The sequence below is a fragment of the Nomascus leucogenys genome, chromosome 10 (assembly GCF_006542625.1).
Source record: "Nomascus leucogenys isolate Asia chromosome 10, Asia_NLE_v1, whole genome shotgun sequence".
Classification (NCBI taxonomy): domain Eukaryota; kingdom Metazoa; phylum Chordata; class Mammalia; order Primates; family Hylobatidae; genus Nomascus; species Nomascus leucogenys.
In genome coordinates, this window is record NC_044390.1 from 55,150,605 (window position 1) to 55,221,544 (window position 70,940).

At 49.3% G+C, this 70,940-nt stretch overlaps 2 protein-coding genes and 2 pseudogenes across 2 annotated transcripts in view; 1 reads left to right on the top strand and 3 right to left on the bottom strand.

Moving 5' to 3' along the window:
- The window catches only part of LOC101176588, a 10,620-nt gene extending 2,307 nt beyond the window's left edge, over nucleotides 1–8,313 (bottom strand). Inside the window, exons 1-5 of the mRNA XM_030821768.1 lie at nucleotides 8,256–8,313; nucleotides 5,627–5,806; nucleotides 4,811–5,085; nucleotides 4,100–4,351; nucleotides 3,805–3,934 (exon numbers count right to left, since the gene is read on the bottom strand). Of these exons, the coding sequence (XP_030677628.1) occupies nucleotides 3,890–3,934; nucleotides 4,100–4,351; nucleotides 4,811–5,085; nucleotides 5,627–5,806; nucleotides 8,256–8,313 (810 nt within the window). The 3' untranslated portion in view covers nucleotides 3,805–3,889. The remainder of the gene's footprint in view (nucleotides 1–3,804; nucleotides 3,935–4,099; nucleotides 4,352–4,810; nucleotides 5,086–5,626; nucleotides 5,807–8,255) is intronic.
- A 4,956-nt stretch (nucleotides 8,314–13,269) lies between these two features.
- On the bottom strand, nucleotides 13,270–14,116 carry LOC100595225 (annotated as a pseudogene).
- Nucleotides 14,117–19,298: 5,182 nt separating this feature from the next.
- LOC101176683 lies at nucleotides 19,299–22,239 on the bottom strand. The gene is made up of 4 exons (XM_012509273.2): nucleotides 21,414–22,239; nucleotides 20,636–20,694; nucleotides 19,754–19,861; nucleotides 19,299–19,436 (listed from the first exon to the last, which is right to left on the bottom strand). Exons 1-4 carry the CDS (start codon nucleotides 22,237–22,239, stop codon nucleotides 19,299–19,301), a joined length of 1,131 nt encoding a protein of 376 aa, XP_012364727.2.
- A 4,447-nt stretch (nucleotides 22,240–26,686) lies between these two features.
- On the top strand, nucleotides 26,687–43,274 carry LOC100594535 (annotated as a pseudogene).
- The last annotated feature ends 27,666 nt before the right edge of the window (nucleotides 43,275–70,940 follow it).

Below are 70,940 nucleotides of genomic sequence, written 5' to 3' on the forward strand. Positions count from 1 at the left end.
TCACTGGGGGGCCTGATCAGTGGGACCCAGTCTGCAGGGCTTGGTCAGCACAGAACACGATCAGTCCTGTTTAGTCAACAGGACCTGGTGGGTGGGGACCTAGTGAGTGGGGGCCTGACCAGCGGGAGCCTGGTTAGTGAGGACTTAGTCAGTAAGGACGAGGTCAGCTGGCTGCTGGGTGACCTCAGGCAGGGGGTTTGTCCTAGAAGCCTCCTTTCTTCCATTTGTAGGGGAGATGAAATCAACTGCACCCCAGAGAACTACTGGGAGAAGTGCATTGAATATGGCCCTGCTATGCAGATTTAGCACTGGACACACTGAGTCCTCCCCGAGGGAGGGGGTTTCACCCACTGCCCTGCCCTGCCCTGCCTGCATCCCCAGGACCACCCTGCCTGAAGGCAGAGGCTGGGGCGCACCCGTGGATGCTCTGATGCTGACCACAGGCCCTGGGGTGACAGTGAGGAAGATACAGCAGTACCCATGATAGGGGAAGCCAGGGCCAGCCGGCCGGAGAGACACACGTTCACACGCACCCGCACATATCCACCTGCACTCAAGTGCACAGACGCATTGCACGCACACATGTCGACAGTTCAGGGGGCAGAGGATGCCGCCTCTGGGCCCTGCTGACCCATGCAGGGCCCCGTTGTGATGGGTGCCGTGAGTCCACAATGTCACCATTACCCAACACCCAGGTACCCGCCCGGTTCTGTGTCGTAGAGCAGTTGGAGACACAGTGTGAGTGGGTTCTGCCCAAAGGATGCTTTTCTAGGTGAGAGGCACATCTCTGCGCAGCTGCTTGATCAGACTTAGGAGATCGTGACCTGCTCTTCCCTCCCTGCTGACTTGGGGACAGTCGCTACTGGGTGGGCGGCAGCTGCCCGAGGAGGGTCATCCTCGAGTGCTCACTGGGTGCCCGTTCTGTGCTGACCGGGCAGACGGTCATCCTGTTCATCCTCACGGTGACTCTGTTCCAGGAACATGCCAGGAAGACCCCAGCCCCGCTCCCCAGGACAGACCCGGACTGGCCCAAGGACAGCACCCTCACACTGTCCCCACGACCCTCTTCTTCATTCTGGAGGGCCAGGCTGGGCCTGTTTTGCTGAGCAGGACACTGAGTCCTCCCAGACATGGAGCCCACCTTGACAAGACCCACGTCAAAGGCAGGAGTGTGGTGGACACCTCCTCACCCAGGCCTCCCCCTGGCCATGGCCTCCTGTGCACAGCTGGAAGCCAGAGGTGGCTGCAAAAGGACCCAGCACCTCCCAGTGGGAGGTAGCTGTGGTGGAAACCTCAGTGTGGTGGAAACTCTTCCATGCTACCCCCCTGTCCCTAGAGTGCCTCATGAATCTATCTGAGTCTGGCCTATAAGGATTGGTTCAGGAGCCGTTCTCCCAGGCCTGGGCCCTGGAGGACGATGAGGTTCTCATGCACTTTCGGGTCTGCATGAGGGAACTGACGAGGAGACACTGGGACCTGCCACCCCTAGGGAGGCTCCAGCATCAGGTCCCCTCCTGAGTCAACCTCTGGGGCAGTTGATAGTAGAGGGGGCCTGGGTCCCTGCAGCCCCATTACCTGGACCTTCCTCCCACACCTCTTCCTCCTCTACACAGAGAAACTTTTACAAATAGACCCGCCGGTTTTCAAATAGACCTGCTGGTTTTCAGGGGATGTGCTGAGTGCACATGTACTGGACATGCTGCTCAAGACAGGCGGGGGTGCCCCCTGCACCTTTTACACTCTCTCTGGTCTGCGCGGGCTCCCTGCCCCGCCTGTGAGCATCAACAGATGCCAGGAGGAGCAGGGTCCCCTTACTCCAGAGCGCCCCTTAGGAGATGCTGTGTGAACAGGAGAATCAGTGTTTCTGGCCCAGAGGATTCGGGGAGAGGACATGGGCAGGAGCTCTGGCCCAGGGCCAGAACCCAGAGTTCAGCCAGGCATGGGAACGGTCCAGTCCTGGCATGGAGTGGATGGCCCCAGAGAGCGGTGGGGACCCCGTGCCCGGGGCCATCTCACCCACTGTGGAGACAGGCCCCCGTGTGAGGTGGCAAGGGGGCCAGGTGACAGTGAGAGCTTGTTCCCACCCGAGCGCTGAATCAGGGCTGCATCTTAGGCCGCACAACCCTGGGATGAGGATGTGAGGCATAAGCCAGCCTGAAGCCTGTGTTACCTGTCCCAGGGGGGATACCCAGGCAGCTGCACACACCCCTTGCTCTGGGATCTGCAGCCTGCAGGGGTGTCCTCAGTGTCGGGCTAGGGTGGAGGACAGAGGGGCCCCAAGGACTCCAGAGACCCAGATGTGCAGAACCCGGACCTGCGAGGGCATCTGATGGGTTTGGTGGAGAAGCTGGGTCCATCCATATTCTCTTCAGCCAAACGTGAGGGAGGGACCCCAGTGCCCAGGGCTCTTCGGCTATTTCCCAGCATTGAGCCTCTCTGCAAGGGGGATGGGCTGACCCTCCCTGGCCCACCCGACCAGCTCCAGCAGCGCATGCAGGCGACTCCTCTGGAATGGGAGCCTGGTCCTCCCCTACTCTGGCCTGGCCAGGCTGTCCCCCAGGCCGAGGCCCAGTGGCGTGTAAAGGGGGTTTCTGCAGCGCCCAGGGCAGAAGGTTGCTCACTGGGAACCTCCGGGGCTCAGGGTGTGGCCAGGCTGTCCCCAGCTCAAGACAGACCTTCTTGGCTTAACTGGCGATACCTCTGTCTGAATCCTATGCCAAAGCTTCTGACAGAGCTTGATAGTGTTGGGGGCTTGTGGTTCCTGTGGTATGAACTTGAACAGGGATGCTGAGCTCCTGTCACTTCCACATCTGCCCTGGATAGGCTAAATGGCTTCATCAAAGCCCAGACACCAGAAACTACTGTGCCCCATGATAACCAAGAGCCAGGTCCAGAGACATTTCTCTACACAATGGCACCTGCATCCGACTCCTCTTGGTGGGCAGTGACCAGCCCGGTGTAGAAAGAGTTAGGGCAGCATCCGGCTAACTGCTCCACAGCCCTAGATGGCTCTTGGGCCTTGGGAAGTCATCTTCAATAAGAATGCTGTTCACTCTAAGACTTCCCCAGAGAGGGGTGAGTGTGGCACCCCTGCAGCCCTAGCCGTCAGTAGCGTGCCTTGCGGCCTCTGACTCAACCTGCGGGACAGAGCCCCACTCTCAGGGCACACTTCCCAGGACGAGAGGGGCCTGACCTCAACCTAAGCCCTGGGAGGGGAGGGGAACTAGAGGTGTCACGTGCCTCCACAGTGGCCAGGATGACCACGCAGGGGACCCATGGCACTGTGGATTCAGTTGCTGTACCACTTGATGGCGGAGAATTTGAGAGTGATCTATGAGAACATGAAGCGCTGAGCCTGTGTAGCGAGCAGGACATCAATGGCTGACTCTCAGAGGCTCATGGCCTCAGCAACCCTGGCCTTATATCTGCAGTGCAAGTGGTCTGCACCCCTGGACTGGCCCAGGGCGCCATGGCTGCCCCTGTGCCTTGACCCACTGTGCCATGGCCATCATACCACCCAGAGGCTTCGAGGCCCTGCCCAGTGCACTGCCCGGTGCACTGCCCACCTCCTTGAAGCTGCCTCTCAGTGCTTTCCACTGCTACTGCAGCCGCAGCAGGTGCCACCACAGAGTGCCTTCCAGCAGCCAGTGATTTCCAGGCGGTAGGGGTGCCCTGCAGCTGTGGCCTCAGCAGCTTCTTGGTGGCAACTAGGCCAGCTAGGGCAGTGATGATGACTGGGATGACAAGTGGGATGGCAGCTCCATGATGGTGGATGAGCCAGGTGCACTGGGCAGAGGTGCATACCTGGAGCTCGACGGCTCCCTGGGTCCCCACGTGGGCGGGAGCTCAGTCACTGTGAGCCGCAACCTCAACCACTACTCTGCCTTCATCAAGTCGGGAAGGGAGGCCTTCGTGCTTGGCGAGGCGTTGGGCTCTGTGAAGGACGGGGACAAGCTGTGTGCATGGTGCTGTGGGTGCTTGGCCCCATGGCCCCAAGCGGCAGGAAAACCCCTACCCCATGGCCCCAAGTGGCAGGAGAACCCAGTGCACCGCTGGCAACACCACTCAGTAGAACAAGTTCAAGGACATAAAGACCTACCTCTCCCGCAAGCTGGTGCGTGGCGCGACAAGCCCTTGGACTGGTTGGATGCGTGTCTAGTGAAGTTCCCAGTCGTCTCCATGCTCCACCTGCCCGAGAACCAGGCCACGGGCTGCCTCCAGGGGGACTCCATCTCCATACACAGGAAGAGCCTGATCTGCGGGATGAGCCACACGGCCGGCCGCCTGGTGTTGGTGCAATGCCACGTCCTCCAGCACTTCCTGACGTGGCCCAGCAACACTGCCAGGAGGCCTGGAAACAGGGTAAGAGGAAGGGTGAGAAGGGTGGCATGGTGGGGGTCAGTGCCTTCCTGACCCTAAGCACTACCCCCACCACAGCCCTCGACCTTCAGGAGGTGGAGAGCAAGATGGATGGCTGGAGATGCTTGCCCAGGAAGGTGGACAACAGTGCCGCTACTCAGCCACAGGGCATGGAGCCCACGGCCAGCAGGTGAGGGGCTTCGAGAAGGAGCATCAGCAGGAGGCCAGCCCTTCTGTGGCCTCAGCCAGGCCTTGGAGTGGGCCCAGTAGGCCTCTGGGTGGTCCTGAACCAAACCATCCCCTTCCCCGAGGTGCCTGTGATGCCATTGGCAAGCTCTTCCCAGATTGGCCCAGGCAGGACCTGGACCCCGCCTCGGACCTGTTAGTGCCGGTCCCAGGAGCACTGGGCCAACTTCCCAGACATCCTCCACGTTCACAGAGGAGCTCTTACCAGAGTCACGGGGAGCAGGTGACTCGTGGGAGGAGGGAAGATGGAGGTGCGGGGGCTGATGGCATTCAGGAGCGTGGGACACGAGTTCTTTGGGCGCTCTGGCTGAAATTCACCATCTCTATCCAATTCCAGTAGAGACTTGAGATCACAGATGCAGCACTGTTTATCGCAACAGATATTTTTTCCAAAAAGCAACCCAGAATTTGGAACCAGCCCTTCACAAAGATGGAGTGTTGAGTTGGGGATTTTTTTTTTTTCCGGTTCAAGGATAATTTCTACAGCAGAATAAAAACTGCTATCAAAGAGCCATGGCCAACTATTCGTGGTGGTCCAAGGATGGTTTTGTGCTCAACTGAGGCCAGTTGAATAGAGAATTACATAGGAAATAAAGAGAGAACATGGCGATGGAGCAGAAACAGCACCACGTGTTGTAATTCCGTAGGCATCGGTACTATGGAAGTTCCTTCCTTCCTTCTCTCCTTTCTGCTGTCTGAGCCTCCTCCCAGCATTGGGCATCCCCTGGGCCTGGGCCTGTGCTAGGAGAGACACAAAGGACACCACTGGTTGCAGGCCAGGGACTGGCATGGTCAGGGGAGCCTGGTGAAGTCAGAGTGGCCCCTGAGGATCAGTGCTGGGATGACCAGGTCCAACTGACCAGGCCCCTGCTGACCAGGGCCCCATCACCCGGGCCTTCCATGACCTAGCCCTCACTAAATGGGCCCTGATGACCAGGTCTCCACCGACCTGGTCCCCCATTGACAAATCCCCAATATCCAGGACACACTGACCAACCCTGTTGACCAAGTTTTCACTGACCAGGCCCCCGATGACCAGGCTTTATTGATTGGGCTCCCTCTGACTGGAAGCCTGCTGACGAGGATGTCACTGCCCAGGCCCCACTGACAGCCACCCCCCCCACCCCTCCCCCACCTCGGCCAGGCCCCGAGGGATTAGGTCCAATGATCAGGCAGCCACTGGCCAGGGCTGCACTGACCCCTACTGATCAGTCACCTGCTGACCAGGCCCTGAAGACCAGGTTCACACTCACCAGGCACAAGGCCCCACTGACTAGGCCCCCACTCACCAAGCCCTCACTGACTCACTGATTAGGTCCCCCTGATGAGGCCCTCACTGCCTGGACCCCACTAGCTAGGCCTCATCAATGAGACTTTCACTGACCAGACCCTATTACCCAGGACCCCAGTGACCAGGCCTCACTATCCAGGACCCACTGATGGCCTAGGCCTCCACTGACTGGGCCCCCACTGACTGGACCCAACTGACCAGGTCCTTAACTGACAAGATTCTGACTGGCCAGGTCCTTAACTGACAAGATTCTGACTGGCCAGGTCCTTAATGACCAGGACCCTTACTGACTAGGCCCCATTACCCAGGACTCCCACTGACTGGGCCCAACTACAAGGCCCCACAGACAGGTCCCCACTAACCAGCCCTACTGACCAGGCCCCATGACTGGGCCCAACTGACAAGGCCCCCACAGCCCACTGACCAGGTCCCCACTGACCAGGTCCCCACTAACCATGTCCCTACTGACCAGGCCCCCAGTGACTGGCCAACTGACAAGGTTCCAACTGACCAGGTCCTTAACTGACAAGGTTCTGACTGGCCAGGTTCTCAATGGCCAGACCCCCACTACCCAGGAATCCAGTGACCAGACCCCCAACTGACCAGTTCCCCACTGACCAGGACCCATCTCTCCAGGCCCCCAATGGCCAGGTTTCCCCCACTGACCAGGCTCCCACTGATAAGCACATCTTGACCAGGTCCCCACTGACCAGCCCCCAACTGACGAGGCCCCAACTTACTAGGACACCACTGACCAGACCTCCACTGACGAGACTCAACTGACAAGGCCCCCACTCAGCAGTCCTCCACTGACCAGGCCCCAGCTGACAAGGTTCCAACTGACCAGGTCCTTACTGAACAGACCTTTAATGACCGGACCCCACTAACCAGGATCCCACTGACCAGACTTCCAGTGGCCAGGCCTCACTATCCAGGACCCACTGAGGAGGCCTCCACTGATCAGACTTCTAGTGGCCAGGCCTCACTATCCAAGACCCATTGATGAGGTCTCCACTGACCGGGCCCCCACTGACTGGGCCCAACTGACGAGGCCCCCACTGATGAGGTGCCCACTGACTGGGTCCTAACTGACAAGGTTCTGACTGGCCAGGTCCTTAACTGAAAAGGTTCTGACTGGCCAGGTCCTTAACTGACAAGGTTCTGACTGGCCAGGTCCTTAACTGACAAGGTTCTGACTGGCCAGGTCCTAACTGACAAGGTTCTGACTGACCAAGCCCTCAGTGACCAGACCTTTACTGACTAGGCCCCACTACCTAGGACCCCAATGAGCCAGACCTTTACCGAATAGGCCTCACTAACCAGGACCCCAGTGACCCAGGCCTTTATTGAATAGGCCCCACTCTCCAGGGCCTCAAAGACCAGGCCCCTACTAACCAGGTCTCTCTGAATAGACCCTTACTGACTAGACCCCACAAACCAGGACCTCAGTGACCAAGCTCCCATTGACCAGCTCCCACTGGCCAGGCCCCAGTTGATGAGGCCCCACTAACCACATCCAACACTGACCAGGTCCCACTGAGCAGGCCCCAGCTCTCCAGGTCCCCAGTGGCCGGGTTTCACTACCTAGGCCCCACTGACCAGGCTCCTTCTAACAAGGGTCCCCTGACCAGGTCTCATTGACAAGCCCCCACTGACCAGGTCCCCACTGATGAGGCCCCAACTTACCAGGATCCCACTGACCAAACCTCCACTGACCAGGCCCCACTAGCCACAGGCCCCACTGATGAGACTCCCACTGACTGGGCCCAACTGACGAGACCCCCTCAGACCAGGTCCAACTGACCGGGCCCAAAGTGACAAGGTTCCAACTGACCAGGTCCTTAATGACCAGACCTTTAGGGACCAGGCCCCCTTACCCAAGCCCCCACTGACCAGTCATCCAGTGACCAGGCCTCACTATCCAAGACCCACTGATGAGGCTTCCATTGCCAGGTCCCCACTGACTAGGCCTCACTGACATGGCCCCAACTGATGAAGTTCTGGCTGACCAGGCCCTTAATGACCAGACCTTTACTGACTAGACCCCACTACCCAGGACTCCAGTGACCAGGTCCCTACTGAGCAAGTCCCACTGACCAGGCCCTGGCTGACCAGGTCCTCCCTGACTGGGCCCCAACTAACAAAATTCCAACTGACCAAGTCCTTACTGAACAGACCTTTACTGACTAGGCCCCACTAACCAGGAGCCCAACGGCCAGGCCCCCACTGCCAGGCTTCCACTGACCACGTTTCTATTGAACAGGCCCCAGTCACCACGTTTCCACCGACTAGGTCCCCATAGACCAGACCCCCAATAATCAGATCACACTGACCCAGCTCCTGCTGACCAGGCACCCACTGACCAGGTCCCCACCGATGAGGTGCCAAGTGACTAAGTCCTTAACTCGAGGACCCATGATCACCCTCTGACCAGGCCACAGCTGACCAGGCCTCCCACAGACCAGATCCTCACTGAGCAGGCCCCTGCTGACAACACCCCCGTTCACTAGGTGTTTTCTGACTACGTCCCCAAGGACTGTGTCCCCATTCACAAGGCCTCCGCTGACCGGGCCCCCACTGACTAGGACACAGTGCTTAGGTCCCACTGATCAGGCCCCTGCTGAGCAGGCCACAATGTCCAGGTCCCACTGATTGGCTCCCGCTGAGCAGGTCACAGTGTCCAGGTCCCACTGACCAGGCCCCCGCTGACCAGGCCACAATGTCCGGGTCCCACTGACCAGGCCACAATGTCCAGGTCCCACTGACCAGGCCCCCGCTGACCAGGCCAATGTCCAGGTCCCACTGACCAGGCCCCCGCTGACCAGGCCACGATGTCCAGGTCCCACTGACCAGGCCCCTCAGCCGTGGTGCTCAAAGTCCCCTACCTATGGCCCCCACTCAGCCCACAGACTCTCCCCTCCCCACATCTGCACCCACAGGCCAGGCCCCTGGGGTCTTTTTGGGACAGGGCCCCTCCTCCAGGACATAGGGAGGGACAGCTGGCCTCAGGCTCCAGGCGCCCAGCTTCACACTTGCCCCACACAAGGCCCTGTGGGCTCATCTCAAAGGGGACGGTAAATTGGCACCACCTGGACCTTTTGCTGAGCTGCAGTCCAGGGAATGGAGGGATGTTTGTCACACCAGGCACCCTTTGTGCCAGGCAGGCCTCCCAAGCCCTTCCCTTGGAGTCTGGATCTAGAGACACAGCACAGATGCGGTGAGGTGACCAGCCCAGGACCCTTGAGGCTGAGCTGAGGAACACATGAGGACTGTCCCCAGATGTGGGCGAAGGATTACCTGGGTGCTGAGGCAAGAGACTGAAGGCACAAACTGTTTCAGTGTAATAAAGAAGATAGTTAGAACAGGAATAGTCACAATACAAATTAGATATGGAGATGACCATGGACAATTATCAATCACTATTATAAACATTATTAATCATTAGCTTTTAATATTACTCTTTGTTGCATTACTAATGTAACCTAGGAATAACCGGCGGGTATTCAGGTGCTGAAGGGACAATGTGAGAAGTGACCGAGAAGGTAAGAGGTGAACCCTCTGTCACGCCTGCATAAGGTCTGTTTGAGGGCTCCTTGGTCAAGCGGTAATGCCAGTGTCTGGGAAAACACCCGTTACTTAGCAGACCACGAAAGGGAGTCTCCTTTCCTCGGAGGAGTCAGGGAACACTCTGCTCCACCAGCTTCTTGTGGAAGGCTGGATATTATCCAGGCCTGCCCGCAGTTATCCGGAGGCCTGAACCCCTCCCTGTGGTGCTGTGCTCCAATGGTCATGATGCTCCTTGTCCACTTTCATGCTCCTCCCGTACCCCTGGATCCTCTTTGAAGTTCGTGGTAGATAGCGGTAGAAGGAATAGTGAAAGTCTTAAAGTCTTTGATCTTTCTTATAAGTACATAGAAGAAAACGCTGACCTATGCTGCCTTCTCTCGCTCTGCTTCGGCTACCTAAAAGGGAAGGGCCCCCTGCCCTGTCCTATGATCACGTGACTTGCTTGACCTTGTCAATCACTTGGAAGATTCACCCTCCTTCCCTGCCCTCCTTGTCTTGTATGCAATAAATATCAGCACCCCCAGCCATTTGGGACCATTACCGGTCTCCGCGTCTTGTTGGTAGTGGTCCCTTGGGCCCAGCTGTTTTCTCTTCATCTCTTTGTCTTGTGTCTTTATTTCTTACGATCTCTCGTCTCCGCACATGGGGAGAACACCCTCTAAGCCCCATAGGGCTGGACCCTACACCCAGACAGCCAGAAGACTCTGCTAGTTTCTCAGTTCCTTCCTTCCTTCCTTCCTTCCTTCCTTCCTTCCTTCCTTCCTTCCTTCTTGCCTTCCTTTTTTTTTTTTTTGTCCCTCACCGTGTTGCCCAGGCTGGTCTTGCACTCCTGGACTCAAGCGATACACCCGCCTTGATCTCCCAAAGTGCTGGGATTACAGGCGTGTGCCACCACGCCTGGCCTCAGTATGTCATTTCTTACCAGTTACCTTCCTCCACCAAGAAGCCCCTAGATGCCAAGTCAGTGAGAAGAGGAAGATGGTCAAAGAATCCATGGAAAGAAAGTGACACAGGCTTAGGAAGTGGGGGTGCCACATGCTGGAAGGAGGTGCAGGCAGAAGGAAGAATGGACAGAAGGAAGGAAGGGCTGCTGGAGCCCAGGCACCCAGGGACAGAGGTGACCATGGACCCTCCCAGGAATGCTTTGCAATGGACCATCATGAATGCTCCAGACGTCACCGGAACCCCCGCCCTCTGCTCCTGTCCCAGGCTCCTCTGTGGCCTTTGGGAGTTGGAAGCTGAGAGAGGCCGGGTGGAGCCTGGGTTGTGCTGCCCTCTCCTCCCACCTGCCCCAGGGTGTCCGGGGCTCCCTGCAGAGAGCTCTAGGCTTAAGTGATCCACCCGCCTTAGCCTCCCAAAGTGCTGGGATTACAAGCGTGAGCCACTGCGCTCGGCCTGTTTAATCATTTTGACTCACCAATATTTCAAACTGACTTCCTTCTGTATGACCATTTCAGTCAAAAACAGGCAGGTCATAACAACAGAGAAGTGATTGTGTTTTAACCAACGAGGGCAGGGACTTGAGGCCAAGGAGGGGGTCCTTACTTCTGAGAGGGAGGCCTTCAAAGGGATGAAGGCATTGGTACTGGCAGCCCTGGTCCCCCCACCACCCCCCACTTTGGAGCTTGGAGCCTCCCTGCAGTGTGTGAGACCTCCTTTCCTGAGTTTTTCTTCCTCCTCCTCCTCCTTCTCCTCCCCCTCCCTCTCCCCTCCCCTCCCCCTCCTTCCCCCTTCTTCTTCTTCTTCCTTCTTCCTTCTCCCTCCTTCTTTTTTTTTTTGAGAGGGAGTCTTGCTCTGTTACCCAGGCTGGAGTGCAGTGGCGTAATCTTGGCTCACTGCAACCTCCGCCTCCTGGGTTCAAGCGATTCTCCTCCCTCAGCCTCCCAAGTAGCTGGGATTACAGGCGCTCACCAGCACGTCTGGCTAATTTTTGCATTTTTAGTAGAGACAGGGTTTCCCCATGTTGGCCAGGCTGGTCTCGAACTCCTTACCTCAGGTGATCCACCCGCCTTGGCCTCTCAAAGTGCTGGGATTACAGGCGTGAGCCACCACACCCGGCTATTTCCTGAGTTTTTCTAACCAAGAAATGTAGCTGCCCAGGATGGCAGACGTAGGGACCTAGCCTCCTGGGCCCCCCTTTGCCCAGTTTCCTTCAGTCCTGGTAACTGAAGCAGGTGTTTTTTTTGTTGTTTTTTAAAAACAGAACAATATATTTGGCTACAGTTCCACCTATCTGTAGTCAAGACAAAGCCACGTTAAATCAAGCTCTAAGTCACCTAAGGTACAAAATTAGACAAAATGTCAAAATTGTGATCATCTGACCTTACAATTTAACCCATATGAAATTAATTTTTTTTTTTGAGACAGAGTCTCACTCTGTTGCCCAGGTGGAGTGCAGTGGCACGGTCTCAGCTCACTGCAACCTCCACCTCCTGGGTTCAAGTGATTCTCTTGGTTCAGCCTCCCAAGTAGCTGGGATTATAGGCTTGCGCCACCACCCCTGGCTAATTTTTGTGTTTTTAGTAGAGACAGGGTTTTGCCATGTTGACCAGGCTGGTCTCGAACTCCTGACCTCAGGTGATCTGCCTGCCTTGGCCTCCCAAAATGCTGGGATTATAGGCGTGAGCCAGCGCACCCAGCCTGAAATTACTTTTAAGAGAGTAAATGTGCTGTTGGGCATTATTTCACTTTTCTTTTTAAATAGACAGACCTTTTTTAAATCTCTTTTTTTTTTTTTTGAGGCAAGGTCTGGCTGTGTTGCCCAGGCCAGAGTGCAGTGTTGCCATCTTGGCTCACTGCAGCTCTGACTTCCCAGGCTCAGGCCATCCCCCGACCTCAGCCCCCTAGCTGGAACTACACAGCACGCACCACTAGGTCTGGATAAATTTGTTTTGTATTTTTTGTAGAGGCGGGGTTTTGCTATGTCGCACAGGTTGATCTCAAACTCCTGGACTCAAGCAATCCGCTGCCTCAGCCTTCCAAAGTGCTGGGATTACAAGTGTGAGCCACCGCGCCTGGCCTCTTTAATCATTTTGACTCACTCACATTTCAAATTGACTTCCTTACTTCTGTATGACCATCGCGGTACCCAGGGATTTCTGAGGCAGCATTAAGTTTGACTTCACAGAAACAGTAGATGATTTAACCTTTCAGTGACAGATTTAGAAACTGTCAATTACCACATGATTTATCTCAGTGACTACAAAAACATTGAAAGTTTGGCATTGCAAGCCAGAATCCCTTCCTGCTCTTTCAATTAAGCAGCTTTTGAATCTCTGCGGCATTTTCCAGCCATTTGTATTTCTCTTACAATAATAATAGATTAAAAATGATTTTTAAGGTATGTCCTTAAAAATCCCCCTTATTACTGGGGGACTTACCAGTAATACTTTTATTTAAAACACAGTATAAACCAATTATTCCTGCCTTCAGTATTTGAAACAGTAGAAATTATTTCAACCAACAGATCCGCCCACACCAGTTTTCATGACATGTAACACTGAAATTTACAGATATCCCTGAGAAGTTTTTAAGTAAACCGGTGAATCTCAATAGAGTCTCAGTTAACAGTGTAGATCCGTTAAAAAAAAATCTTCTCCAAAAAAAAAAAAAAATCAAAACCAAAACTCTCCTAAGAACTGAAGCCGAGTGTGTGTTGTCACTGCCTCTATATTTTTAATCCCGATGGACTGACTCCCTCTTCCCCTCGCTGTAAGACACGTTTGCTGAAATCTTCAAGCTGAGTTTCAAGACACTTGCGTGAAGAGGCGATGCTCTAGCCGCCTCTAAGGGAACAGACATCATTATCAGAGATGAGCGTTGCATCTGCCTCCTCCGCATACGCCAGCATCCATCCTATCATCCACTTGGCCGTGGCAATTGATGGCAGCTGCTTGCTGGGCTGGGCTTAGGAGCAGGCGTGGATCACTTGCACAGATGGGGCCGGGAGGAGGCTGCAGTGGCCGTGGCTCTGTAGACCCCTTCGTGCCAGCCCCAGATGAGTGCTGTTTGCTGCACAGGCTCAGGATCTCATGCACCTGCTTCAAGATCTTGCCTGGATTCTCCAATGAGAAACTGGACCCTAGCTCCAGTTTCGCTGAAAGGAAATGTGCAGCGCCACGGTCCCTCATGTGGTCATCCTGGTGCCCCTCCCTTCACAGGGCTCTGGTTGAGGCTGGGCCCCGTTTCCTGGGAAGTGTGCCCTGGGATCAGAGCTCTGTCTCATAGGTTGAGTCAGAGGCCAGAGGACATGCCGCTGGCTGGTCGGGGCCGCAGGAGCGCCTTGCTCACTCTTCCCTCTGGTGGCCTCTGAGGGAGCAGGTTTCCCCATAGAAAGTAGAAAATGAGGTCCAGAGGCACTGGAGCCATCGGGGGCTACGGGGCAGCTGGCCAGGTGCTGCCCCGGCTGCCCCCACACCATGCCAGTCACTGCCTGCTGAGAAGTCGGATGCAGGTGCCGTTGGGCAAAGTGGATGTCTCTGGACTTGCCTCTTGGTTATTATCACAGTGCCCGGCAGGGCCAGGTTTCAGGGCCCCCAGTGGGCTTGCTGGGTCGGTCCCCACCCCATGGTTCTGGGGCTGTCCAGGGCACACATGCAAGGTCCAGAATCCCTATTCAAAGTTAAACCACAGGCTCCTGACGTCCAGGTCCATGGCGGAGCTTGGGCAGGGAGTTCCAGAGGAGGTTTCCGGGACAGCCCATGGTCTGTCCTGAGTTGGGGACAGCCTGGCCACACCTTGAGCCCTCTGGGGCCCCAAGAGAACAGCCTGCTCCCCTGGTCTCTACAGAAGTCCTCTTGTGCCTCTGGGCCTCGGGCTCAGGGACAGCCTGCGGGGAGCAGGGTGGGGGAGGACCGGGCTCTTTTTCTGGAGGGGCCGCCTGCAAGGCTGCTGGAGCTGGACAGCCTGGGGTGGGCCAGCGCGTCTCCCTTGCAGAGGGGCTTGCTATCAGGGGATGCTCGCAGAGGCCTGGGTGCCGGGGACCCTAGCTCCAGTTTCGCTGAAAGGAAAGCAGACGTGTGGGGTCCTCTTCTCCCCCCGAGCCCATTAGGTCCTCACAGGGCTGGGCCCCCCAGACCTGGGTCTTTGGAGTCCCCGGGGTCCCTGTGTGGCTCCCTGAGTCTGAGGCTGTGGACACTCCTGCAGGTAGCTGATCCTGGAGTGACAGTTTTGTGTGGGCTTGGGCGGGGGAGCTGTTGGGGCACCTCAGGTTGCTCCTAGGATGGCCCCGAGGGTTTGGGCTGGCTCAAGGCTTCCTGCCTCTCTCTGTCACCCCAGGGCTGTGCCGGCTGGGATGCAGCCCCTGATTCAGAATTCAGATGGGAGAGAGGACTTTGCTGTCACCTGGCCCCCTTGCCTCCTCACTCGGGGGCCTGTCTCCACAGTGGGTGAGATGGATGGCCCCAGGCCATCCACTCCATGCCAGGACTGGACCATTTCCATACCTGGCTGGACTCTTGGTTCTGGCTCTGGGCCAGGGCTCCTGCCCGTGTCCTCTCCTGAAATCCTCCCTGGGCCAGGGATACTGATTCTCTTGTCTCCACAGCTCAAGGCTTGTTGTCCTGATGCTCTTGGAGGGGGTTCAGGGGTAAGGGGCCCCACTGCTCTCTGAGGCTGTGGATGCCACAGGTAGGGCTGTGGGCTTGCAGAGATGGGTCCCCTTCAGGGAGCTTCAAGGGCAAAAGCAGGACACTGTGGAAGGTGGCAGTGGTGGGGCTTGGAAGAGTCTTTCCCCTGGTCCGCCTGCCTGATCTGCAGCATGTCCAGCACACATGTGCTCAGCCCCTGCCCTGAGGACCCACGGGCTTATTTCCAGAAGCTTCTTTTTTGTTTGTTTGTTTTTTGAGATGGAGTTTCACTCTTGTTGCCCAGGCTGGGGTGCAATGATCTCGGCTCACTGCAACCTCCACCTCCCGGATTCAAGTGATTCTCCTGCCTCAGCCTCCCAAGTAGCTGAGATAACAGGCGCCCACCACCACGCCCGGCTAATTTTTTTTGTATTTTTAGTAGAGACGGGGTTTCACCATATTGGCCAGGCTGGTCTCGAACTCCTGACCTCAAGTGATCCACCCACCTTGGCCTCCCAAAGTGTTGGGATTACAGGCGTGAACCACTGCGCCCGGCCTCCAGAAGCTTCTTAGAGGGGGAAAAAAGGTGCAGGAGGAAGGCCCAGGTAGTGAGGCTGTAGGGGCCCAGGCCGACTGCCGCAGAGGGTGACTTGGGAGGGGACCTGGTACTGGGTCCCACCTGCGGTTAGCAGGACCCAGTGCTTCCTCATCAGTAACCCCATGGAGATGTGAAGGCGCCTGAGCGCCATGGCGTCCTCCAGGGCCCAGGCCCGGAAGACCTGGTCCTGGATGAGCTCCCTCAGGCTGGACTGGGCCAGCTTCACGAGACGCTCTAGGAGCAGGATGGGCATCAGGCTAGGAGGAGTCCCTGGGAGAGGTTGGTGTCCACACCCCGTTTCCACCACGGCCCCCTCCCACTGGGCAGTGCTGGGTGCTTTTCGGGCCACCCCTGGGGTCCAGCTGTGCACAGGAGGCCACGGCCAGGGGCAGGCCTGGGCAGGGAGTGGCCCACCACATTCCTGCCTTTCATCCGGGTCATGTCGAGGGTGGACTCTGTGTCTGAGAGGTCTCATGGCGTCCTGCCCCTCAGACTGGAGCAGAGGGTCATGGGGACAGTCTGAGGGTGCTGTCTGTGCTAGCCTCGGGCATGCCAGGACTTGACTCTGTCAACTCTGGAGGTTGTGTGCCTTTGGTACATGCTAGCCCTCCAGAACGTAGCTGCCTGGCAAGCCAAAAGAGAGCCTTTGGGGACAACAGGCGTGGGAGGACCTGGCCCTTCTTAGCTGGGGGCTGGTGGCTTGAGCAGGGCCCGTTGGGGTTTCAGTGCCCTGTAGCACCAGGGACCCCTCCCCATGGGATGAGATCCCCCACCCCACTCCCCTGTGAGGCTGGACCAGAGGAGGTCCTGCAGTTCCTCATGGGGGAGACTCATTTCAGTGGGGATGTGGCTCCTGGAAGGAGAGGCTCCCCAAGGGCTTGGGGCTTCCCTGGGCTCTCCCAGGTTGAGTCCTGGCCCTGTCTGCCCATGAGGCTGGGCTGAGCCCTGGCCTCTGCTGTGGGATGTCCCCTCTGGGGCATTGCCTGGCTTATGTGCCCTGCAGGGACACGCCTGTGCCTCCTGCCAGGTGGGGGTGAGCCAGGTCCTCCTGGGGAGCCAGATCTCTGGGCTGGGGGATCCAGGGAGTGTGGGGCAGGAGGGTCCCTGGGCTGGGGGCTTCCTGCTTACTTCATTGATGAGGCACTGGAGGAGTCAGCGTAAACGTGGAATTATGGGCACGCAGCTCATCTTCGTCCTAATGGGAGCAGCAGAGGTCCTTGGGGCCCCCAGGCCTGCCCCCAAACCTCCCCATTCCAGGCCCCTCTGCAGACCCTTCCCTGAGGGACAGAACACCAGGTGGTGGCTGGGGCACCCCTGACACCTGCCCCCTGCATGGACCCCCGGGACACACTTCCCTTTGCCCTGCTCAGCCTAAGCTCGGCCTGGGTTGAGTGCCTCTGCCTGCTCCAGGGCAGGAAAAGGAAACTCAGCTCTGAAGCTATGGAGAACTACATGGCCCTGGCTGGGACTCAGCCTCTGGCCAGCCCCACCAGGGGCTTGAGCCGCCCCTTTACCCCTGGCCCATGGGACCCAGGCCTCTGGGAAGGAGCCAAGGGGACTGTCCATTCACCAAGTGCCGCAGGATCTTTGGGAATGACGTTCATAACAGGTGCTCCTCGTGGGCTGGCACAATTTGGGCTAAAGAATCCTGAGAAGCCCCTGACCCATCTCGAAATGAGAGCCCCTCCCAACATGTGGAGCCGTCAGCTGGAAAGGCTCTGACAGGGTTCAGGTGGAGGGGAAATTGGACCCCTGCCCATTTCTGATGAAGAGGAGGGCTTCTCGGATCCAAACTCATTTCGTGACAAGAGCCACGTCCATCAGGCACTTCAGCAACTTGTTCAAAATGTTTCCTGGGAGGACCGTCCTGGGACACCACCAAGCTCCGGGAGGCTTTGGGGCAAGTCTGGGAGGAAGGCGTCATTACTTGCCCTGTGAAATGGTGGTCAAGCTCAGGTCAGACCAGGAGTCTGGGCCTTGACCTCTTTCCATCCTACTTTGACACCTTTGAGACCCTTCTCCTCCTGCTTGCATGCCCAAGTCAGTAGCGAGCTTGAGTCCTAACTACTGCGTCTTCGTGGGTCGCAAATGCTGAAATTTTTTTTTTTTTTTTTAAGACAGAGTCTTGGTCTGTCACCCAGGCTGGAGTGCAGTAGCATGATCTCAGCTCACTGCAACCTCCGCCTCCTGGGTTCAAGTGATTCTCCTGCCTCAGCCTCCCGAGTAGCTGGGATTACAGCCGCATGCCACCATGCCCGGCTAATTTTTGTATTTTTAGTAGAGATGGGGTTTCACCATGTTGGCCAGGCTGGCCTCGAACTCCTGACCTCAGGTAATCCGCCCACCTCAGCCTCTCAAAGTGCTGGGATTACAGGCATTAGCCACTGCATCCTGCTGCAAATGCTGAATTTTAAAGAAGCAATGACACCCCCCACCTGAGACACCTATGCCTGTGAATATGGGAATGTGGCCCGGGAATATCACTGCCTGGGAATACTCACGGGATTAGATGCAGAATATGCCACCAGGACCTGAAAGAAATCCCGCTGCTTAGGAAAGAGAGAAAAGATCGTTTTGCTTCAGGCAGATGCTGTTTCATTTTGTCTACAAGCCCCTATGACAAATCCAACTCAAGGTTGAGATGATCCGTCGATTAAGCAGTGACCTTTTCAGGGCATCTGATTATTTTGGGAAATTTCTGGGTAAAATCCACTTTCAGTGAAATGCAAATATCTCAGATGCGCAATCACTCTGATTGATTATTTTTCTCCCCTTTTTGGCACAGGGTGAAAGCTCAGTCTTTGGGATATGCAGTTCCACGTTTCTGAACCAGTGCGCGGAGTCTCCCACCCACGACTCCAGCACCTCCCAGAGCAGCTCCTTCGTCCTCCAAATCCCCAAGGTGTCCCCTCTGCAGCTGATCTCTCCCACTCCATCAGCCCCTGGCCATCCTGATCTGTTATCCATCCCTTTGGTTTGGCCTTTTCCAGAATGGCCAAGTTGGAATCCTACAGTGGTCAACTGTTAGGCATGGCTTCTTTCCCTCAGTGAAATGCATCTAAGATTCACCCACATTCCTACGGGGGTCAGGGGTTCACTCCCTTTTCTCACCGAGTGGTCTTTTGTTCGAAGGGTGGATGCCCCCTTCCTCCCCTATTCCCATGTCGCAGGTTCTCTTGGTGGCCTCCGGCTGTGAGCGAGGATGAATCAAGCTGTGAACGTGGCACGCAGGTTTTACGTGGACGTCAGTTTTCAAATCACTGGTGTCAGTCTCTGAGACTGTTCTGGGATGTGTGGCGTGAGTCCACGGAGCCTCATGGGCAGCTGCCCAACAGGCTTCCAAAGTGGCTGTGCCCTGTCCCACCCGGCAGGGGTGAGGGTCCCCAGGGCCCCACATCCTCCCGGCATTTGGTGTTGCCAGTGTTGCTTGGGAAGGCTCCTGAGCCCCCTCATCCTGCCGCCCTCTTGTGGGTCCCTACCCCGGTCCCCAGAGTCACAGGGAGTACTTTCCACCATACCGCATGATTTTGTTTGCTGCTGTTCATCTCCTTGGGAGCTGCCTGGATTCCGGCCCCACGTGTCCCAGCCAGGCGCAGGGCTTGGAGCCCAAGAGGCACTGAGTCCATGGGGCTGCATGCCCCCTGGGCCAGGAGAGCCCTTGGCCACTCTGTCACTCCTCAAGGGTGACCCCTGCCTCTGCTCTGGGGAAGCCCCCATCCCTCTGGATCACCCCATCTTCCCAGGGACCTTCCAATCCCCATATCTGGTGGAAGTTCCCAGGGGACCTCTTGCCCTTTTTCTTCATAACCTGTAGGCCAAGAGGACGAAGCAGCCTCCAAACAGAAGACTCGTTGCCCCACATGGCCGTCATCCACAGTCCACGCTTCTGGAAGGAAGGAAGGAAGGAAGGAATGAAGGAAGGAAGGAAGGCAGGCAGGCAGGCAGGCAGGCAGGCTTCCTTCTGCAGAAAGCTCCTTCTTTGGCCTGTTTTCCAACAAGCCAAAGGGTCACCAGGAGGGTCGCTGGAGCTCAGCTCACCTGTGCCCAAGATGTGCATCTGATCCTCCATCTAGAGGCCTGGGCTCCCAACAGGTCTGGCTCTGGCTGAGTGTAGAAGTGTGGTACCTGGTATTTTCCCAGGTTCTCAGCCTTCACTTTCTCAACATTCAGCAAGTGTGACCACACCTGGCCCCACATCTGCAGAGGGATTCCCTTGTAGAGCCCAGCAGACAGCTACGGACAGAGGGACGCTCCAGTGAGACATGGGGTGACCCTGGGGAGGATAGGAGCCTGAGGATTCTGGAAATCTCCAGCCTTTGGCCCCTCAGTTCCTTGGGAGACGTGGGATCTACCTAGGACTGGGTCTCTCCTCCCATGATTCAAAGAATGAAGGAGCACTCAGGGTCATGAACTCTGATCTTTTTATTTTTATTTATTTATTTATTTATTTTGAGATGAGTCTCACTCTGTCACCCAGGATGGAGTGCGGTGGCACGATCTCGGCTCACTGCAACCTCCGCCTCCTGAGTTTAAGCGATTCTCCCACCTCAGCCTCCTGAGTAGCTGGGATTACAGGAGCCTGCTACCACACCCGGTTCATTTTTGTATTTTTAGTAGAGACGGGGTTTCACCATGTTGGCCAGGCTGGTCTCAAACTCCTGACTTCAGGTGATCCACCCGTCTTGGCCTCCCAAAGTGCTGGGATTACAGGCGTGAGCCACCGCGCCTGGTCATGAACTCTGATCTTGACCCATTCCTTCCTTCGGGTCACCAGGGGGTGTCCCTACCCCTGAGCTAGGGCTGGCCCAGGCCCTGGCATCAGACTCTCTCCTGGCAAGATGAGGTTTGCAGGGAAGAACAGGAAAGCTGGTGTCCCAGTGTGGTGTCCACCCTCTGAGAGGCTGGCGGTGCCAGGACACAGCCGTGGGAGCCCCTCACCCCGACTCTGTAGAAAGTGGTCACGGGGCCCTTCCCTCCCCATGTCACCTCCTTGAGCTCCTATATCACCGCCAGTCGAGAAGCACCCGGAGCCATTTTTCTGTGTCTCTCATCCCCTGACGTCTTCTCTGTCAAATAAGATGAAGTTAGTGGAGCTGCCAGGATGCCCCTTGGATGCTGGGTCCTGGGCTCCAGGGCCCTGACAGGATCAAACTGGAAGGAGCCAGGAAAGGGCCGGCCCCGGGGAACAGAGACCCTCTGACTGAATGAGCACAGGTGTCCTGGCCTCATGTCTTGGGACATGCTGTCCTCAGGCCACAGGCACCACGGGTGTTGGTGGGGTCCCAACATTCAGGTGGGGTCTTGGCACAAGTGGGCAGTGACTACTGAGCCACGACTGTGGTTCTCACTTTGGGGTTTGATCAAGCCACCACGGGAACAGAGTCTTGAGGTCAGGTCCCGCAGGAACTGCCACCCCTCCCAGGGACAGCCTGTCGCTCCCACTCATCACCGCCTGGGCCCACAGGCTGCTGACCAGGCTGAGTCCCCCTGTCCCTGGACCAGCCTCTCATGCAGCAGGGTCAGGCTCTTACCTTTACTTCCAGGGCACTGATGGGTGGCAGCTGCGTCTCACTGTAAGGCAACCCAGGCAGAGCTGAAGACCTGTGCTGGGCCAGGAACTGTCCTCCTCCTCCCCTAGTGGGCCCCAGGGAAGAACCAGCCTTGTCCCCCACCCCCGCCCCAGGTCTCAGTCCAGGGATGCACAGGGAAGGGAGGACGGGTGCTTCCCTGCCAACTGGCACCTGTGAGAGGCTGGGGCCTGGGAGAAGAAGGAACTAGGGCCCACCCAACACGGGCTGCCTGGGGCTTGTGGAGGGCGAGGCTTGGGGTGCACAATGAGGGTGCCCCTCCTGGGCTAGGCAGCATCCTCTGCGGGAGGTCAGAACGTCCAGGCCTGAGGCGGGACGGGTGTGGCTCAGGGTGGGTGGTCCGGCCCCAACAGCATTTCCTGAGGGAGTGACCACATCACTGGCCCGAGGCCTGCCCAGGGCACGGAGGGTGCGCTGGGGCCCTGTCCCACTTGACGCCCCCAAGGGCCCTCGCGGGGCCTGACCTTCCAGCGTACACCTGCCTCTCCCTGCACCCCGGCTGCCGACCCTGCCTGTTCCTTGACTTTGCCCATCCTGCCCGGCCCAGAGACTGGACAGCCTGGCCCTTCTTTGACCCTCATCTGTCAGAACCCTTGAGCGAGGGCCCTGGATCCACCCACACGCCCGCCTTGACCGCTCTCTCACTGGGCTGCTAAGTGATGCTGGGGAGATGCTAGAGGCGATGAGGGTGAGTGAGGGCCCCACAGGCAGCCGGGATGGCCCCACAGCCCCGTCTCCAGCCTCAGCTGGCTCTCGGGGCTGTTGTCCATCCATCAGTCCCTGCCCTCCTCTAAGCCACTGTGGCAGCCATGCAATGGGTCCCTGGTTGTTCCCCCACCATCCTGCCTGCCCCGACTCGGCCTTCCTGCTCCTCCCTCTGCCTTTGTGCTGACGGATCCAGCGGGGAGCCAGGGTCTCCGGAAGCCCTTGCAGAGCCCTGGGGACTGACCGAGGCCCCTCTGCTAAGGTGTCCCAGGTGAGCCGCTGCCCCGGGCCCCACCGTATGTGCTCACCCCAGGCCATCACCTCCACCCTAGGCTGGCTCCATTCAGGTGCGTCCCAGAAGTGGCACCTCCCGTGGGATCGTCCCCACCCAACCTCCCCCAGGTTCCTCCCTCTCTCCATCTGTGACCCCTGAGGGGCAGGCTCCAGGCTGGGCTCCCCTTCCCAGGACCCAGGCCCCCTCTCAGCACCAAGGCAGGTTGCCTTCAGCCGCAAGCTCTGCTGCATCCCTGGCTTCACCCTGACATGCCCTGGCTGACACCCTGCCCATCTTCCCTTCTGCCCTCCCAGGGCCACAGCCCTCACAGCCCCCCACGCCCCTCTCTGTAGGGTGGCTCAGCTGGGCCCCCTGAGTCCTCAGAGACCTGCTGGACAACTGCCCACAGGCCGGGCCAGGCACCCCCTTGCCCCGTGGCCACAACCTGTGGGTCTCACTGGGGCAGGGCCCAGGGTGACAGGGCCAGACCCTCAGGCTGCCCCCTACTCTCATGCTGTCTTTGAGACTGCTCTGCTGAGAGCCTCTCCATCCCCACCTGCTCCCCCAAGATCCCTAGATGAGCCTTGCAGCTCTGGCCTGCCGCCAACCACCTGCAGGGCAGCCAGCTGGAGTTCCTGTGCTGGAAAGGAGGTTGGCCCAAGCTGGGAAGACATGTCCTGCCTCAGAGACGCTTTTCTAAAAACAAAACTCATCCCCTGAGGTGAGTTTGGTGGTGGGCAGGCAGCAGGGACAGAGCACTCACTGCAGAATCCCGAGGCGATTGGTAGCTTTGTAAGCTGTCCACATCCTTGGGCCCCATCAGTGTCCCTGGGACCCAGAGGGGTCCAGAGTGAGGGGGCTGAGGTGAAGGGCTGTGGGGGTGCAAAGGCATGGGCAACCCACTCCCGCCGTGCTTCCCAAGGGAGCCCAGGACCCTCCCACCAGGGCACAGTGGGAGAGGCAAGCCCCCGCCTCCCTTGAGGGAGCAGCCCGACCTGTACCTGCTCACGCTGGGCAATGATGCCCCCTGCTCCTGCGCAAGTAGGGTAGCTGCGAATTCCTCCACGTCCGTCCTGTGAGACAACATCGCCCAAAGGCTACGCTGCTCCTGACCACTTCAGAGAACACCTGAACCACTCCCGGGGGCTCTGAGACGCTGCCGGCCGGGTAAGCCCCATGCTACCACGCCTCTGGGTGAAAAAAGGGTCCAGACCCAGTGGCCCCACACGCCTGCTGGGGTTTCTGGAGTCTCTGCCCCTGATCAGAGGTGGGCTCCTTCCTAAGGACTTGAGAACAGGGGGAACTGGACACAGAGGCCTGTTGTCCCCAAACGCCCGGAGACAGGCACACACAGGATGAACTGCATCCACCTGCCAAGGGTGAGGGGCCCCTGATGCGCTATCCTGGGCACCTGGAGGCAGACTGGGGTCAAGGACCAGACAGCTCCATATGCTCAGCCTCCCAGATCACTCAGGGACCGCCAAGAGGCCCACTTTCCTACAGGGAACAAGACACCTCGTGACTGCTCAATTTCACCCCCATCTCCACTCCCTCTGGCCAGAGAAGCCACGTCAAGAATAATACCAGCCAAACGGGAGGGTGCTTGGTTTGGGCCAAAGCGGCGTCTGCGCTCATGGAGATGTCTCAGGTGGACGGATGGTGGATCCCACAATTCTGAGCTGTCAATACAGGAAGGGGCCTCATGCTTCCGGATCACCAAGAAAGAATGAGAGAACTCTGGGGACTTGGTTCTGGGAACCCCAGAGGAACCCCTCCCATGAACAGTCAGGGCAAAGAAAGGGCAAGGCCTCTAGGGGACCAGGCAGAGAAAGAGCCACGTGGGGAAGAGCCCCAGACCCGGCGAACAAGAGGGATGATCATTACCCTCTGGCCAGCCCTCTGGGCCTCCTTCATTTTCCACAACTGCCCAAGGATAGAGGGCTCCCCACCCCACTCTCAGACAAGGGACCCCGTATATCCAGTGGGTTCCACAGTGACCCCCACTGACTGCACCCAAGGTCTGGGTTGATGAGATCTCCCCCTGCGGGGACCCACCTTAGAGCACAGACTTGGACAGAGGAGCACCCTCCACCCCACCCACAGGGGCTCCGTCCTGGGGGCTCTTCTAGGGCGAGGCTCAGCCCCACTGGGGTCAGAAACCCAAGGCAGATGTGCAATCCAGAACAGGGAGGTCACAGAGGTCAAGGCTTGAGTTCAGCATGGCACAGGGCAGGGCTGAGAGCATGGCCCAGGGCCACGTCTGGGTCTCTGGGCCAGTTACTGCCCCTCCGACCTCAGGTGCCTCACCTGTTCAGTGGGTACATTTGAGGATAGCACCCCGCCACCCCGCCGTGGAGTTGCCGTGAGGATGAAGGAGACGACTGTCTACATGGTCAGCACAGAACGGGCACCCAGTGAATGCTCAGGGACGACCCTCCTCGGGTAGCTGCCACCCACCTGGTTGTGACTGTCCCCAAGTCAGCAGGGGGGAAGAGAGCAGGTCACGCTTTCTTGAGTCTGATCAGGCAGCGGTGCTGAGATGTGCTTCTCACCCAGAAAAGGGTCCTATCTGCACAACCACTTACAGCACCACGGTGTCTCCAACTGCTTCATGACACAGAGGTAGGCTGGCGGCACTTGGCACAGCGACAGCATGGGTTCACAGCTCCTATCTGGCTCTACCTGGCTCAGCAGGGCCCAGGGTCAGCGTCCTCCGCCCCCTGAATGGTCAACATGTATGCGTGCAGTTTGTCTGTGTATGTGAGGATGCATGTGTGTGGGTGAACACATCTCTCCTCCAGCTGGGCCTGGCTGCTCCACTCACGTGTGCACTTGGATCCCTGTCACTGTCACCCCTGGGCCTGTGGCCAGCATCAGAGCACCCATAGGTGCTCCCCAGCCTCTGCCCTTTCCATGCTGGGTGGTCCTGGGGATGCAGATGGGGCAGGGGCATAGGGCAGAGGGCAGAGGCCAGGCTCCCCCATTGGGGTGACTTGGGTAGTGTGTAAAGTGCCAGGTCTCTGTGGCAGGGCTGGATTCAAGGCACCTTCTCACCTCCTCCTCCCAGAAGCCCACTGGGGTGCTGTGACTCACCCCCTCACCCCACGGATGGAGGCAATCAAGGAGGCTTCAAGGACAAACCTGTGGCCTGAGATCACCCAGGATCCCACTGACCAGGCCTCCAACGGTTAAGCTCCCACTGAACAGGTCCTAGCTGACCCCCCCCACAATGACCAGGTCCCACTGATCAGATGTGGACTGACCAGGTCCTGCTGACTGGGCCCCACAGACCAGGCCCTGGCTCACCAGACACCACTGACAAAGGTCACAATGACAAGGCTGCGGCTGACAAGGCCCTCACGGCCCTCACTGACTAGGCCCCAACGGATGGACCCCACCAAATAGATCTCACTAATCAGATCCCAGCTGAACAGGCCCCGACTATCAGACCCCCACTGACCAGGCCCTAACAAGTGCTGGACCCCTGCTGACCAGGCCCCAAATGCTGAACCCCACTCACCAGGCCCCAAATACTGAACCCCACTGACCAGGCCCCAAAAGCTAAACCCCACTGACTGGGCCCCAAATGCTGGACCCCTGCTGACCAGGCCCCAACTCTGGGATCCCCACAAACCAGGCCCCAACTGCCAGACCCCTGCCAACCAGGCCCCGAATGCTGGACCCCACTGACCAGGTCCCAGCCACTGGACCCCCACTGACCCGCCCTAACAACTGCTGGACTGCACTGACCAAGCCCAAACTGCCAGACCCCACTGACTGGGCCCCAACTCCTGGACTCCTCCTGACTGAGCCTCAACTGCCAGACCCTTGCCAACCAGGCCTCTTCTTATGAGACCCCTGCTGACCAGACCCCCACTGCTGGATCCCCGCTGTCTAGGTCCCAACTGCTGGGCCCCCACTTACCGGGCCCCCACATCCACACCTCACTGACTAGGCCTCACTGATCTGACCCCCGCCGATCAGGCCCCAAATGCCGGGCCCAGATGACCAGGCGTCAACTGCTGGACGCCCACCAACCAGGCCCCAGCTCCTGGACCCCTGTTGACCAGGCCCCAACTGCCAGAGCCCAATGACCAGGCCCCAACTGCCAGAGCCCTGCTGACCAGGTCCCAACTGCTGGATCCCCTTTGACCAGACCCCAACTGTTGGACCCCCGACAACCAGGTCCCAACTGCCGGATTCCGCCAACCAGGCCCCACCTGGCAGACCCCTGCTGACCAGGCCCCAACTGCGAAACCCACGCTGATGAAGGCCCAGCGTCCAGACCTCACTGCCTAGACTGCACTGATCTGATCCTCACTGACCAGGCCCCAACCGCCAGGCCCCACCGACCAGGCGCCAGCTGCTGCATCCCTGCCAAATAGCCCCCAGCTGCTGTATCCCCTCTGACCAGGCCCCAACTGCTGGACCCCCTCCAACCAGGCCCCATCTAAGAGACCCCACTGACCAGGCCCCAACTGCCAGACCCCCATGGATGAGGCTGCAGCTGCCAGATCTCTGCTCACCAGGCCCCAACTGTGGGACCCCTGCTGGCCAGACCCCAATTATGAGACCCCCGCCAACGAGGTCCCAACTGCCAGACCCCCGCCAAACAGGCCCCAACTACTGGACCCTTTCTGGCCAGGCCCCAACCACTGGGACCTGACTAGGTCTCACTGATCAGATCCCTGCTGACCTTGCCCCAGCTGCAGACCCCTATCGACTGTGGGGGGAGGATTACCCAGGTGCCTGTGGGGGGAGGATTACCCAGGTGCCTGTGGGGGGTGGATTACCCAGGTGCCAAGGCGAGAGACTGAAGACACAAACTGTTTCAGTATAATAAAGAAAATAGTTAGAATAAGAATAGTCATAATACAAATTATATATAGAGATAATCATGGACAATTATCAATCATTATTATAAACATTGTAAATCATTAGCTTTTAATATTATTCTTTGTTGCATTACTAACATAACCTAGGAATAACCAGCAGGTAGAGGGTCAGGTGCTGAAGGAACACTGTGAGAAGTGACCTAGAAGGCAAGAGGTGAGCCCTCTGTCACGCCTGCATAAGGGCCGCTTGAGGGCTCCTTGGTCAAGCGGTAATGGCAGTGTCTGGGAAGGCACCCGTTACTTAGCAGACCGCGAAAGGGAGTCTCCTTTCCTCGGAGGAGTCAGGGAACACTCTGCTTCACCAGCTTCTTGTGGAAGGCTGGATATTATCCAGGCCTGCCCGCAGTCATCCGGAGGCCTAAACCCCTCCCTGTGGTGCTGTGCTCCAATGGTCATGATGCTCCTTGTCCACTTTCATGCTCCTCCCGTACTCCTGGATCCTCTTTGAAGTTTGTGGTAGATAGCGGTAGAAGGAATAGTGAAAGTCTTAAAGTCTTTGATCTTTCTTATAAGTGCATAGAAGAAAACGCTGATGTATGCTGCCTTCTCTCTCTCTGCTTCGGCCGCCTAAGAGGGAAGGGCCCCCGTCCTGTGATCACGTGACTTGCTTCACCTTGTCGATCACTTAGAAGATTCACCCTCCTAACCCTACCCCCCTTGTCTTGTATGCAATAAATATCAGCGCACCCAGCCGTTCAGGGCCACTACTGGTCTCCGTGTCTTGATGGTAGTGGTCCCCCGGGCCCAGCTGTTTTCTCTTTATCTCTTTGTCTTGTGTCTTTATTTCTTACGATCTCTCATCCCCGCACATGGGGAGAACACCCGCTAAGCCCCGCAGGGCTGGACCCTCCAATCAACCAGGTCCCAACTGCTGGACCCCACTGACCAGGCCCCAGGAACTGCCGGCCCCCTGCTGACCAGGCCCCACTGGTCCGATCCCCACTGAGCAGTCCCCTGCTGATCAAACCCCACTGACCAGATTTGCCATGACCTGACCCTCATTGAATGGATCCCATTAAGCCGACCACAGTGACTATGCCCTCACTGACCCACACCCCTGTGAGTAGGCCCCCACCGACTAGGCTTCTGATGACCAGGCCCACACTGCCAGGGCCCCACTGACCAGACCACATGACACGGCCCCACAGACCAGGCCTGCAGTACCACAGCCCCACTGACCAGGCCCCACTGACCCAAACCCACTCACTGGTCCCAACTGGCCAAGAGCTCAATGACAAGGTCACTGCCAACAGGCCTCCACTGACCAGGGCCCCACTGAGTAGCCCCACTGGGGAGTCCTTCAGTGGCACCGCATGAACTGACCACACCCCTGACAACCAGGCCTCTGCTGACGTAGTCCCCGCAGAACATGTCCCCTTTGACCAGGTCCCAAATAACCAAATCCCATGGACCGGGATCTGCCAACCAGGCCACACTGACATGCTTCCAGTGGCGAGACCTTCACTGACTGAGCAGGACCACACTGCCAGGCCTCAGCTGACTAAACCACAATCATGAGGTTGCCACTGACCAGGTGCTAACCGCCCAACGCCTACTAACGAGGCTCTACTTTTCAGATCCCTCCGACCAGACCCCCAGTGACCAGGCCCCTACGGAACAAAATACCACTCCCTACGCCCCCACTGACTAGGTTTTTTGTTGTTTGTTTGTTTTTGAGATGGAGGCTGGCTCTGTCACCCAGGTTGGAGTAGAGTGGTGGGATCTCGGCTCACTGCAACCTCTGCTTCCCGATTAGGTTCAAACGATTCTCCTGCCTCAGCCTCCCGAGTAGCTGGGACTACAGGTGCGTGCCACCACGCCTGGCTAATTTTTGTATTTTTAGTACAGATGGGGTTTCACCATGTTGGCCAGATTGGTGTCAAACTCTTGACCTCAGGTGATCTACCCACCTCCGCCTCCCAAAGTGCTGGGTTACAGCCATGAGCCACCATGCCTGGTCCACTGACTAGATTTTTACAGATAAGGCCCATACTGAATAGACCCCAATGACCAATTCCTCACTGAGCAAAACCCCACTGACTTAGGTCCTGCTGACCGGGCTTCCCCCTCACTGACAAGACTCTGGCTGACCACGTCACCACAGACAAGGCCCACAATGACCATGTCCCATTGACTGGGCTTTTGATGACCAGGCCCCCACGGACCACCAAAGTGAATGACCAAGGCAAAGTCTCAAATCATCCAAGTTTATTGAGCCTGTGTGGGGAGCCACCAGGGAAAATGTGGGTCACAGAAGCACCTGTGGCTGTTATAGATATATGTGTTCCTGTGATAAATCAAGCAGCTGACCAACCATTACCTCTCCCTTCCTGCTCTTTCCACCTAATAAATATGAAGGGCTGTAGAAGCTCAGGGCCCTTGCTCACCAGAAGCAAGGAGCCCCCGACCCCTTCTTTCAAACAGATCTTTTTTGTCTTTGTCTTTATTTCTGCGTTCGTCCCCTTTCGTTCACTCCCAAACTGACAGGGATACTTCATGTAATATGATTTTATTGTACTAAATAAGTCAAATATGTCTCTCATGGACTTCATGTGATCTAATATAAAAAAAAAACGAGGTCCCAGAGACTGAATTTAGAAGTTGATTTTGGAAAGTTAGTCAAATATCAAAAGTCTAAGACACTTAATATTACAAAATAGGATCATAGGTGATTGTCTGAAGTCATTCATTTAGCCAAAGTAGTAACTCAAACACCTCAAAAAAAGGCAAAGACCTTTATTTTTTATTTTTGAGAGAGGAGACTTACTTTCCCAAGTAATAAGCCCTAATAAAGGACAAGGTATGGGGCCAGTTTCTCAAATCTTATAAACAAGTTTCAATCATCTTGACCGTAAGATATAATTGATATAAGCCAGATGCTGGTCTTGCTTCAGTGTGCCTTTAACATTAATGTTCAATTTATAGAGAAACTCTGAACTAATTTCATCTCTCAAAATTGGCCCTTACAATCTTGCATGCTCACCTTTTCCATGATAGTCCCAGGGTCTAGAGGGGTTCGGTAATAATAGTTTTAATTTCTGGCCTTGTGTCTCACGAACACAGTTTATTTTGATTGTAATCTTCTCTAGGGTCCAAAGATGAGGCTTTAACTGCTGCCGGTATTTAAAATTGAGCAGGTCTTGGTGTCCGTTTTGGACCCAGGAGTCAAAGTCCTGTAACTTAAGAGCACAAGGACTTTAAAAGCAATGAAGAAAGTTACATTAATGTAATAATCTTAATTTTTTACAATCTCAGTTTTCTTAGGCATTTCAATAATAACAATAAAATGGAAATCATTTTGATAAGATGAAATATTTACTTGTTACACCAGTTACCAAAAGGCAAAAAAAAAACAAAAAAAAAAACCTTCTGGCCAGGCACGGTGGCTCACACCTGTAATCCCAACACTTTGGGAGGCTGAGGCAGGCAGATCACTAGGTCAGGAGATCGAGACTATCCTGGCTGACATGGTGAAACTCCATCTCTACTAAAAATACAAAAAATTAGCTGGGCGAGATGGCGGGCGCCTGTAGTCCCAGCTACTCAAGAGGCTGAGGCAGGAGAATGACGTGAACCCTGGAGGCAGAGCTTGCAGTGAGCTGAGATCTCACCACTGCACTCCAGCCTGGGTGACAGAGCGAGACTGTCTCAAAAAAAAAAAAAAAAAAGACCTTCTGCAATGTGATTGCTTTTCTCTATGGGGAGTCCATTAAGATAAGCTGCAAGTCAAATCTAATGAAAATGGTAATGATTTAGACACAGACTGTGTCCTGAGTCATAAGTGAGTTTTTAATTTCATAGATGAATTTAAAGCCAAGAGCACAAGAATGTTATATTAGATGAAAACATTTCCTTTAGACTTTAAGATAAAATATTTCTGGTATCAGGCCATATCAGTTAGAACGTGATGAAAAACAGTTACAGGGGCTGATGAAAAGCTGAAAGAGACAGTCACTATCTCAGAACTTCTTGAAAAGGAGAGAAAGCTGAAAACAGTGAGAGATGCAACAAAAGTTGAACTTTTGGGTTAAAAATTAAAACTTTTTATAATTTTATTAAGAGTAAATCAGTACTGCAAGAAAATTTTCTTGTTCTAACCATTCTTTAGGGGTTTTTTTTTTTTTTTTTTTTTTTTTTTTTTTTTTTGAGAAAGGGTCTTTGTTCCTCAGGCTAGAGTGCAGTAGTGCCAACTCAGCTCACCACAGCCTCTAACTCGGCTCAAGTGATCCTCCCACTTCAGAATCCTGAGTAGCTGGGACTACAGGTGTGCACCACCAAGCTTGGCTGATTTTTGTATTTTTTGTAGAGACAGGATTTTGCCACTTTGCCCGGGCTGGTGTGTTAGTGTTTTGTTGTTGTTGTAGTTGTTTTTTGGTTTTTTTTTTTTTTTTTGAGACCAACTCTCGCTGTGTCGCCCAGGCTGGAGTGCAGGGGTATGATCTTGGCTCACTGAAACTTCTGTCTCCCAGGTTCAAGTGATTCTCTGGCTTCAGCCTCCCGAGTAGCTAGGATTACAGGTGCCCACCACCATGCCCAGCTAATTTTTTTTTTTTTTTTTTTTTTTTAGTAGAGGTGGGTTTTGCCATGTTAGCCAGGCTGGTCTCAAACTCCTGACCTCAGATGATCCGCCTGCCTTGGCCTCCCAAAGTGTTGGGATTAGTGGCGTGAGCCACTGCGCCTGGCCAAGACAATTCTCTTCTGGGCTGCATTTATAGCTTGATAACCCTCATGCCAAATCTTGACATCTTATGATATTTAGCAGAGATAAATATAAAACTGCTTGACCAATAAATCTAAACAATAACTTATGTTGACAATTCTGAAGACATTTCTAATTTTATTTTACTAATAATTTTAAATCCAGCTTATTTATTAAAGATTTACTTAAGTCACATGAACTGGAAAAGTATTTGGGTTTATTTACTTAATTTATAGGTATTCTTTTATTTTAAAGTCAATTTGGTATCTTGTGGCCACAATAACAAAACACATGTAAATACACATAAACACATCCAAACATGAGTGCATGTGCATGCACACACACACACAGACCCACAAATAAAGATATTATAGACTGGGTGCAGTGGCTCATGCCCGTAATTCCAGCACTTTGGGAGGCTGAGGGAGGCAGATCACCTGAGGTCAGGAGTTTGTGATGAGCCTGGCCAACATGGTGAAACCCCATCTCTACTAAAAATACAAAAAAAAAAAAAATTAGCTGGGCATGGCGGTGGACGCCTCTAATCCCACCTACTCAGGAGGCTGAGGGAAGGGAATCGCTGGAACGTGGGAGGCGGAGGTTGCAGTGAGCGGAGGTCGCACCACTGCACTCCAGCCTGGGCGAAAGAGTAAGACTCTTTTCTCAAAACAAAACAAAACAAAAAACAACAACAACAAAAAAAGATCTTACAGCTTTTACTTCAGAACTCTAGCCATTAATATCAAATAGAAACTTATCACTTCACACACACGCGCGCGCACACACACACACAAATGGTTAGATACAGTGGTTTTAATCTCAATGCCAGTAGAAAGGTCCTTTAAACTAGAAAAAATTGTATTTTCTTAAGCAAAAAAGACATCCTCATGTTTTTTATGAAGTTCACCAAAAACACATCTTACTCTCCTACCATTCTAACTCTTAGTAACCCTAATTCCCAGTGAAAACCCTAGGATTGCTTAACATGATTTTAAGATTTTAAATTCCAGAAAATAATTTTGAGACTAAATTTACCAAGTTAATCTTACCAAAGATTACTAAAGTCGTGTGAACGGGAAAGCCTCTGAGCCAGCTTTTACTAGTCTGATAAACATTTACTTTTCTATTCTTTTTTTTTTTTTGAGACAGGGTCTCACTCTGTCACCTAAGCTGGAAGGCAATGTGATCATGGCTTACTACAGCCTTAACCATCTGAGCTCAAGCCATCTTCCCACTTTGGCCTCCCAAAATGCTGAGATTACAAGTATGAGCCACCATGCTCAGCCAACTTTTCTTTTCTTTTCTTTTTTTTTGTAGAGACAGAGTCTTGCCATGTTGCCCAGGCTCGTCTTAAACTCCTGGGCTCAAGCGATCCTTCTGCCTCAGCCTCTCAAAGTGCTGGGATTATGAACAGGAGCCACCATGTGCAGCCAACTTTTTTTTTCTTGTTTACTTTAACATTTTTATTATTTATTTATTCTCAACCCAGCCTTGCTCAAATAACCAACTTTTTAAATTTTACTTTTTTTTTTTTGAGATGGAGTCTCACTCTGTCACCCAGGCTGGAGTGCAGTGGTGCGATCTTGGCTCACTGCAATCTCTGCCTCCCGGGGTCAAGTGACTCTCCTTCCTCAGCCTCCCGAGTAGCTGGGATTACAGGCACACGCCACCATGCCCAGCTAATTTTTGTATTTTTACAGAGACAGAGTTTCACCCTGTTGGCCAGGATGTTCTCGATCTCTTGACCTCGTGATCCATCCGCCTCGGCCTCCCAAGTGCTGGGATTATAGGCATGAGCCACCGCACCCGGCTTGAAACAACCTTTCTTTAAACCAACTAATGAGAGCTCTTTTATGTGACTGATAGTGAAATCGTATCTCCACATGACACATATTAACATATAGACATAACAGATCCAAACAGAAGTAGATTTTGTAGTGTATTTCCTGAGTGCCTCAACGAAACAGCCCTGAAATAGAATGGGATTTTCAACTGTCTCCTGAGTTATTTCTCCCATTTTATCATAAAAATCTGGCTTAACCACACACTTTTTCCTACCATGTATTAAACAAATTAGCATATGGTTTCTGTGTTTGAGATCTTGAGATTTTCTCTGATAATCCCACTGGGGTCTAGATCTGGAACCACATCCCCTCCCACATGATAAATGGCATGGCCTGGTGTATTATCAGGGTTCTCTAGAGGGACAGAACTAATAGGATAGATGTATATAGAAAGGGGAATTTAGCCTAGCACAGTGGCTCATGCCTGTAATCCCAGCATTTTGGGAGGCTGAAGCAGGCGTATCACTTGAGGTCAGGAGTTGGAGACCAGCCTGGCCAACATGGTGAAATCCCATCTCTAATAAAAATACAAAACTAAGCTGGGTGTGGTGGTGCATGCCTGTAATCCCAGCTACTTGGGAGACCGAGGCGGGACAATCACTTGAACCTGGGAGGCAGAGGCTGCAGTGAGCTGAGATCGTGCCCCTGCACTCCAGCCTGGGCGACAGAGCGAGACTCCATCTCGAAAACAAAAAAAGCAAAACAGCAAATCTAATCATACAACCATTATAATGTGAAGAACCATGCCTAGGCCAAATCTGTTGGTTTGCTAACTTGAATTGAACGCAAACATATTGCAATAGTAAATGAATTTTTTCTTTTTCAACTTGCCCAATAATTTGAACTTATTCCAATTGCCTGAAAGACATCCTAGTGGCAAGTTCCTTGGGATGCTCGGTGGTGTCCTTATGTTTGGTAAAGATCACTACAACGGGTTTCAGTTAGCCTAAGTTTAGCAAATGCTTTTTCACTTTTCTCTTTTACTTCTTTCCTTTTTTTTTTTTTTGAGACAGGGTTTCACTCTGTCCCCCAGGCTGGAGTGCAGTGGCACGATCTCAGCTCACTGCAACCTCTGCCTCTCAGACTCGAGCAATTCTCCTGCCTCAGCCTCCCAAGTAGCTGTGAATACCGGTGTACGCCACCGTACCTGGCTAATTTTTGTATTTTTTGTAGAGACGGGGGTCTCACTATGTTGCCCAGGCTGGTCTCGAACTCCTGGGCTCAAGTGATCCACCCGCCTTGGCCTCCCCAAGTGTTGGGATTACAGGTGTGAGCCACCATACCCAGCCCACTTATCCCATTTAATTTCCCACTTTATATAGATCGCAAAATGTTACAAAAGTGGATTATAAGCTTCAAATGGGCAGTTGGATATTAAGCCTAAATTCCACAGAGAACGAGCATTACCCAGAGAGGGGGGCCAACCAAATAGCGACTGTGTAAGCGAGGAAGGGAAGGGTAAACAGCGTTGCACAAAGGGAGACCTTATGGTCCTTGACTTGCCAGAGAACTTACCTAGTAGTGAAGATACCAAAAAAAAAAAAAAAAAAATTCATGTGGCCACTTGTCGATTGCTGTAGGTGGCTGTCTGTCAGCCAGGGGCCTGGGAATTCCCAATTCCTTTGACCAAGAGGGGCTTGAGCAAGGCAATTGGTAAGACAGCACACAGGAAAGGGCTAGCAACTGGCTGTTAGGAAAATAGTGCTTTTTTTTTTTTTTTTTTTTTTTGAGACAGATTCTTGCTCTGTCCCCCAGGCTGGAGTGCAGTGGTGCAATCTTGGCTCACTGCAACCTCTGCCTCCTGGGTTTAAATGATTCTCGTGCCTCAGCCACCCAAACCACGCCTGGCTAAATTTTGTATTTTTAGTAGAGACGAGATTTCACCATGTTAGCCAGGATGGTCTTGATCTCCTGACCTCGTGATCCACCCGCCTCGGCCTCCCAAAGTGCTGGGATTACAAGCGTGAGCCACCACGCCCGGCCGTGCTTGGCTTATTTTTCTTACCACAATGACCTTCAGTTCCATCCATGTTGCTGCAAAGAACAAAATTTCAGCCTTTTTAATAGCTGAATATTATTCCATTGTGTAGCTATGCCACATTTTCTTTACCCATTCATTCACTGATGGGCACTTAGCTTGATTCCATATTTTGGCTATTGTGAATAGTGTTGCAATTAACATGGGAGTGCAGGCATATTTTCAGTATATTGACTTTCTTTCTTTTGGATATATAGGCAGTAGTGAAATTTCTGGTTTATATGGTAGCTGTAGTTTTAGTTTTTTTGAGGAACCTCCATGCTGTTCTCTGCAGTGGCTGCACTAATTTATATTCCCACCAACAGTGTGTGAGAGTTCCCCTTTCTCCATATCCTCACCAGCATCTATTATTGCCTGTCTTTTTGACAAAAGACATTTTAACTGGGTTTAGATGATATCTCCTTGTGGTTTTAATTTGCATGTCTTATGACGATTAGTGACACTGAGCATTTTTTCCATCTACCTGTTGGCCATTTGTATGCCATCTTTTGAGAAATGTCTACTCAGATCTTTTGCCCATTTTTAAATTATATGATTTGTTGTTGTTTTTTTTCTTTACTATTGAGTTGCTTGAACTCCTTATATATTCTAGTTATTAATCTCTTGTTAGATGGACAGTTTGGAAATAATTTCTGCCATTCTATAGCTTGTTCCTTCACTTTGTTAATTGTTTCCTTTGCTGTACAGAAGCTTTTTAGCTTGATATAATCCCATTTGTCTATTTTTGCTTTTTTTTTTGCCTGTATTTTTGAGATGTTACACAGAAAATCTTTGCCCAGATCAATATTCTGGAGTATCAAACCAAGATTTCAAGCAAAATTATGCACATGGTTTAAAAAAAAGTGTCCAAAAGAGTTTATGGTAAAAATGAACTTCCTTGTTAAGCTCCACCCTAGCGTTGACTGTGGTCAATAGTTTTCTGTGTATTCTTCTAGAAAATGGCTATCCTGATGCCCACATTTATATAAACACACATTCCCCTTTTCTGTATAAATAAAAGTATATAAAATACACACAGGTCTGCGCATTAACAATATATCTCTGAGGCCAGGCATGGTTGGCTCCTGCTTGTAATCTCAGCACTTTGGGAGGCTGAGGTGCGCAGATCACTTTAGGCCAGGAGTTTGAGACCAGCCTGGCCAACACAGTGAAACCACGTCTCTAATAAAAATAGAAGAAATTAGCCAGGCGTGTTGGCACATGCCCGTAGTTCCAAGTATTCGGGAGGTTGAGGCATGAGAATCGCTTGAACTCGGGAGGCGGAGATTTCAGTGAGTTGAGATCACGCCACTGCATTCCAGCCTGGGTAACAGAACGAGACTCTGCCTCAAAAAAAAAAAAGAAAAGAAAAAAGAAAAAAAAGAAACAAAAACAACCTATATATATATGTGAGATTTAAAAAAATTTTCTCAATTAACAAGTTTTGGGAAATGAGTTTGTTTTTAAATTTGTTTTTTACTTTTGAGAAATTTTATTTATATATATTTATAGAGTATGATATTATGATATATATATATATATATATATACAATCTATAGTAATTAAATCAAGGTACTGAACTCATCCACCACCTCATTTACTTATCACATTTGTGGTAAGAACATTTGAAATTTTTTTTTTTTTTTTTTTACCATTTTTAGGTAATACAATACATTGTTAACTAAAGTTACCATGCTGTGTCCAATAGATCTGAACTTATTCCTCTTTAACTGAAACTTGTACCCTTTAACCAACATCTCACCATTTCCTCTCCCTTCCCCTCAGCCCTGGCCTCCAGTAACCACTGTTCTACTCTCTGCTTCTATGAGCTTGACTATTTTAGATCAAGTTTTACTTATTTCAGATAAGTAAGATCATGCGTGTTTGTCTTTCTGTGCCTGTTTTACTTCACTTAGCATAAGGTCCTCCAGGTTCTTCCATGTTGTGGTAAATCATACTTTTTGTGTGTTTTTAAGGCTGAATGATATTCCATTGTGTATATATACCACATGGAAAGTGAGTATTAATTTACAAAAACAATGATGAGAACAAGGTCTTCTTGCACCAAATGAGCTATTACAGATAAGACAAGGGTTATCCTTGACAATCCTTCCACCCCACTTAATCCCCTCCCTTTCTCCAAATGGGTCTCTAGAGCCATAGGATTGTCTGTTTATCTCTCTCTCTCCTCTATTTCATATATCAATCATCATCATCTACGATATATCTTCTATCTATGAATTATCTATGAATCATCAATATTCATATACATCTGTATACTTTTTCCCATAATTTTATAACTTGTTTTTGTCACTCAACAGTGTGTCTTACAGCTATTTTTTTCTGAGTATTTCATATTTTATTCAGCTCATTCCTATATTGGACACTTATGTAAAGGTTTCCATAGGCAGTTGGCATGTGTGTACAGTGACCTTTGCTTACAAGTGTAGACATCTCTGCAGGACAAATTCTGTGAAGTGGAATTGAAGAATCAAAGACCATTTGCACTGTACAATTTCAATTATGATAGAAAGTCCATTTCTATTAGCTGATTTGATGGCACAGGCTTTCCAGTAACTTTACCAAAAGTAGTGTTGTACTATTGAATTTTAAATCTTTGTCAATCTTTAAATTTCTACTTTTTTTTTTTTTTTTTTTGAGACGGAATCTTTCTCTGTCCCCCAGGCTGCAGTGCAGTGGCACGATCTCAGCTCACTGCAAGCTCTGCCTCCTGGGTTCACGCCATTCTCCTGCCTCAGCCTCCCAAGTAGCTGGGACTACAGGCGCCTGCCAACATGCCCGGCTAATTTTTTGTATTTTTAGTAGAGACGGGGTTTCACCATCTTAGCCAGGATGGTCTCGATCTCCCGACCTCGTGATCCGCCTGCCTCGGCCTCCCAAAGTGCTGGGATTACAGGCTTGAGCCACCGTGCCCGGCTAAATTTCTACTTTTAACGAACATTTTCCTAATTAAGAGTGAGACTGAACATCTCTTGCACATGTTGATAAGTTACTTGTTTTCTTTTTATGGAAGTGGTTTTCTTATTTTTTGCTCTTTTTCTTTGGATTCTGTAAAAATATTTACTTTTACAAATGTGTATTAAAATTAATATCGTTTTCTCTGTTTTGTTACAAAATATTGCCTTTTAACTTTTGGAGGATACTTTTGATGAATTTCTATGAAGTTAAATTCCTCCACTTTTTTTCTTCTACAGCCAGAAAATCCGTCCATTTCTCCAAGAGTTTTAGGGGACTCCCTTTACCAGATGTCACATTTTTGCTTATTCATGTGTCTGTCTCTGAGTTTTCCATTCTGTTTCATGAGTCTATTTTCTTATTTTTGCAATGGTGCCACACTGTTTGTATTCATGTGACTTTGTAATTGTTCTTTTAACATTATGTTTTTCTTTTTTGGAGACAGTCTCCCTCTGCTGCCCAGGCTAGAGTGCAGTGGTGCAATCACAGCTCACTGCAGCCTCTAATACCTGGGCTTAAGCAGTCCATCTCAGCCTCCTGAGTAGCTCAGACTATAGGCCTGCACCACCACATCTGGCTAATTTTTAAAAAATTATTTTGTCAAGTTGGGGTCTCACTTTGTTTCCCAAGCTTGTATTAAACTCCTGGTCTCAAGTGGTTCTTCTGCCTTGACCTCCCAAAATGCTATGATTACAAGCATGAGCCACCGTGCCCAGCCTGTAGTAGTTTGTAATATTGGGTGGAATGACTTCCCTCTCTTTAAATTTTATTTTCAGATTGACCTAGCTCTTTTTGACATTTATTTTTCAGAAAAAAAATTAGAGTATGTTTATCAACTTCTTCAAAAAATCAGGTAGATTTTTAAACCTGATTTGAATATATTTTATTGGTTGACTTGGATATATGTTGATATGTGGAAAATGGGTTACTTCACATAGCAGTGACACATTCTGCCCTAGTGTGTGGAATGGATATCCATCTAGTCTCCCTGTAACAAACTCCATGTGGAACAAATGTTTGAGGATTAGAAAACCAGAAAAAAAATAGAAAGGTTCCAAAGAAAATTTAACCAGGTAGCTTAAAAAGACATATTTTAAAAAATCAAAATGTCAACTGTAAAAAAAAAAAGAAAACGAATTTGCATAAAAGTAAGTATTCTTTGTGGCAAGAGAGCAAACTCATAATCCAAATGAATAAGAAACAAAATATGCATTCAAGGTTTTGCTTGTATTCATCATTGCACTAGAGATACTAGCAAATGCAATTAGACAAGGAAAAAAGAGAGTATGTAATTCGAAATGTGGGGGTAAATGTATCATTTTGGCAGATGGTGATTCTGATTCTATACTTAAAAGAAACAAGAGAATCCACTAGAAAACTTTTATAAACACTGATGACCCAGTAAGGGAGCCGAATTCTTTTTCTTGACATTTCTTCTTTTTGTGTGGTTATTTAAATTTTTAATACCAATACACTTAACTGGTTCAAAATCTATAAAGTTTACTCACCCCAATGGCCAAAACCACCCAATTTTCACATGCACACAGATTGTCTAAGTTATTATATTTTTATGTATTTTTCCAGAGCTACTTTTAGCATCTTTAAAAAATTCCATAGTAATGTACTATACACTTCATGGACTGCTCTGTATCTTTTCTCTTTTTTTTTTTGAGACAGAATCTTACTCTGTTGCCCAGGCTGAAGTGCAGTGGCATGAGCTTGGCTCACTGCAACCTCCACCTCCAAGGTTCAAGCGATTCTCCTGCCTCAGTCTCCTGAGCAGCTGGGACTACAGGTGCAGGCCACCACGCCCAGCTAATTTTTGCATTTTTAGTAGAGAGGGGGTTTCACCATATTGGCCAGCCTGGTCTCAAACTCCTGACCTTGTGATCCACCTGCCTTGGCCTCCCAAAGTGCTGGCATTACAGGCTTGAGCCACAATGCCTGGCCCTTTTCTCATTTAAGTGCATATTGCTCTCTTCTTGTATATCTCCTGGGACCTGTGTGAAAATAAGGTTTTCTTAATCTGGAAGTATAAAATAATATTCCCATGGTTTCTCCTACAGCTTTTAAGATTTTAAAAAAAAATTTTTTTTTAAATACTTGATTCATCTGGACATTATCTTGTTATAAGGCATGAGAACCAGGTTAAGTTTACTCTTTTTCCATGCTGTTCCCCAGTTATCCCAAGAGCTTTTATTAAATGATCAATAATTTTGCTATTGATATGAGACACCATTTTTAGCATGTACTGTGTTCATTGGGCACACCATTTACATGCATTCATTAGTCTTTCTTGGTAGAAATAACAACCAGCTGGAAAAGAGCATGAAAGAAAAGATGCCAATAATAATAATATAAAATACCTGGATTAAATTTAACAAGAAACATGAAATCTCTATATTCCAAATGAATTCATAAATTTCCCTGAACCCAGATAAAAGGTGACACATTTTTCCATGGCAACAAAGGTATCTAGGAGTGGATTTAACAAAATATGCCTAAGATATCTAAGCAAATTTTAAACCTATTAAAAAACTCAGAATCACTGTCTGCTAAAATGATACATTTACCCCACATTTCCAATTACATATTCTCTTTTTTCCTTGTCTAATTGCATTTGCTAGTATCTCTAGTGCAGTGATGAACACGAGCAAAACATTGAATGTATATTTTGTTTCTTATTCATTTGGATTATGAGTTTGCTCTCTTGCCACAAAGAATACTTATTTTTATGCAAATTCGTTTTCTTTTTTTTTATTTTACAGTTGGCATTTTGATTTTTTTAAAAATATGTCTTTTTAAACTACCTGGTTAAATTTTCTTTGGAATCTTTCTATTTTTTTTTCTGGTTTTCTAATCCTCAGATATTTGTTCCATGTGGAGTTCATTACAGGGAGAAAAGGTCTCACTTGCAAACAGAGAACAGGAGAGTTGTGTCTTTGCTACCTTGATAATGATTGGGTCTGGGTGTTTCTTTAGGGATGACCTGGCCTAGCTGCCCTTCCTGACCATGTGCATTAAGGACAGCCTGCAGCTGCACCCTCCAGTCCTGGTCATCTCCCAATGCTACACCCAGGACACTGTGCTCCCAGGCGGCTGAGTCATCCCCAAAGGTGCCCATAGCCTCATGGGGAGGAGCCTCCTGGGTAGGAAGAGGGGCCTCTCAGGCAGGGGGGCCTTGTCCTGACTGCTCCGTTCTCTCCTACAGGCATTGTCTGTCTCATCAGTAATTTTGAGACTCACCACAACCCAACTGTGTGGCTGGACCCTGAGGTGCTGCCTCCCCAATACCCCCCCTTTTTAAGGTCCATTTTAGGGGTCCTAGAGGAGGGGGCAGGGTTTTGACCAAGAGAATCCGACATCACCTCCCTCCAAGACACACACAACTGTCTGTCTCTCCAAGACTGGCATACCTGGGAGACCCCACCCAGCAACCCTTCTTGGTCTCACCTCCAGGTCTATGACCCCTTCTGCTTCGACCCAGAGAATAGCAAGGAGAGGCCACCTCTGGCTTTTATTCCCTTCTCAGCAGGGTCCAGATAAGGGTGGCCTGTGTCTGAGGCAGAGATGGGGTGATGGGTGTGGCGGGTGAAAACCGGGGATGTTGCAAATGGTCCTAGTTCCAGATTTCCTTTCCTTTCCTCCTCTGGAGTTTATGGGAAAAGGTCCATAGAACAGGTTTGGGTAGTTCCAAGAATGGTCTGTGATATGCTCAGAACCCCCACTCCCATCTGCTGGTCTCAGTTGGGGCTGGTGTCTGGGCCAGGCTACGGGGATATGCAAGCCCATATGGGGGTCCCAGGCACAGTTAGCTCCCTTCTCTGCCCCTCCCTGGCTGCCTTTTTGGAATTCTTAGTTCCCTTCCTTGCAAACGTCCCACTGCTCTGTCTGCCCCTCCCGGTTGGCGTTCTCTGTGACCCACTTCCCCTGCCTTCAGGGAGCCCCCTCCCCTTTTATTCTGGGTCGCTTGATGCTACCCAGGCAGCCTGGCCAACAGATGCTTCCTGAGACCACCCCCTCTCTCCTCAACTGTGTGCCAGGCGCTCTCCCAAGAGTGTCACGGGGAGGGCGAATCCTCACCCTTTCACCTACAGATTCCTCCTCCATTCCCAGCACAGCCCACCCTGGCCCATCTTGGGGTGGGGTCGGGGTCAGGACCATCCCTTTTGACCCTTGAGATTCAAAGCCAGACCACTGGATGCAAACACCACCCCAAAGGCATGGGACCTGGATCAGATTGCTTGGGCTCAAGCCTCAGTTCTGTTGTTTGACTTGGGCAAGTTAATTCCCCTCTCTGAGCTTCAGTTTCCCAACCATATAATGGTGACAACACTACCTACCTCAGGCTTGTCCAGAGGACTAAGTGTGAAAACTCAGAGCTGTGTGTGCCTGATTCGGGGTCTGGGGCCTGGGATGGGGCCGGGATGCGGATCCTGGGTGCAGTCAGATTCCCTTCCCCCTCACCAGGAACTGCATTGGTCAGGCGTTTGCAATGGCTGAGATGAAGGTGGTCCTGGCGCTCGCGCTGCTGCACTTCCGTGTCTGTCCAGACCACATGGAGCCCCACAGGAAGCCGGAGGTCATCATGTATGCAGAGGGCGGACTTTGGCTGTGGGTGGAGCCCCTGAGCGTGGACCCACAGTGACCCACAGTGGCTTGGCCTCGGACCCCACCTGACCCACCCACCCACACCTTTGCAGATTCCCATGAATAAAACTGTGCTGCTCCCTCTGCCTGAGTCTCACCCAGAGCCATCACGGGGTGCTTGGGGACTGTGAGGATTCAGAGGTGGGCTGGGTCAGTGGGAGGCAGGGGATTAGGTGGGCGTCTCTGAGAGCAACACCCTGACTGCCTCCCTGGCTGAACACGAGACCTACACTCTGGTAGCAGGTTCTCTTGGAGGCAGACTATGGAGTTTATCCAGTGGGTAATAGGGAGCTATGGGAGGTATTTGAGCAGGAGAGGGGCCAGGGTTAAAAAGGCATTTAAGAGAAAGACTGAGGCTCTGAGTAAGGAAGAAGAACCTGTAGAGGTAGATCCATTCATCTGGGCTGCTGGTGCCCCCAGGACAGAGGTCCTTGGCCAGCCCAGAACACAGAGAAAGAGGGGTGCATCTTCTGCCCTGGCTGGCGCTTCAGAATTTTTAGTTCCTTTACTTGCCAATGTCCCACTGCTGTGTCTGCCCTTCTAGTTGCTTTCCTCTGTAGCCCCCATTGCCTACCTTCAGGGAGCCCCCTTCCTTTCTCTTCTGGGCTCCCTGATGTTGCCCAGGCAGCCTGGTCAACAGGTGCTCCCAGAGCCCCCTCTCACCATTCCCTCCCCCACTGTGTGCCGGGCACTCTCATAAGAGCGTCAGTGGGAGGACGGGTCCCTACCCTTTCATCTCTAGGTTCCTCCTCCATTCCCAGCACAGGTCTCCCTGGCCCATCTTGGGGTGGGGTTGGAGTCAGAGCCATCCCTTTCAACCCTTGAGATTCAAAAAGCCAGACCATTGGAAGCAGACATCACCCAAAGGCGTGGGATCTGGAACTGGACTGCTTGGGCTCAAATCTTAGTTCTGCTGTGTGACTTGGGCAAGTTAATTTCCCTGTCTGAGCTTCAGTGTCCTAACCATATAATGGTGACAACACTACCTATCTCAGGGTTGTCCAGAGGACTAAGTGTAAAGGACTCAGGGCAGTGCCAGGTCACAGTAAATGCTCAACAAATCTGCCCATTATTACTTCCTGTCTCAGAAAGCCTGGCTATTAAAGCATGTTGTCTTTCAAGACAGCTGGTTCCACCATGACTTTTAGGACAGTGTCTTGGAGATCCAAAGCAAAAATTCTAATATTTGTGCTCATTGCATCAGTTTTACCCCTAGAGGGCTGTGCATATAGGAGACAATGTTTTCCAAGATTGGTGGTGTAAGAGTTAAAGAAAGACGAAAGAAACACAAAAAGCAGCTCAACAGTCAAAGACAGGCTTATTTTGGAGAATAGACCTGATAGGGGCTTCTGGCTGATTTTGGTCAGGAGCACTCTTTCTTACAGACTAAGGGTATTTATTGGTTTTCGGGTGAGAGAGCTTATTACAGGCTTGGAATGTTTCTGTGTGGGGGAAAAGTTTATGGCGGGGTTGGAATGTCTGTGGTCAGAGGGGAGGTTGTCTTGGTGCAGACATCTCTCCGGCCAGAGGGGAGGTTATCTCAGGGCTGGCGTGTCTCTGGTTGGGGAGGGTTTATCTTAGGGTTGGAATGTTTCTGGTCAGAGATGTCATTTGTGGTTTATGGTCATGCTGACCTTAGCCATTAGGCTGATGCCCTTTGGATTTAGGCAGTTTTGATCAAGGCGAACTTTAAAATGGTGGTGTTTGTCCAAGATGGCGATGGTCCTGCTCTGTCAGTGGGAGCACTCGGAAGGGTAAGGGGTAGGAGAATAGAAGAGCTTCAGTTAATGTCTCAAAATAAAATTCAGCTACAGATGCTGATCTCCTTTCATAGCCTAAGAGACTGTGCACCACTGAGCCCTGCTAACTCTTCACGTCTCCTCTCCAGCTCTTCTCCCTTCTTCGTGGCCACCCTGGCCTTGGCCTCCTCATGGGTGATCTTTTCTTGTCTTGGGACCTTTTCACTTGCCGGTCCCTGCACTCAGGATGCTCTTCTCCAATTCTTTCATGATCGAATCTCATCATCCAGGGCTCGACTGTAAAGTCACCTCCCTGGAGAGGTTCTTCCTTTGCTATGGAAGCACCATGGATCCTGGGAATTTCTATCCTAAATGACATAGGTATTAAAAAGAAATTATTTAGGCAGATAGTGAGGGTAAGAGAGTCCTCGGTAAAGTTTCCCTTTTAACGAAAAGCAGCCCCCAAATCATTTCTTTTCTAACAAAAGCAGCCTGTAAAATTGAGCTGCAGACATAGATAAGCGAGCTGGAAGCTTGCAAGGGTGAATGCTGGCAGCTGTGCCAATACGAAAAGGCTGTCTGAGAGCCAGGCATGTTCAACGTAGGGGCTCCCTCTTCCCTTATCTTTGCCAATCACATGTATAGTAAGGAGCAGACAATATGCTGCCGGCCAGGTAGAAAATCGATTTGTGTAATGAAAGATTAGGGTGGGTGGCTAGCTTCTTTGCAGCACTATGTAACCACCACTCCTGGTCCAACCAATCTTTGGGCCCTACATAAATCAGACACCACCTCCTCAAGCCAGTCTACAAAACCCTGTGCACTTCGCCACAGGACTGGAAGACCCACTTGGGCACCCCTCTCTCTCTGCAGGAGAGAGAACTATTCTCTTTTCTCTTTCTGTTGCCTATTAATCCTTCATGCTTAGCCTCACTCTATGTGTGTCCATGTCCTTGATTTCCTTGGCATGAGGCAACGAACCTTGGCTATTACCCCAAACAACACCACTTCAGTATTCCTCCATTGAAGTTCTCAGAGGTCTTACCATTGTTGGAAATGATCCTGTTTATTTGTTGCTCATGTGAAATATTTAGTAACGTTAAAATATCCAGAGTGACATTTATGAGAAGCTGCAAGGACCTTTGGTGCTCAGCTGGCCCAAAGCATAGAACTGGACAATTTGGTTCAAAGATCCTTTTGACTTTCATTAAGAGTTAGTGCGGCTGGGCGTGGTGGCTCATGCCTGTAATCCCAGCACTTTGGGAGGCTGAGGCTGGTGGACCACCTGAGGTCAGGAGTTTGAGACTAGCCTGGCCAACATGGTGAAATGCTATCTTTACAAAAATACAAAAATTAGCTGGGCATGGTGGCATGCACCTGTAATTCCAGCTACTCAGGAGACTGAGGCTGGAGAATTGCTTGAACCCGGAAGGTGGAGGAGGTTGCAGTGAGCTGAGATCACGCCACTGAACTCCAGCCTGGGTGACAGAGCAAGACCCTGTCTGCAAAAATAAATAAATAAATAAATAAATAAATAAATAAATAAATAAGTTATTTTATTTATTTATAAATAAATAGTGCAAGAGAGAAATTTCACAAGTCTCTGGGAGTAGAATCTTCCTGCAGTGTTATGTAAAACTTCACATTGAAAGCTATTTTGGGAAAAAAAAAATCACGAAGGTACGGTCACAAATATTTGCAACCCTTGAATTTGGTACAGGGAAGTAGATTTATTTCTCCCAGGACTTCTCAGTGCATTTGAAATTCTGATGTGGCTGACAATTTCAAAACAAGGTCCAAGTATGGACTATGTTGCATCTAGGGTTGCTAAAGCAAGATGGTCAATATTTAGTAAGTGCCTACCATGCATCAGCCATACAATGATGATATAGAAATCGAGGCCCAGGTCTTCCAGCCCATGAGGGGAGAGAGATTTGAATGAAGGGGAGGCTTGCTACTGAATTAGGAGTCATGATTCTAAACAGAGCCCCGCAGAAATTGCAAGCTTAAAGTCAACTCATGGGAGGAAGAGGAAGATGCAGTGCGGTACCCATCAGGAGATTAATAGAAAACCTTCTTCAGAACATCTGGAGTAGGTGGCCCCAGCCCCTAAAAACACATCTACAGAATCTGTGTCTGGGATAGGCCCAGCAATTCCCCTTGTCATCCAAAAGAGCATGAGGATGAATACATAGGAGAAAGGAATGCTTTATTGGAGCTATCTGTTTGCAAGAAGGGAAAACAAAGTCTCCAGTTTGGACCAAAGGTGCTCTCTCTTCAAAGAGGGGAAGGGTAGTTTGGTTTTTATGTCTCACAGGGCTAGTATCATACATGTTCAGCAGATGTAGGGGAAAAGCTATACATATTTGTGAGGAAAGTTGAGTGCGTGTGGATTGGGTAAATGCGTATGTAACATACATCCTACATTCACTTTGGGGCAGGGATTTAGCATGAAAATCAGGTGGAATTTGGCTCTTTACATCCAAAGGTGAACTATAGATGCAAAGACAGTTTCTGTGCAGCCTCAATTAGCTGCTGAAACTGGCCTAAGCTCTATAATAGCTCATCAGAAAAGAATGTTTGTAGGTCCTCTGTCCAATCAGGGTTGTAGTGGTCTGAGCTGATAGCTCCTGTTATCAGAGAATGTTGCTGCAGGAATTTAGAAATTTCTCATGCCAGCCATACCCTGATTCTTCCACTCATAGGTAACTTCATTTTGATATACGAGTTAATAAGAAATTATTTTTCTTTTTAAAGAAAACCTCGGTCAGGTTTTCCTTTTAATGAAAAGTAGCCCCCAAATCATTTATTTTCTAATAAACAGCAGCCTGTAAAATCAAATGGCAGACATAGATAAGCAAGATGGAAGCTTGCATGGCAGCTGTGCCAACATGAAAAGGCTGCCTGGGTGCTAGACATGTTCAACATGGCTGCTCCATCTTTCCTTTTCTTTGTCAACCACATGTACAGTAAAGAAACAGGCAACATGGCACCAGTCAGGTAGATAACCTATTTGCATAATAAAATATTAGGGTGGGGTGGCCAGCTTCTTCTTGCACTATGTAAATGGTACACCTGGTCCAACCAGTCTTTGGGCCCTGTGTAAATCAGACACTGCCTCATCAAGCTAGTCTATAAAACCACATGCACTTTGCTGGACTGGAAGTCCCAGTTGGGAGCCCTCTCTCTCTGCAGAAGAGAGAGCTATTCTCTTTTCTCTTTCTTTCACCTATTAAACTTCCACTCTTGAACTCACTTCTTGTGTGTCTGCATCCTCAATTTCCCTGGCATGAGACCATGAACCTTGAGCACTTACCCCAGACAACGATGCTGCTTCACTCTCCTTAATGTTAGGGCCCGTCTTAGTTGATACAGGGGCATCTGTTTTGGTGTCTCAGTTCACACTCTCAGAAAGGACAGATGCTGCCTCTCTCTCCTCCTCCTCTCCCTCTCTTCCTCTCTCTGTAGGTGTGGGAGTGGTGCATCTCAATGGGTTTTGGAGTCTGGGGGAGAAGTACATCCAATGAGCGCTTGCTCCAGATCTCCACAGTGAACAGAGAAAAAATGCAACAAGGAATAGAACATTAAAAGAAATTCAGGAAAGCCTCAGCTTTCCCAAGTCAAGTCTTCCTAAATTTAGCTATGGGGAAGGAGTCTTGAGGTTGTCTGTAAGCCCCCAACCCATGCCTGTTGATAGGGTCGTGACCTACCCACTTACCAAATGGCCTGATGTGGAAGTAACTCTAAAGCCAAAGAGAACAAAAGCAATAGTAATCAACATGGTCCCTCACTCATCAGCAGGGCAATCCACGTTTACCCAGCATTTACCTAAGGGCATTAAAATGTTACTGCATGGGACCTCCCTGTTCCAGGCTCTTCATGTCCTGAACAAATAATTGTGTGAGACGCACACAGATAGCAAAGCAGCAAAAGTTTATTAAGCACAGTATTACACTCTTGGAAAGGGGAGAGTGGACTGACCTTTGAGAAATGAGGTCAGCACCAGTTTGGTGTATTTGGGGTTCTTTGATATGTTTCTTTCTCTTCTTTTCCCAAGGCTGCCTAATCTCTAGCCAGTGTCTGCCTTTTGATTGGTAAGTGGGTTACTTAGTTACTTTGACCCTTGTGCACTTGCGTGTTGCCTCAATACCATAATTTTAAGTACATGCATGATATGCAGTCAATATGCATGAACCTTAAGTAGCTGATGATCATGTGGGGTCATTTTAAGGATACCTTTTCCTCAAATGCACATGCCCATCTCTGAGGAGCTGCCCCTGACAGGTTTCGTCCAGATCTTGCTGGCCATGGGGTCTCTTTACTCACTTATTTCATCTCACCTTTGTTTTTGCTGCTCAACTTCTGCTTCTTATCTTGCTTCTTGCTCACCCGCCTCTTTATCCTGCTTCTGCTCCTACTCATTCCACCCTTTATCTAGCCTCCAATTCTCCAATTCCCTCTGCTATTCTCTTGCCTCAAAAGAAGAAGAACCAGATGAAACAGAACTGATCTCCAAGTAACAGACCCAACAGAAGGAAGAAAAGACAGCCCAATAATTTGCTCATTTCTATTTGTCATGGGCTCAGCTAAGCAGGAGAGAGAGCTGAGCTGCCCAGTGTTGAAGGACCCAGTGAAGATAGCAAGCCCACTGTATTAGTCCGTTCTCACACCACTAATGAAGACATAACTGAGACTGGGTAATTTATGGGGGAAAGAGGTTTGATTGACTCATAGTTCAGCATGGCTGGGGAAGCCTCAGGAAACTTACAGTTGTGGAAGGGGAAGCAGACATGTCCTTCTTCACATGATGGCAGCAAGAAGTGCTGAGCAAAAGTGGGAAAAGCCCCTTATAAAACCATCAGACCCCATGAGAACTTACTCACTATCATAAGAACAGCAGCATGGGAGTAACCACCCCCATGATTCAATTACCTCCCACTGGATCCCTCCCATGGCATGTGAGAATTTTAGGAACTACAATTCAAGATGAGATTTGGGTGGGGACACATCTGAAACATATCACCCACACTAAAGCAACAGTCAAGACTTTCATCACTTACTGTGATAGCACAGGAATGAGGCTCCATCAGAGAAAGCCCCAGCTTCTCTCATTCCATTTTTTCCCACTCACGTCACCAAATGGTGATTTGAGGGTAAGGTAGATTCCACAGACGGGGGGGGCCATCTCACTGCTGCACAATACTACAACAAAAGGCTTCTGCAGTTTTATGGAATGGAGGCTAAGGGGAGGAAGAGGAGGAAGGGCTAGGTGTGGAAAAGTACTGGGTACTGAGTCATAGTGGGCGAAAGTGTGTCTTCATGTTTCCCCTGTTTTTCTATGACAAGGATGTCTTGGCAGGGGTGCCCAAGGAAGCCCTCTGCTGAAGGTGACTAATAAAGGTAACTTTGAAAGGAGATACATATAAGACCATGGCTGGTCAAGGGGACTTGAGTCCTTAACTGCAACTCTCCTAGGAGACTGTGATGCATTGATTATGCACTGAGTCTGGTGTGGGGAGGGCAATTTCCCCCATGAGCCCTGCCAGCTAAAGCCTCTGTAATTCTATAATTGCCTAGGGTCAGGCTTGAAAGATCACATCGAGGGGATTTTGTTGTTGCTGTCTGAGACAGAGTCTGGCTCTGTCACCCAGGCTGGAGTGCAGTGGTACGATCTTGGCTCACTGCAACCTCCACCTCCTGGGTTCAAGTGATTCTCCTGTCTTGGCCTCCTGAGTAGCTGGGATTACAGGCGCTTGCCACCACACCTGGCTAATTTTTGTATTTTTAGTAGAGATGGGGTTTCACCATGTTGGCCAGGCTGGTCTCAAACTCCTGACCTCAAGTGATCCACCCACTTTGGCCTCCTAAAGTGCCAGGATTACAGGTGTGAGCCACTGTGTCTGCCCTCACATGGGTTTTTAACCAGGAGCTGGACTCCTCACTATTCTCTCCAGAGACTTCTTCACATGACAGTGCACCCAGAGAAGAAAATGGTGCTATTAAAATGAGGGATGATGAAACAGTTCTCATAAATTTCAAGCACAAACACAAAATTAAATGGGAAGATACCTGAATGAACCTATAAATTCATTGCAGTAGCACTATTCACAACAGAAAATACATGGAATCAAACAAATGCCCATCAGTGATAGACTGGATAAGGAAAATGTGGCACATGTACACCATGGAATACTATGCAGCCATAAAAGGAACAAGATTATGCCTTTTGCAGGGACATGAATGGAGCTGGAAGCCATCATCCTCAGTAAACTAACACAGGAACAGAAAACCAAACGCAGCATGTTTTCCCTTAGAAGTGGGAGCTGAACAATGAGAACACATGGACACAGCGAGGGAAAAACACACAATGGGGTCTGTTGGGAGGGTCAGGGGGAGGGAGAGCATTAGGATAAATAGCTAATGCATGTGGGGCTTAATACCTAGGTGATGGGTTGATAAGTGCAGCAAACCAGCACGGCACATATTTACCTGTGTAACAAACCTGCACATCCTGCACATGTATCTTGGAACTTAAAATAAAATAAAATTTAATTAAAAAAATCATTGCAGTTCAAATGCAATGCCAGCAGGATATTTGTGGAACTCAACAAGAAGATTCTGAAGTGTATCTGGAAGAGATACATCTATGGACTGGCAATTAAATTTAGTGGGTCTTAGGAGACTAAGTTTTGCAGGTGGAAGGGAAATTCAGTTTTCACAGATGACTTTGTAGCATCTGACTTATTTTTTGTGTGTTTCCACTGCATGTATTAAAACTTCTTTAAAATAGACATTTTTTAGAGATAGAGTCTTGCTCTGTTACCCAGGCTGGAGTGTGGTGGTGTGATCACAGTTCACTGCAGCCTCGAACTCTGGGGCTCAGGCGATTGTCTTGCCTCAGACTCCCCAGTAGCTGGGACCACAGGTGTGCCACCATGCTTGGATAATGTTTTTAATTTCCTTTAGAGACAGGGTTTTGCTATGTTGCCCAGGATGGTCTTGAGTTCCTGGGCTCAAGCGATTCTCCCACCTAAGCCTCCCAAAGTGTTGGGATTGCAGGCGTGAACCACTGTGCCTGGACAGTAGGCTTCATATTTTAGAGCCGTTTTAGGGTCACAGCAAAATTGAGCAGGGAACACAGAGTTCCTGTATACCCTTACTCCGCCCTCCTAACACACACAAGCCTCTTGAGTATCAACATCCCTTACCAGAGTGGCACATTTGTTAAAATGAATGAACCCACATTGACACATTATTATCACTCACTGCACATAGTTCGCATTAGAGTCCATTCTTGGTGTTGTACATTCTATGGCTTTGGACAAATGTATAATGACATGTGTCTACCATTATAGTATCATACAAAATAGCTTCACTGCCATAAATCTTCTATAATCTCCACCTACTCATCCTTCCCTTCCCTCTATCTCCTGGAAACCACCGATATTTTTTACTGTCTCCATAGGGCTTTCCTTTCCTTTCCTTTCTTTCCTTCCTTTCTTTCTTTCCTTTCTTTTTCTTTCTTTCCCTTCCTTCCTTCCTTTCTTTCCTTCTTCCTCTTTTCTTTCTTTCTTCTTTCTTTCCTTCCTTCCTTCCTTCCTTCCTTCCTTCCTTCCTTCCTTCCTTCCTTCCTTCTTTCCTTTCTTTCTTCAGTCTCCCTCTGTCACCCAGGCTGGAGTGCAGTGGCACGATCATGGCTCACTGTAACCTCTGCCTCCTGGGCTCAGGCAATCCTTCCACCTCAGCCTCCTGAGTAGCTGGGACTACAGGCATATACCGCCATGCCTGGCTAATTTTTGTATATATATATATTTTTTTGTAGAGACAGTTCTCACCGTGTTGCCCAGGCTGGTCCCTTTCAAGAATATCGTATGGATGGAATAATACAAATGTAGCCTTTTCAGATTGGCTTCTTTCACTTTGTAATATGCATTTAAGCTCCTTCATGAAAATTCATGACTTCGTGGTTCATTTCTATTCATGCCAAATAATATTCCATTGTTTGCACATATCACAGTTTAATTACCCATTCAGCTACTGAAGGACATCTTGATTGCCTCCAAGTTTGGTCAATTATAAACAAAGCTGCTGTGAACATCAGTATGCTGCTATAAACAGTGTGTGGGCATATGTTTTCAACTCCTTTGGGTAAACAGTAAGGGGCACATTTCCTGAATTGTATGGCAAGAGTATATTTAGTTGTGTAAGAAACTGCCAAAGTGTCTTCCAAAGTGACTGTGCCATTTTGCATTCTCGGCAGCAATGATCAAAGTTGTTGCTGTTCCACCTTCTCACCAGCATTTGGTGCTGTAAGTTTTCTGAATTTTGACCACTTTAATATCTGTGTGGTGATATTTCTTTGTTGTTTTAATTTGCATTTCCCTGATGATATAGGATGTGGAGCATCTTCTCCTAAGCTCACCTGCCATCCACATACCTTCTTTGATGAGGTGTCTGTTCAGACCTATTGCCTATTTTTGAATTGGGTTGCCCATTTTCTTATTGTTGAGCTTTAAGTGTTCTTCGTATGTTTTGGATAACAGTACTTTAGTAGACACATCTTTTGCAAATTTTTTTTCACTGTCTGTGGCTTCTCTTTTTATTCTCTTACCAGTGTCTTTTGCAGAGCAGAATTTTTGTTTTGTTTTGTTTTAGTTGTTTTTTTTTTTTTGTGGCAGAGTCTCACTCTCTCGCCCAGGCTGGAGTGCAGTGATGCAATCTCTGCTCGCTGCAACCTCCACCTCCCAGGTTCAAGTGATTCTCCTACCTCAGCCTCCCAAGTAGCTGGGATTACAGGTGTGTACCACCATACCTGGATAATTTTTTTGTATCTTTGGTAGAGATGGGGTTTCACCATGTTGGGCAGGCTAGTCTCTAACTCCTGACCCCAGGTGATCTGCCTTCCTCAGCCTCCCAAAGTCCTGGGATTACAGGCATAAGCCACCACACCCAGCCTTCAGAGCAGAAATTTTTGACGTTGATGAAGTCTAGCTTATCATTTTTTCTTTTATAAATTATGCCTTTGGTGTCATATCTAAAAATTTATTGCCAAACCCAAGATCATCTAGATTCTCTGTTATTTCCTAAGAGTTTGATAATCTTATGTTTTACATTTAGATCTATGATCCATTTAAATTTGTAAATTATTTTATATATTTATATATTTATTTATTTTTTATTTTCATTTATTTATTTATTTATTTATTTTTGAGAGATGGTCTCACTCATGTCTCCCAGGCTGGAGTGCAGTGGCACAATCTTGGCTCACCACAGGCTCAGCTTCCTGAGCTCAGGTGAGCCTCCTGAGTAGCAGGGACTATAGGCAAGCACCACCACGACTGGTTAATTTTTCATATTTTTAGTAGAGACGGGGTTTTGCCAGGTTGCCCAGGCTGGTCTCAAACTCCTGGGCTCAAGTGATCCGCACGCCTTGGCCTCCCAGAGTGATAGGATTTCAGGCTTGAGCCACCTTGCCCAGCCCTATGGTCCATTTTGAATAAACATTTGTGAAGGGTGTAAGATCTCTGTCTAGATTTTCTTTTGTATGTGGATGTCCAGTTGTTCTAGCACCATTTCTTTTTTTTTTTGAAAAGACTATTTTTCTCCATCATGTTGCCTTCTCACCTTTGCCAAACATCAGTTGACTGTATTTATGTTGATCTATTTCTGGGCCCTCTATTCTGTTCTATGGGCCTGTTTCTTTTCTTTCACTGATATGACATTTTCTTGATTACTGTAGCTTTATGGTAAGTCTCGAGGTTGGATAGTGTCAGCCCTCCAACTTTGTTTTAATCTTTCAATATTGTGTTGGCTCTTCTGGGTGTTTTGCCCCTGCACATAAACTGTAGGATCAAGTTGTTAATATTCACAAAATAACTGTCTAGGGGTTTTTTTTTTATTATACTTTAAGTTTTAGGGTACATGTGCACAACGTGCAGGTTAGTTATACATGTATCCATGTGCCATGTTGGTGTGCTGCACCCATTAACTCGTCATTTAACATTAGGTGTATCTCCTAATGCTATCCCCTCTCCTCTCCCCTCCCCCCACCCCACAACAGGCCCCGACGTGTGATGTTCCCCTTCCTGTGTCCATGTGTTCTCATTGTTCAGTTCCCACCTATGAGTGAGAACATGTGGTGTTTGGTTTTTTTGTCCTTGCTATAGTTTGCCAAGAATGATGGTTTCCAGCTTCATCCATGTCCCTACAAAGGACATGAACTCATCGTTTTTTTATGGCTACATAGTATTCCATGGTGTATATGTGCCACATTTTCTTAATCCAGTCTATCACTGTTGGACATCTGACTTGGTTCCAAGTCTTTGCTATTGTGAATAGTGCCACAATAAACATACGTGTGGATGTGTCTTTATAGCAGCATGATTTATAATCCTTTGGGTATATACCCAGTAATGGGATTGCAGGGTCAAATGGTATTTCTAGTTCTAGATCCCTGAGGAATCGCCACACTGACTTCCACAATGGTTGAACTAGTTTACAGTCCCACCAACAGTGTAAAAGTGTTCCTGTTTCTCCACATCCTCTCCAGCAGCTGTTGTTTCCTGACTTTTTAATGATGGCCATTCTAACCAGTGTGAGATGGTATCTCATTGTGGTTTTGATTTGCATTTCTCTGATGGCCAGTGGTGATGAGCATTTTTTCATGTGTCTGTTGCCTGCATAAATGTCTTCTTTTGAGAAGTGTCTGTTCATATCCTTCACCCACTTGTTGATGGGGTTGATTTTTTCTTGTAAATTTGTTTAAGTTCTTTGCAGATTATGGATATTAGCCCTTTGTCAGATGGGTAGATTGTAAAAATTTTCTCTCATTTTGTAGGTTGCCTGTTCACGCTGATGGTAGTTTCTTTTGCTGTGCAGAAGCTCTTTAGTTTCATTAGATCCCATTTGTCAATTTTGGCTTTTGTTGCCATTGCTTTTGGTGCTTTAGACATGAAGTCCTTGCCCATGCCTATGTCCTGAATGGTATTGCCTAGGTTTTCTTCTAGGGTTTTTATGGTTTTAGGTCTAACATTTATGTCTTTAATCCATCTTGAATTAATTTTTGTATAAGGTGTAAGGAAGGGATCCAGTTTCAGCTTTCTACATATGGCTAGCCAGTTTTCCCAGCACCATTTATTAAATAAGGAATCATTTCCCCATTTCACAAACCTGTCTAGGATTTTTACTGAGATTGCTTTGAATCTATAGATCAAGTTGGGAAGAACTGACTTCTTGAAAACATTGAGTTTTCCTAATTGTGAATGTGGAATATCTCTCTATTCATTTAGTTCTTTGATTTTTTTCATCAGTTTTGTCCTTTTTCTCCTATAGATACTGTACATATTTCGTTAGATTCATACCTCTGTAATTCAATTTTCAGGGTACCAGTGTCAATGGTATTATGGTTTTGATTTCAAATTCCACTTGTTCATTGCTATATAGAAAAGTGATTGACTTTTTTATGTATTAACCTTATATCCTGCAAACTTTCTATAAAGACTTACAAATTCCAGGAGTTTTTTGTTGTTGTTGTTGATTCTTTTGACTTTTCTGCATAGACAATCATGGCTTCTGCAAACAAAGACAGTTTTGTCTCTTCCTTTACAATCCGCGTACTTTTTTTTTTTTTTTTGAGATGGAGTTTTGCTCTTGTTGCCCAGGCTGGAGTGCAATGGTGTGATCTTGGCTCACCGCAACCTCCGCCTCCCGGGTTCAAGCGATTCTCTTGCCTCAGCCTCCCGAGTAGCTGGGATTACAGGTGCATGCCACCATGACCGGCTAATTTTTGTATTTTTAGTTGAGGCTGGGTTTCATCCTGTTGGACAGGCTGGTCTTGAACTCCTGACCTCAGATGATCTGCCTGCCTCAGCCTCCCAAAGCGCTGGGATCACAGGCATGAGCCACCACCCCCAGCCACAATCTGAGTACTTTTAATTTTCTCCTATTATCTTATTGCATTAACTATGACTTCCAGTACAATGTTGAACAGCAATGGTAAGAGAGGAGACATCTTTGCCTTATTGCTGATCTTGGTGGAAAAGCTTCTAGTTTCTCACCATTAGGTATGATGTTAGCTGTAGGGTACTTTTGCATATTCTTTATCAAGTTGAGGAAGCTCCCTTCCAATCCCATTTTACTGAGCATTAAGAAAGCCATGAATTGGTGTTTAATTTATTTTATCAAATGCTCTTTCTGCATCTATTGTTATGATTAGATAATTTTTTCTTTAGACTATTGATATGATGGTTTACATTAATTGATTATAAATATTCAAACAATCTTATGCCCCTGGGATAAATGCCATTTGGTTGTGGTGTGCAGTTATTTTTATACACTGTTGGATTCAATTTGCTAATATTTTACTGAGATATCTATGTTCATGAGAAATATTGGTCAATATCATTTCCTTTTATTTCCTTCCTTTCTTCCTCCCTCCTCCCCTCCCTCCCTCCTTCCCTTCCTTCCCTCTTCCCTCCCTCCATTGCTCCCTTACCTCCTTTCTTCCTCCTTTCCTTTTTTTCTTTATTTTCTGGTAATGTTTTTGCCTGCTTTTGTAGTTAGTGTAGTGCTGGTCTCATAGAAAGAGTTGAGAAATATTCTCTCTGCTTTCATCTTCCAAAAGAGATAGTAGAAAATTAGCATACTTTCTTTCTTGTATGTTTCATGGAATTTATCAGTGAAATCAATCTGGGCTCGAGGCTTTCTGTTCTGGAAGGTTATTAATTAATTATTGATTCATTTCTCTTTTTTAAATTAGTATTCGCCTATTATATTTGAGCTGTCAGAACAAAATACTAGAGAGAAATATTTTTGTGACATGGAAACAGATCAATTTTCAATAATTGTAGGCCTATTCAGATTGTCTATCACATGTTTTTTCTTTTCTTTTCTTTTTTTTTTTTTTTTTTTTTGAGACAGGGTCTTGCTCTTTCCCCTAGGCTGGAGTGCAGTGGCACAATCTCGGCTCACTGCAACCTGCACCTCCTGGGTTCAAGTTATTCCCCTGCCTCAGCCTCCTGAGTACCTGGGATTAAAGGCGCACACCACCACACCTGGCTAATTTTTGTATTTTCAGTAGAGACGGGGTTTCATCATGTTGGCTAGGCTGGTCTATAACTCCTGGCCTCATGTGATCCACCTGCCTAGGCCCCCCAAAGTGCTGGGATTACAGGCATAAGCCACTGCACCAAACCTAAGAATATTTTTTTTTTAAGAAATACTTTTTTTAAAAAAATTTTATTTATTTTTTTTTGAGACGGAGTCTCGCTCTGTCGCCCAGGCTGGAGTGCAGTGGCGCGATCTTGGCTCACTGCAAGCTCTGCCTCCCGGGTTCACGCCATTCTCCTGCCTCAGCCTCTCCGAGTAGCTGGGACTACAGGCGCCCGCCACCACACCCAGCTAATTTTTTTTGTATTTTTAGTAGAGACGGGGTTTCACCGTGGTCTCGATCTCCTGACCTGGTGATCCGCCCGCCTCGGCCTCCCAAAGTGCTGGGATTACAAGCGTGAGCCACCACGCCCGGCAAGAATATTTTTATGACATGGAAACAGATCAATGTTCAGCAATTGTAGGCCCATTTAGATGGTGTATCACACTTTATTTCTTTATTCTTTTCTTCGTCCTTCCTCAAATATTTTGGATAGATCAAAGGTGAATGATAGTGTATAAATATGATCCAACATTATGTAGCTGATAAAATTACGAGAAACATAAGATCTATATCAGTTGTTTACATATTTAAATGATAATCATGTAAAATATTTATGTAATAAGTATAAAGGTCAAAGGACATTATGAAAAATATAGTTAGGTAAGTTGCACAGGTGTTTAAAGAGATTACTTTTTTAAGGTTAGTCAGGCAGAGTGGCATACAGGAAAGAAAACTAATTTTATTTTCTTGTTGTTATTATTTTTTGAGACAGGGCCTCACTCTGTTACTGAACTCCAGGCTGGAGTTCTGTGGCACAATCAGGGCCTCAAACTCCTGGGCTCAAGTGAGCCCCCAACCTCAGCCTCCCGAGTAGCTGGGACTACAGTCATGCACCACCACACCCGGCTAATTCTTAATTCTTGTTTTTTTTTTTTTTTTTGAGATGTTGCCTCACTCTGTAGCCGAGGCTGGAGTGCAGTGGCTTGATCTCAGCTCACTGCCACCTCTGCCTCCTGGGCTCAAGCGTTTGTCTTGCCTCAGCCTCCGGGGTAGCTGGGACTACAGGCATGCACCATCACGCCTGCCTAATTTTTTGTATTTTAGTAGAGATGGGGTTTCACCATGTTGCCCAGGATGGCCTCGAACTCCTGTGCTCAGGTGATCTGCCCGCCTCAGCCTCCCAAAGTGCTGGGGTTACAGATGTGAGCCAGTGCGCCTAGCCTCGGCTAATTCTTTAATTTTTTGTAGCGTCAAAGTCCCACTATGTTGCTCAGGCCATTCTGGAACTCCTAGGCTCAAGCGATCCTCCCACCTTGACCTCCCAAGGTGCTGGATTACAGACGTGAACTACAACCTTCAGCCCAAGAAAAGTAATTATAAACCCAGTGACATTATATTTCAAATGCCAGCAGAACCACTTACCAGCTTTCGAATCTCGAAAAAGGGTTTTAAAGCTCTGAGGGTCCTAGCACTGTAATAATTACAGAAAAAATTCTGATTACAGGGCTCGGAAGTAGAAACCACTCAATAATAGTGATTCTCTCCTCTCTTCTTGTTGAATTAAATTCCTAATTTCTAAATGTAAATGAAAGTAAATAAAAGCATTGGGGAACTACCTTACCCTGTAGTGCTAAAGGAGAAGATTCTCAAGCACAACTGCCTAAGTTGAAATAGCCACAGCTCCATCTAGAAAGAAGATGTGAGATTTTGGATGCTAAATTGACCAGAAACCTAGCATGAACCACATGTGCTGGCAGCAGTCCAGGGAGTGTCCATGACCATGGACAGAAAATCATGGTTGGAGAGGAAGCTTGCTGCTCAATCCGTTTTGTGCCCCTCTGCCTGAGTTCTCTCCCCCACCATTTTATTTGATGACAAGCTATCTAGACAACGTTCTCCCTGGACTGAGCCAGGAAGGAAATGTGTGAGATTTGGTGGAGGCAGTTTTCTTTTAAGAACTAGTGGAGAAGATTTGTGTAAAGTTGTGTAAAGTGGAGAGTATTTGTGTAAATCTGGGCAGCCCAGGCTGGGCGCAGTGGCTCATGCCTGTAATCCCAGCACTTTGGGAGGCCGAGGAGGGCAGATTGCGTGAGCTCAGGAGTTTGAAACCAGCCTGGGCAACACGGTGAAACCCCATCTCTACTAAAAATACAAAACAATTAGCTGGGCATGGTGGTGTACGCCTGTAGTCCCAGCTACTCGGGAGGCTGAGGCAGGAGAATTGCTTGAACCCGGGAGGCAGAGGTTGCAGTGAGCCAAGATCGTGCCAGCCTGGGCGACAGAGTGAGACTCCAGCTCCAATCAATCAATCAATCAATCAATCAATCTGGGCAGCCCAGAGCAGAGTGAGCTGAAGACTGGTCTGAGGGCAGGTATGGGGCTGGAAGCCTCCACACAACCTCATAATTCTGGGGCCCAACCCTCCACCCAGGCCATGGGAGCAGGTGAGGTAAGAGTTGGGCAGGGTAGACCTTTAATCCACTCTGATAGGCTGGAGTGTGGGCTTATGGTGCTTCTCCTTTGACATGATTAGCCTCCACTCCCAATGTATCTCTGTGCAGAAGGCTCAGCTAGATATATCAGACATTGTAAATCCTCAGCATAAATAATACTTTAACCTAGAATCCAGAGTCCAGGCAGGGAGAGGAGAGGTCAACATATAGATATCTTCTTCCTTATCAGGACAGGACTTAGCATCAGAAAGTTCACCCCCAGTGGGCCAGAGAGTGAACCAGAAAACCCCCGAGGTCAGGGCGTGTCTGTTGGGTCCTTCTCTGCTCCCAGACCTCCTTTGAATTAATTTCTCCCCAGAATGATGGGATCAAACCTTAAATCCCTGGAGTTCAGCGCCTGATGGTGACCCTGACTCTGTTTGTAGTGGTCACTTTCCTTGGCATTGTACTGATAAAAGAGCGGGGGCTGGCCTGGTGTGGTCTGGGGTGACCTAAGATCCCCAGTTCCCATCTCGCAAATGAAGGACCCCACAGAGTCGGGGCAGAGATGAAAAAGAAGGGATAGCCAGGGGCATGGAGTAGCTTGACTGCTGTGGGGATGGCAGGGGATGCAGAGGGGGCTGTGTCCTCCTTTTTGTCCCCAGCCTTGGAGTCACCTCGTGTGTTTCATCAGGTGAACCTGGAGCAAGACTCAATGGCGAGTGACCCCTTGACCCCTTACAAACAGCCAGTGGTGAACAAGACAAGAACACCAGGGTCTGCTAGAGGCAGGGTGACGTGGTGGTAAGAACTCAGGCTCTGGGGTCAGGCAGAGCTGATTCAAGTCTTAGTTCTGCATCTTCCAAGATGTACATCCTGGGGTGAGAGCCACATCCAGCCTCAGTATCATCCTTTTCACCATGAATCTACCTCAGAGGCTGCTGTAAGCAATTACTGAGCTGGCGAAAGGATGTTATTAGCACAACTGGCACATTGTCACTTCTAAGAGAAAGGGCACCAGGTGTGTGTAGGATGCAGTGTGGGCTTGGGGAGGGGGTCGAGAGAGTAGCCAGAGAGGATAAAGGGAGGGGAGGAGAATTTCCAGAAATTGAGGAAGCAGCATTTTTTACAAGAGCAGCCCACAGTGGTGGCATCCTCCTGTAGTCCCAGCTACTCAGGAGGCTAAGGTGGGAGGATTGCTTGAGCCTGGGAGATCAAGGCTGCAGTGAGCCACGATTGTACCACTGCACTCCAGCCTGGTGAGAGAGCAAGACCCTGTCTCAAAAAATTTTTTTTTAAAAGAGTAGCCCACAGCCCCACAGAGCTGAGCCCCATCCCAGACACTGGCTGCATGGCCCTTCTCTCCCTCTGAGATTGTCCTGACCACCCTCCAGACCCCCAGAGTCAGCCACCACCATGTAGCTGAACTCACTGGGGGAGCTTCTGGAGTTCTGAATTGGGGGAGACTAGTGGGCCTGCTGTCAGGGGTGAGTAGAGCTGGTCCTGGGAGCAGTGTGCAGTGGGAGCTGGACAAATCCTCTGATCCTTGGGGGCTGAAACAGGAGCTAGAAAAAAGCCAGGTTGAACCACAGATCCTAGAGGGTTTCTGGGTTCTGAGAACCCTGGAGCAGGGTTGGGGGCTGGTTATTGCATATTTGACCTCATCCTCCACCCACTATCCTCTAAGAAGCTGACATAGCTGCAGGAAGAGCTGAGCGGTGAAAGTGAGCACAAGCTGGGGACTCAGTGGACACCTCCGGAGGACTCCTGGCCACCGCTGCCCATCACTGATAGCTCTTCTTTTGAATCTCCCAGTGACCCAGGAACAGGCTGATGTGAAGTACAACTCAGACTTCATCCTGCGCCAGGTGTTCTGGGAATTGAGAGGAGGGTGCAGGGGGTGTAGAGGCTCCTCCCCCTTCAGCACCAGGGACAGCGACCACCTTGGGACTCCTTGGCCTCTGTGGCTGCAGGGGCGCCTGCTTGCTCATGTGCATCCTGTAGATTCCTGCAGTTAAGAGTCCAAGGCCTGAGTGCCTTGCAGGGTCCCACAGAGTGGGGGCTTGGGAGAATCACTGATAGTCAAAAGAGAAAGAAAATCCTCCACACTTGAAATTAAATAAACATTTAATATATCCCAAGTTGAAAATTATTCACTTCAGAGTTTATCTATGCAAATATGATAAATATGAGTATATATATTTACTCACAATTCACCCTGTCTTAGAGAAAATTTTGCAGACTATACCTGGAGTTGTGCACTTGGTTCTTATCCTTGGTATCATATCTTACCTCTCTTGACATGCGTGCACATAGCATTTTAAGAAGATGTATGTTAAACAATCCCCCTCCTTATTGATTTTCCAACTGGTTATATTTGATGCTTACTACTTTAGAGTGTCTACCTTTACATGTTTTGTTAAGGCAGCATGTGTGTGTGTACAAGCATGCACAGGCTCACACACACTGAGCTCTCTGTGCTGAGGGGCATTCAAGCAGAGATTACTGGCTCTTGGGGGTGCTGAAGCTGGGTGGTGCCCAGCACCCCAGAGCAGCTGACCTCTTCCCCAAGAATTCACCTGTGAGTCCTGCTCAATGCTTAGCAGTTGTTCTAGAGCTCCTGTTACTACCCCTCCATAAACATATCTTTTGGATTTAGATGAAAGACTCCTTGTGCCAAGGAGGGTTGTCACAAGGTTGCTGTCTACAGCCCAATGGTAAGGACAGGCTGAGCTTTTTTGTTTTGTTTTGTTTTTTGTTTTTTTGAGACGGAGTCTTGCTCTGTTGCGCAGGCTGGAGTGCAATAGAGTGATTTTGGCTTACTGCAAGCTCCGCCTCCTGGGTTCATGCCATTCTCCTGCCTCAGCCTCCCAAGTAGCTGGGACTACAGGTGCCTGCCACCATGCCCAGCTAACTTTTTTTGTATTTTTAGTAGAGGCGGGGTCTCACCACATTAGCCAGGATGGTCTCCATCTCCTGACCTCGTGATCTGCCCGTCTTGGCCTCCCAAAGTGCTGGGATTACAGGGGTGAGCCACCGTGCCCAGCCAGGCTGAGCTTTTAAGGCCCTTCTCCAAGACAGTGCAAAGTCATGTCTCTGGCCCCTGCAGGATCCAGTTCAAATTCCATAGTGGAGCCTTCAGTCAGGGATTATCTCCCCCTCCCCACTGCCCTAGCACGTAGATATATCCAATCATGCGTTTTCATACTCCATACTTTTAGTGAGTTCAGTCCTTGTGCCTGGAATGCCATTTTCTTTGTCAGCCAAGAGAACTCCTATTGACCCTTTAAAACTCAGAGGAAACATTCCTTCCTCCACATCTTTTCATAATGTCCAGCTGATGTCTCCATCACAACTCTTCACATTGCACTGTGGTTGCTGGATCATGTATCCAGGACTGGATATGATTTATCTGGGTGTTCCTAGGGTCTAGGACAGTGATGGGAATACAGTAGTAACTCAAAATGTGCCTCCAGCATGGAGTTGAATGACAGAGCCTTTTCTACTGCCAAAGTCCAAATGCTCAGGCCTGGTGTCCAGCGTCCTGTAATAACATTCCTCCGTGCAGATGTTTTAAGCACATAGCAGGTGGCACATAGAGTATTGATATGAACACAACCAACTCTCCCTAGTAGGGAAAGTGCCATTATTATCCCTAGTTTGTCAATGAGGAAACCTAGATTCAGAGGTTTGAGTCTGCTATAAACTGAAGATTTTTGTACTTCCAAAATCCATATGTTGAAATCCTTACATTCTCTGTGATGGTTTTAGAAGGAGGTGGGCATAGAGTGGTGATAAGGTTATGAGGGCAGAGTTCTCATGAATGGGACTGGTGTACTTAAAAAGGAGGCCCAGAGAGCTGATTCCCCACTTCTGCCATGTGAGGACACAGGCATGAAACAGCCATCTGGAACCAGGAAGCGGGCTCTCACCAGGCACTGGATCAGCCAGAGTCCTGATCTTGGACTTCTCAGCCTGCAGAACTATGGGAAATAAATTCAGTTGTTTACAAATCATCCAGTCTACAGTATTTTGTGATAGTGGCTCAAACACACCAAGACAGACTCATAGCTCCCTGAGGTCAATGGCATGTTGGTGACAAGGCTAGAGACCAAACCAAGGGCTCTAAAGGAAACATCAGCTGGAAGGTCTCACTGGTGTTACAGAGCAATGATGTCAAAACCTTTGGAGGAGAGGTATGGCCATCTTTGAGACATGGCCGAGCATGTGGCTCAGAGTCTGAAGATAACCTGGTGGTTATATCAGGGCTCAGCAGCTGAGGGTGCACAGGGGAAATGACTCCTGCTACCATACCTGCCCTCTTTGGATGCTGTAGACCAGAGACAGCACCTGATAATAAACATATGGGATTGGAAACACAGGTCCCCACATACCTCAGGCCCTCAGATGGTGGATCTTGAACCATTTGAAACCCAGAGCCTGTAACTCCTCGTGGGTCCAAGATGAATGGACCCCAAAATAAGCTCTTTTGCACTATTAACAACATCCAAGGTGAATTCATAAAAAAAAAATGCCATGACAAAGAAGCATAAGTAGAAGTCACAGAACAACTTAAGGCATATGGTCAACCCCACATTTGGGGTTAATGATCAAGATTGCCTCAAAGGCTGGGCACAGTGGCTCATGCCTGTAATCCCAGCACTTTGGGAGGCTGAGGTGGGTGGATCACTTGAGCCAAGGAATTCAAGACCAGTCTGGGCATCATGGTAAAACCCCATCTCTGCAAAAAAATACAAAAAGTAGCTGGGTATGGTGGTATGAGCCTATCTGTAGTCTCAGCTACTCAGGAGACTGAGGGCAGAGGCTTGCTTGAGCCTGGGAGGTGAAGGCTGCAGTGAGCTGTGATTGCACCACTGCCCTTTAACCTGGGTGACAGAGCAAAACTCTATCTCAAAAAATAAAATAAAATAAATGATTGCCTGAAAGGGAAGAACTGAGGATCAGGACTTGCTCTGCCAGGTTCCAGAACCAAAAGGGACTTTGGACATTTTTTTTTTTGGGGGGGAGCTATTTTCCTGTGGTTGGACCCACTGAGAATCAGTGTTGGCCTGCACTGCCCCTTCTGGAGTCACTGAACATCCTGGCTGATTTCAGACCCCAGAGAACCTCCTTCAGAGAAGACACTGAAGAGTGGGTTCCAGAGGTGCAGAGCCCAGTTAAATGCCAATTTTGTTCAGTCTAAGGAAGGACCATGCCCTTTAACAATATCTATAGCTGACATTATCCAGTGCTTATGAGCTGCCAATCATCGTGTCCTCATTATTATTATTATTTTCATTTTACAGATGAGGAAACTGAGTTTCAGAGGTTAGTTCACTTATCTGAGGACACATCACATGAGGAGTGGGTATGGGACTCGGACATTCTGAGAATTCTCTAGGAAGTATGAGAGATAATCAACCACAGATTCAAGAAGCTCAGAGAATTCCAAAAGGATAACTTCTTTTATTTCTTTTTCTTTCTTTTTTTTTGAGATGGAGTCTCACTCTGTCTCCCAGGCTGGAGGGCAATGGCACGATCTTGGCTCACTGCAACCTCCGCCTCCCGGGTTCAAGTGATTTTCCTGCCTCAACCTCCTGAGTAGCTGGGATTACAGGCACATACCACCAGGCTCAGCTAATTTTTGTATTTTTACTAGAAACAAGGTTTCGCCATGTTGGCCAGGCTCATCTCAACTCCTGACCTCAAGTGATCCACCCACTTCGGCCTCCCAAAGTGTTGGGATTACAGGTGTGAGCCACCACACCTGGCATCCAAAAGGATAACTTCTAAAAAGTGCATATAGACAAACATGAACACAAATATATACATACACACACACACAGCCCTAGACACATAGTAGTCAAAACTGCTGAAAACCAAAGAAAAAAGAAAAGTCACGATTGTAGCTAGGCAAAAAGACATAAAAATGATACAATCTATAAAATTTTCCCAGCAATGCATTTGATCACTGAAAGGCTCTCTGCAAATATTTTTTTTAAGTTTTTTTTTTAATTGTACTTTAAGTTTTAGGGTACATGTGCACAATGTGCAGGTTTGTTACATATGTATCCATGTGCCATGTTGTTTTGCTGCACCCATTAACTCATCATTTAGCATTAGGTGTATCTCCTAATGCTATCCCTCCCCCTCCCCCCCACCCCACAACAGTCCCTGGAGTGTGATATTCCCCTTCCTGTGTCCATGTGTTCTCATTGTTCAGTTCCCACATATGAGTGAGAGCATGCGGTGTTTGGTTTTTTGTCCTTGCGATAGTTTACTGAGAATGATGATTTCCAGTTTCATCCATGTCCCTAAAAAGGACATGAACTCATCATTTTTTATGCCTGCATAGTATTCCATGGTGTATATATGCCACATTTTCTTAATCCAGTCTATCATTGTTGGACATTTGGGTTGGTTCCAAGTCTTTGCTATTGTGAATAGTTCCGCAATAAACATACATGTGCATGTGTCTTTATAGCAGCATGATTTATAGTCCTTTTGGGTATATACGCAGTAATGGGATGGCTGGGTCAAATGGTATTTCTAGTTCTAGATCCCTGAGGAATCGCCACACTGACTTCCACAATGGTTGAACTAGTTTACAGTCCCACCAACAGTGCAAAAGTGTTGCTATTTCTCCACATCCTCTCCAGCACCTGTTGTTTCCTGACTTTTTAATGATGGCCATTCTAACGGGATTAAAGACTTACATGTTAGACCTAAAACCATAAAAACCCTAGAAGAAAACCTAGGCATTACCATTCAGGACATAGGCATGGACAAGGACTTCACGTCTAAAACACCAAAAGCAATGGCAACAAAAGCCAAAATTGATGAGTGGGATCTAATTAAACTAAAGAGCTTCTGCACAGCAAAAGAAACTACCATCAGAGTGAACAGGCAACCTACAAAATGGGAGAAAATTTTCGCAACCTACTCATCTGACAAAGGGCTAATATCCAGAATCTACAATGAACTCAAACAAATTTACAAGAAAAAAACAAACAACCCCATCAAAAAGTGGGCGAAGGACATGAACAGACACTTCTCAAAAGAAGACATTTATGCGGCCAAAAAACACATGAAAAAATGCTCATCATCACTGGCCATCAGAGAAATGCAAATCAAAACCACAATGAGATACCATCTCTGCAAATATTAGCTCACTTTTCCTTGCTGCATCACATTCTCTCTTTAAATTTTGAAGTTATACATGAATTTGTTAGGAATGACTTTGGCTGCATTCTCTGAGACAGGAATTGTAAGAACAACTCGTACATTGTCATAACCACACCTTTATCTCTGACAAATATCTTTTTTTTTACTGCAAATAATGACTTTATTGGATATAGCATAGACTATACATAATCAATAGATGTCAGGATAGGTGGGTAGGTGGTTAAATGGAATGCTGTAACGTGAAAACCTTTAAAATACAGGTTTTTTTTCTTTGTTTTTTTTTTTTTTTTTTTTTTTTTTTTTTTTTTACAAATTCATGTAACAAGAAACCTGGAAGGAAAAATGCACCAGAGGCTGGGTGTGGCAGCTCACGCCTGTAATCCCAGCACTTTCGGAGGCTGAGGTTGGTGGATCACTTGAGCTCAGGAGTTCAAGACCAGCCTGGGCAACATGGCAAAACCCCGTTTCTACCAAAAGTACAAAAATTAGCCAGGCATGGCGACATGTGCCTGTAGTCTCAAATACTCGGGAGGCTTAGGTGGGAGGATCGCTTGAGCCTGGGAGATTGAGTCTGCAATGAGCCGTGATCGTGCCACTGCACTCCAGCCTGGGTGCCAGAGTGAGACCCTGTCAAAAAAAAAGAAAGATAGAGACAGAGAGAGACAGAGACAGAGACAGAGAGAGAAAGACAGAGAGAGAGAATGCAACAGGTATCTCCAGGCACATTCTTGGGGAAGCTACTGTCTCCAGCAATATGGAGGGGAATGAAATTTGTGGAGAAAACCTGGGAGAGGCAAAGTGCCTTCTCAATATCTGTTTCATCTCCCCATGACATGCATGGATGATAACAGCAGGGATATTGCAGGTCTTGCTGAGCAAGAAGGGAAACATTTGGCAGTTTACATGGGGATGGAACTTTCCTTTTCTTTTCTTTTTTTGAGACAGTCTCACTCTGTCACCTAGGCTGGAGTGCAGTGGTGTGATCTCAGCTCACTGCAGCCCCAACCTTCCGGGCTCAAGCAATCCACCCACCTCAGCCTCCTGAGTAGATGGGACTACAGGCATGCACCACCATGCCTGGGCTTTGTGTGTGTGTGTGTGTGTGTGTGTGTGTGTATTTCTTTTTCTTTCTTTCTTTTTTTTTTTTTTTACACAGTCTTTCTCTGTTGCCCAGGCTGGAGTGCAGTGGCGTGATCTTGGCTCACTGTAACCTCTGCCTCCTGGGTTCAAGTGATTCTCCTGCCCCAGCCTCCTGAGCAGCTAGGATTGCAGGCACCTGCCACCATGCTGAGCTAATTTTTTGTATTTTTAGTAGAGATGGGGTTTCACCATGTTGCCCAGGCTAGTTTGTAACTACTGAGCTCAAGCAATCCACCCACCTCAGCTTCCTGAGTAGTTGGGACTAGATGCCTGTACCACCTTGCCTGGGCTTTTTTTTTTGTATTTCTTTTTGTAGAGATGGGGTTTTGCCATGTTGGCCGGGCTAGTCTCCAACTACTGAGGTCAAGCAACTCACCAGCCTTAGGTTCCCAAAATGCTGGGATTACAGGTGTGTACCACTGCACCAGGCCAGGGGGTGGACATTTTCTATTATAGAAAGGGTGTGTCTTCTTCAATAAAAACCATCCTTGCCCTTATTAGTTACTGCAGACTACAGATGACACCAGAAAATGAATATACAAAGTCAGACACACAGGTTCATACAAGGTTGCTGTTGATCTGTCTATATGCCACAGCCCTGAATTCAGTGTGGGTTCATGTGGAGTGACCCCCAAATCAGTGCATGAGCCCCATCAGGCTGTCAAATCCCAGTTACTCCCATGAAAGCAATGCCACACCAGTGGGTCACGGATGCAAAGCTCAGAGCTATTTGGGGCTTCTGGTCAACCTCGGGTGTGAGTTTAAATGTCAAAATTTCAAACATGGAAGATACAAGAAGTAAGGCTGGCCCTGGCAGATGCCGGGCACCGGAGAGGACATTGACATTTTTACAGTAGGGGCTTTCCTACTTTTGCTGAGCAGCCAATGTGAGTAGAAGTGTGGGAATCAGTGGTTACCTCCCTAAGGCCTCCAAAGCACTGCTTTTGGATCCTGACAGCAGGTCCAGGTGTCTGGAGGATGCTGCGAGGGTGAGAGGAGGGTGCAGGGGAAGGAAGAGGATCCATATCCTTCAGCACCAGGGACATTGACTGCCCTGGGATTCCTTGGCCTCCTAGACTGCAGGGAACTCTGGCTCAGGTGCATCCCATACACTCCTGCAGTACAAAGTCCAATGACCAGGCACCTTGCAGGGTCCTACAGAGTGGAGACTGGGGAGGATTACCGGTTGTACACACAGATGGAATAAATGTTGCAAGTGAAATATATAAACATATAAATAGTTATACATACATAAACAAGTACATGTTAAGCTGAAAAGTTATTCATGCTAGAGTTTATTTATGCAAATATGGCAAATAGAAGCCTATGCATTTATGCACTCTCCACCTCATTTCTGTGAAAATGTTGCAGACATACCTGGTGTTCTGTACCTCACTCTCTTAGCATCATATTTGCCTCCCTTGATAAGTGTGCACGTAAAGGAAGACACATTTTATACAATCCCTCTCCTCATCGATTTTATGACTGGTTACATAAGGCCCATTGCCACAGAGTATCTACCTTCTAATATTCTGTAAAGGAATAGGGTGTGTGTGCGTGTGTGTGTGTGTGTGTGTGTGCTGAGCTCTCCATGCTGGGCAGCATTTAAGCAGAGACTGTCAGGGATTCAGTAGCTGGGCTGTGCAGAGCTCACGTCTTCATTGGGTGGGAGGCTGGGCTCCATGGTTTGTCCAGTTCCCAGCCCCAGAACAGCTGATGTCCTCCCCCAAAATCCACCTATGAGTCTGCCTTAACACCTGGCAGGAGTTCAAGGTTTCCTGTTGTTCTCCATGGAAAACTCTTCCAGATTCAGGCCAAGGCTCCCTGTGTCCAGGAGGCTGCTCTCCTAGCCATTACCCACAGCCAGAAAAAGCAGGTGGTGAGGACAGGCTAGACCTTTAGGGCCCTTCTCCCAGACAGTGCAAGGCCGTGTCTCTGCCCCCTGTGGGATCCAGATCAGACCCCATATCCAGCTTACACAGCAACTGCAGTAACAGCAGGAACAGTGAGTTGCACTT

What these genes read in the sequence shown, in the direction of transcription:
- LOC101176683 (XM_012509273.2), bottom strand. Translation starts at nt 22,239, where the DNA reads ATGGCCTGGGGTGAGCACATACGGTGGGGCCCGGGGCAGCGGCTCACC. An exon ending in CCCCAGGCAGCCCGTGTTGG is followed by an intron (nt 20,695 to 21,413) that starts GTGGGCCCTAGT and finishes CTTATTTGACAG; the next exon opens with AGAAGACGTCAGGGGATGAG. An exon ending in CGGGTGCTTCTCGACTGGCG is followed by an intron (nt 19,862 to 20,635) that starts GTGATATAGGAG and finishes CTCTGTCCGTAG; the next exon opens with CTGTCTGCTGGGCTCTACAA.